The sequence below is a fragment of the Ruditapes philippinarum genome, unplaced genomic scaffold, assembly GCF_026571515.1.
Source record: "Ruditapes philippinarum isolate M1 unplaced genomic scaffold, ASM2657151v2 ctg7524_1_1_1_1, whole genome shotgun sequence".
Classification (NCBI taxonomy): domain Eukaryota; kingdom Metazoa; phylum Mollusca; class Bivalvia; order Venerida; family Veneridae; genus Ruditapes; species Ruditapes philippinarum.
The window spans coordinates 29,561-101,649 of record NW_026857553.1 but is presented as its reverse complement, the minus strand read 5'-3'; the positions used below and the strand labels follow the sequence as shown (position 1 = coordinate 101,649).

General features: G+C 33.3%; 2 protein-coding genes across 3 annotated transcripts; one reads left to right on the top strand and one right to left on the bottom strand.

Annotated features, from left to right (window-relative positions):
* Positions 1-20,658: 20,658 nt before the first annotated feature.
* Positions 20,659-34,177, bottom strand: LOC132750137 (ATP-binding cassette sub-family A member 2-like). 2 transcript variants are annotated; one of them, XM_060740077.1, is made up of 4 exons: positions 34,082-34,177; positions 31,888-32,009; positions 26,040-26,232; positions 20,659-22,312 (listed from the first exon to the last, which is right to left on the bottom strand). In XM_060740077.1, exons 1-4 carry the CDS (start codon positions 34,104-34,106, stop codon positions 22,254-22,256), a joined length of 399 nt encoding a protein of 132 aa, XP_060596060.1. In that variant the 5' UTR covers positions 34,107-34,177; the 3' UTR covers positions 20,659-22,253. The 2 variants fall into 2 exon arrangements, with proteins under 2 accessions (XP_060596060.1, XP_060596059.1); XM_060740076.1 differs by lacking the exon at positions 20,659-22,312 and having other exon boundaries at positions 25,061-26,232.
* Positions 34,125-34,919, top strand: LOC132750138 (keratin-associated protein 5-2-like). Its single transcript, XM_060740078.1, has 2 exons — positions 34,125-34,173; positions 34,453-34,919. The coding sequence occupies exons 1-2, from the start codon at positions 34,125-34,127 to the stop codon at positions 34,917-34,919; spliced, it is 516 nt and encodes a 171-aa protein (XP_060596061.1).
* Positions 34,920-72,089: the final 37,170 nt, after the last annotated feature.

The window sequence follows — 72,089 nt, the reverse complement described above, 5'->3', positions numbered from 1 at the left end:
CTCAGCTGGCCGCCCAGTCCTAGGCCTGTCACAAACACTTTTTCTGCCTTCACGAAACTGAGACACCCAGTTGTAGAAGGTTGAACGTGATACACATTTATCAGAAAATCTTTTTTTAAGCCTCTGAAAGATGTGGCAGGGCTTTTCACCTTCTGCAACCAGAAACTTTATTACAGAGCGTTGTTCCTCTAACAAGAGTCCATGATAGACGAAACACCTATCATATATCAGAGGGCAAAATACTGTGTATACACAACTATCATTGAAAATAAACTGACCACGTTATTGGCAACTCACATAAATCATCTGATAAATTAGATTTTAAAACACACAAAGCACCTATACCAGAGGGCATGAAAAATGTGTCGTCTAATTTTTCCGAAAACTTTGTTACATACAAACTATTTGAATGTTTTGGAGTCTTGTTACGTGTATGAATAAACAAGGGTGCCATAGTCACAAAATACGCCCGTTTACGAAAGCTTTAAATGGAGATGGGGGCATTATGTATAAGTGTTATCTAGCAAGCAAGTTTTTATTCTTGGCACTGTGTTGTTAAATGAACCTTAAAATAAATCAGTAGGGAAGATATGCACAGGATGTGTGACCTTGACCTTGGTCGCAGGGACCTGAATTTTTATGCACGGCACTCAGCCTCACAATGATGAACATTTGTGCCAAATTATATTGAAATCCCTCTATGCATGTAGAAGTTTTGCTCCAGACAAGCGTTTTTCTATGAGCTCTAACTGTGACCTTCACCTTTGACCTAGAGACTTGGTTCATGTGCAGGGCACTACGTCTCATGGTGGTGAACAATTCTATAAAGTAACATTAAAATGCCTCCATGCATGTAGAAAATATGCTCCGGACAACATCTGGATATTTAATCATCTCCAGTGACCTTGACCTTGCAAATATTAACCTAAATTAAATGTGTCACACCTGTAGTCATGATAGTTACCATTTGTGCTACAATCCATCAATAAATGATGACTAAATGGTCCATAGACACATCTTCAAATTTTTATCTGAACTTTGACCTCTATGTGTAACCTTGACTTTGGTCGCAGGGATCTGAATTTTGGGTTCGACACTCAGCCTCACAATGGTGAACATTTGTGCCAAGTTATATTGAAATCCCCCTATGAATGTAGAAGTTTTGCTCCGGACCAGCGTTTTTCAATGAGCTCTAAGTGTGACCTTGACCTTTGACCTAGAGACCTGGATCATGCATGGAGCAATACATATCATGGTAATGAACATTTCCATATAGTATTATAAAAATTCTTCCATACATGTAGGAGATATGCTCCAGACAAAATCTGGATATTTCACCATCTTTAGTGACCTTGACCTTGCATATATTGACCTAAAGTACATGTGTCACAGCCGTAGTCATGATAATGACCATTTGTGTTACAATCCCTCAATAAATGATGATTAAATCGTCCCTATACACATCTTCATAATTTTATCTAAACTTTGGCCTCTATGTGTTACCTTGACCTTGGCTGCAGGGACCTGAATTTTGTGGGCGACACTCAGCCTCACAATGGTGAACATTTGTGCCAAGTTATATTGAAATCCCTCTATGCATGTGGAAGTTTTGCTCCGGACAAGCGTTTTTCAATGAGCTCTAAGTGTGACCTTGACCTTTGACCTAGAGACCTAGTTCATGTGCGTGACATGGCTACTCATAATGGCGAACATTTCTATGAAATTTCAGTAAAATCCCTCCATGCCTGTAGGAGATATGCTCCGGACAAAATCTGGATATTTCATCATCTTTAGTGACCTTGACCTTGTATATATTGACCTAAATTATATGTATCACAGCCATAATCTTGATAATGACCATTTGTGTTACAATCCCTCAATAAATGATGACTGAATGGTCCATATACACATCTTCATATTTTTATCTGAACTTTGACCTCTATGTGTGACCTTGACCTTGGCTGCAAGGACCTGAATCTTGTGCTGGACACTCCGCCTCACAATGGTGAACATTTGTGCCAAGTAATATTGAAATCCCTCTATACATGTGGAAGTTTTGCTCCGGACAAGCATTATTCAATAAGCTCTAAGTGTGACCTTGACCTTTGACCTAGAGACCTGGTTCATGTGCGCGACACTGCTCCTCATAGTGGTGAATATTTCTATGAAGTTTCATTAAAATCCCTCCATACATGTAGGAGATATGCTCCGGACAAAATTGGACGCCGCCCGCCCGCCCGCCCGACCGCCAGGGGCGTTCCCATAATACGTCCCGTTTTTCAAACGGGCGTATAAAAAGGGAATAAAGTTCCCGCGTGGTTTGGTGAGATCGTGGTATTGAGCAGTTGACATAACAAGTGGCTCCGGATGAGAATATTTTCGGTGGAGTTAATGCTATCATTATGGTGATAGACACGAAGACGGCAGGTAAGATTATCTGTGACAAAGCTTTCTGGTTCCGTAATGTATAGAAGAAATGTTTTAGCAGAACAGTTTTAAAATGGTTTAACCATTTACATTGTCCTTCATTCATCTGTACGTCCCAGGATTGGCAGTTCATAATTATTTTCCGCTGAAAAATAAAGAAAAGAGCGTTTTAATAACTTTTTGATAAGTTGCAGAAATATCTTACAATATTAGTTTAAATTCATAACAAAACAAGAGATAACATACTCCACTTTATCACATAAACCGCGGCGCAGGAGTGTAATAAAGCCATTTAATAAAAACGATATAACACTTGTGTAATAACACTTTAACGCGACGTCATTTGCACTATATAGAAACATAGCGTTAAAGCAACTAGAACTATCGCTGAATGTGATTCATACCCCCACCAAAGTCCTTGACAGAAGACGACTTGGAAAGGTGGTAAAGGGAATAACTATACACAAATACATATACATAAAAAGAAATTATCTGTGGTGAAAAAAAGACAAATTCTTCAGGTAATAGTATATATTTTGGGGGGGTTTTATGTCACATCAACACAGTATAGGTCATATCTCGACGTTCCAGCCATACTGGTGGAGGAAGACCTCAGGTGCCCTTCTATGCATTATTTAAGTAGAACCACCGACGTTCCATAAGCTAGCTGGATAGCTTCCTCACATGAAAGAATCCGAAGTCCCGGTAGGGATTCGTACCCACAGCGGTGAGGGGCAAGTGGTTTGAAGTCAATGAATAGGTGAGAAGTGTAGACAATCCCAGCTATATTGTTGTCCTCGCCACTTTTTGTGACCTTCACAAACACCTGTTCAAGGCCACTGTCTGATATACCATAACTCGCTATCCCCAGCTCACTTTCCTTGTCCTCCAGAAGTCTAAATAATGGAACAAAATGGTGACCGTCGTCCGTCTGCACTGGGATTGTCATATGGACCTCTGACATTGTCTACATGCTTTGATATAAAGGCAGCTGGGATTATCTGTTTTACCATTGTGAGAATCTGAGCATCTTTATTCCCATTCAGCTCTGAAGGTCCATTAGTATGCATACCTAAAAGAAAAATATATTAATAGAATCAAATCAAACATGAATCAAATTTCAAATCAAATATATAAAAATTAAAAATTGATTACCGATCTTTTCTTAATTTCTTTCCTTTCCAATGAGTAAATGCATGTGAGTTATACTGTAAAATTTGATATTTTTTCAAACTCTTCATATCAAGCAAATTGAAAAGGCTAAATGTTCAGGAATTATTAAAGTCAGTTCTGTAACTTTGAACGATACTTACATACTTATCCAACAATTGAAAATCTTAAATGAACTTCATAGGCAAAAACTAATCCGTCAAAATTTTTTTCTGATTATACAGTTTCTCATACATGTTACTTCATAAGAAGAGGGCCATGATGGCCCTGAAGTCGCTCACCTGTATATAGGCCCCACGGAGCTGGGCCAGTTTAAACTCCAGGACTTTTATTTGAACAAACTTGGTAGACACCCATTAGAAGATGTTTCATGCTAAACATCTAAGGTCTAGCTCGTTGGTTTTTTAAACATGTTAAAAGAAGATTTTTAATTTTTTTCTTTACACATATATTTAAAAACAATTACACCCCTAGGGCAGGGCAAGTTTTGACCCCAGGGCTTTAATTTGAACAATCTTTGTAGACACTTACTAGAAGATGTTTCATGCTTATTATCTAAACTCTAGCTATTCGGGTTTTTTCGAAGAAGATCTTTAAGTTTTTGCTATACACATATAAAAAAATCAATGACCCCCTGGGGCTGGGCCAATTTTGACCCCAGGGCTTTTATTTGAACAAACTTGGTAGACATCCATTAGAAAATGTTTTACGCCAAATATCTAAGCTCTAGCTCTTTGGGTTTTTTAGAAGAAGATTTTTTTATGTTTTTACTTTATGCATATAGGAAAAATCAATGACCCCCTGGGGCGGGGCCAATTTTGACCCCAGGGCTTTTATTTGAACAATCTTGGTAGACACTCACTAGAAGATGTTTCATGCTTAATATCTTAGGTCTAGCTCTTTGGGTTCTTTAAAAGAAGATTTTTTTAAGTTTTTACTATATGCATATAGGGAAAATCAATGACCCCCTGGGGCGGGGCCTATTTTGACCCCAGGGCTTTTATTTGAACAATCTTGGTAGACACTCACTAGAAGATGTTTCATACCAAATATCTAAGCTCTAGCTCTTTGGGTTTTCTAGAAAAAGATGTTTAAAGTTTTTTCTTTTGGTTGCCATGGCAACCAGAGTTCTGCATGGAATGGAATTCTTTGAACAACTTTGTTAAGGCTTCACACAAGGAACATCCCTGTGAAGTTTCATTATGATCTGCCTTATGGTTTCAGAGGAGATGGCGTTTGAAAAGTGTGAACGGACAACGGACGACGGACGACAGACGAAGAGTGATCCTAATAGCTCACCCTGAGCAAATGCTCAGGTGAGCTAAAAAGTTACAAGATGTATAAATGGTAAACTTCTTGTAAAACATAGAGAAGGTTTACCAACACATTAAACAAAAAGTCCTATTACCTGCTCTTAAAATATATTACAATGTATTTCAATTTTGAATTGAACAAATATTCCAAATTGATATATTTTGATAGGGAAATACATGTAGTGAACTTTGTTGAGAAAATGGACCAACTTAGCAAAAAAATAATTTTAAAATTATCTGCTCATTTTTTTTAATGAACATGTGAATATAACTTTGTTTCTAAGAAAATGACCCTTAATGAAAATGTTTATTTAATTTTACCCATGAAATATGGTGCTATATCAGTCAAATATATTTCATATTTTTTAAAAATAAATATGAAATATAAATATGAAAGTGGGCGGAGTCAAAACTCATATTTATTTTAAGGGACTTCTTTCGCCATTTTGTTTGAAAAATCTGATAAATACAAAACAACTTTGTTGAATTTTGTTTTGAAAACTATCTAGAATGATAGAAAATGGTCTAACTAAGAAAATCAATCCTAACACCAATATCTTTAATTCAGTCATAAACGCTGAACAGACGTTTAAAGAGTTGTTTACGTGACGTCACAATGTAGTGCGAAATATCGGGTGCAAAACAAGACAATAATTATATTACTGCGCGCTGTACAATTGCAGTTGCGTAGCAAGCAAGGGTGTTCATAACCATTTTTCTTTGATAATGAAATTAAATAAAAAGGTTATTTTTTCGTTTGAGTGAAATATGGTATATATTTTCACTCGACATGATAAAATGCCACATATTTTCACTGCCGTCCCGGCTCGTGAAAATATGTGGCATTTTATCATGTTGAGTGAAAATATATACCATATTTCACTCAAAAAATAACTCAACATGATAAAATGCCACATATTTTCACTTGCCGTCCCGGCTCGTGAAAATATGTGGCATTTTATCATGTTTCGTGAAAATATATTCCATATTTCACTCAAACGAAAAAATATCCTCTTTTTATTATTGCTGATGCAAACACCAATGCTAACGAAAGGGTCATGACAAAAGCGCAACATTTTTTCCTTATAAAAAAGTAAAGCTAACAATATGTTTGGGTGAAGATCAATCAAATTTAGTCATACATATATTCCATTTTTTCTAAACTTAATAAAAACATTGGGTACAGAAAAGTGTATATCAGAATGGTATTCAAAATAAAGAATGCCCACTTTATATAGATATTGTCAGTTATTTTATAATTTTGTAAACATGTATATGAAATTCCTATTTTACCTTTCAAACAGAACATAATATATTGCGGACACATCCCTAGATCCCGGCTTACAGTATCCATATCTGACATCACATTATGACCATATATGGTAGCAGTACCAGATGTGGGTGGGAACATGCCAATTAATATTGACCTGAAAAAAGGTTTGAATTTCAAAATTTTAAAATCACTAGAGAATGTACAATTCAATGAAAATCAGTAACAAAAATAACCATATACTAAACTGTTTAACATTTTCTTTAATGTTAACCATGCTAAATATCTTAAACAGACTCAACCATCTTTTAAATCCAAACAAAATAGTCCAAGAGATGGCGGGGTTTTATTGCAATTTACCGTATCATCAAAAGAAACATTGCCATTATAAAGCATATTGTTTGCAGTTTCTAAAAACACATTTCTTAAGTTACGCAGCCCGGGCAAAAGTACAAAAATCCAAGATGGCCGCCAATATGGCCGCCATAAATTACAAAATACCATATAATTTTTGTTTCTTGATTTTTTACATACGGATTTTGTACAAAGTAGTTTCAATTACACAATATCAGATAAAATATGGCTAATTTATGGTTCAATCAAGCAAAAATGACAATTATATGGCAAACTTTTAAATGATCACTATTAATTTACCAAAAAAAGTGGTAAAAAATAGCATTTTTGACAATATGATGACTTTCGTTTTTCCGTATTTACACAATATAAACAAAAATGCATTTAAAGTGTGTGTACTTTATCAATTTAACATAGTTAGACAAGATAAGCATAAAAAACATTTTCTGGGCATTTATGCCGTAAGAGTAGATCTTCAAAAGTGGGTGGGGTAATATCACCGAAAAAAAAAAATTACAATGTTCTCAAAACTTGCCTTTACTTTATAATTTCAGTTTAATGTGTAGGAAATTGTGTTTTAATTGTATGTTCTTTATCATTTTAACATTGTTTGATAATTTAAGCATAAAAATTCATATCCTGACGTATTTATAACAGATGAGTACAGCTGCAAAAGTGGGTGGGGTAAAATAGCCCCAAGAAAGCGCGTTCAAAAATAATAAGCTCCTTAAACTTGCCCTTATTTCACAATTTTAGTGCAATAATAATATATTAATTGAATTTTGTGGTAAGATATAAAATAAATATTTATTACATTTAAGAGGAAAAGAAACATCATGTCATAGCAACCTTAAAGATAATCACAATTAACCAAAACTTTAACAGGTAAAAAAACACAGTTTTTGCATTCTGTTGCCTTTTAGTATATCTTTTTGACACAAAGTAGAAGAATTGTGCTACAGTTGTTTTAGCTGATTATAGCTGTATTAGTTTGGCATAAAAATCATTACAAGAGAATGTATCACAGAGGGATAGAGTTAAAAAAAATGGGTCCAACAAAACACTTTCAAAATTAAAGTGCTAATTGAACATGCTTTTACTTTTTAATTTTTAATAGTCATGTTTTGCCATTTTCTGACAATAATTATAAATAAATTATGTTAACGATGAACCTAGCATAGTCATATTTTGTAAAACACGTTTATTGCAGATATTTTTGTGAAATCTACGAAATTCTTACTGAATATTTTTAATAAAAAAGTTTGGAAAGCTTTACTCCCTATTGTTGGTCAAGTTAATATGGTCCTCACTATAAACGCCAGTTATAATGACGTTATGTATTTATACTGTGTTTATCTATAGTGTATGGAGAAAAAACGTATCAAACCTTGTATGTTTGTACTCAAAAAGATGTTTATTTTATGTTTAAAAAAAGAGGCTGTATAGCAATTACAAGTATTTTCAAATTTCAGTATAATTATAAATTCTTTAATAAACTAAGAAAAAAAAAACATCATTTAAATGTTTTATTTATCATAATTAATTCACACAAAAATGTATGAAAACAAAATGCTAGTATTTTTGTACCTTTTGTTTCATCTTTGTAACATAAAATAGATGTAAGTGTTCTTTAATTGAAATTGTCGCGAGGCATGTGTCTCAGAAGAGTAGCACTTAAAAGTGTTTGGGATAAAATTGAACTTAAACCTGAAGACATCACGATGCTTATACAACATACACTTATGGGCAGAAACAGTTTTTATTACGTTCTTTCTACCAAAAAATGTAATTTCATTAATTTTGATACATGTTTACAACACCTGTACATAATTGGATATGTTTTTCTTAAAGGCCCATTATGCCTCAGACAAGCTTTTATCTTCCTTTCTCTTAAGCTTTTTATAAATTTTGGTATAGGTTTATGTTATCCATATCGTTACTCACTGGCCAATCACCAGAACTTTTTTATCTGTTACATTTTGGCAATAATTAAAGTGAATTAGTATTTTGTATGGAAGTTAAAATACTACTTTGCTTACATTTTGCTACATTTACTACAAAGAATTTTAGATTTATCGCTATTTTATTCAGGTAACAAGCATCTTACATTCTCTTAAACCATTATTTAATTTATTTGTTTTTGAGGCATAATGTGCCTTTGATAAAGGTAAGAAATTTTGCATCATAATTACAATCAAGAACAAGTGCATTAAAAACATCAAAAGACACACTTATATATTAATCAAGAACCATGATATCTGTGTAATGCATTTTGTGAGAGTGTAGTTGTGAAATTTGATATAAACACATCATCATTTTTTAATTTAACAAAGGAAACAAGTATTGTCATTTATAAAATTAGCAATCATATATGAATAAGTTTAGCAAAAGTTGTGAAAGTAACTGCACACAAAACATCCAAATAGTTAAAACATGTTTAAGCTATCAATACATGTCACAGAAATACATACATCTTGAAAGTATGCACTAATACATTCTGTAAAAAAGTCGATTTAAAAGCAACAATTTTCACATAAAGCAACCGACCAGCATTTAGTTGTAATTTACATCTATAAGTACATAGTCGCTGTTTCCTTCAGATCCACTAGCTATGTTATGTGTAGTCTCACAATTCAGCAGAAATATTTTAAATGTCAGTACTTTGGGAGTCACACTGAGAACTGACTGTGTAGATGGGAAAAATGATGCATCAGCTCCTGACAGTTTGATCAATCTGGGATGTTTTATTTTTTATCCTTTGAAAATCGTTCAGCACAATAACATTGCTGTGCTGCATAGTTTTAGTTTCTTCTTTTTGACTTTTATCCTGTTGGGTAGTTCTAGTATCCCTTCGTGATAACTGAATATCACCATTAAGGATGTGTTGCCTGACTTAAGAGTTCTCCTTTGTTGGCTTTTATCTGATATTAAGACTTCATAACCCTATTTTAAAAAGTTCAGTTATTAAGTTCAACATGATTTTCATATTTAGGCTACACGCATTATTTTACTTGGGTTCATACACTGTTTTTCATGGAGTGTCGCAATAATTACATTAAAGATTCATTGATTACCGTCTTATGAACTTGTCTACGGATGCTTAAAATTTTAAGTTTCACTATTATAATTTCATTACATTTTTGTTTAAATACTGAATTTTGCTTGGAGGACGTTGTTAGAAGCTTGCATATATCACTGCTGTCCAAAAAATAAGCATAATCGAACCGGGCGTAAGTGTGCCATATTGTGTATCTTTCTATTTGCTTGTACGATTTTGAGCATATGTATTCTAAACAATGCTTGTCTGGCATAAGTTATAGGTGTTAATAGGGAAAAATATACAATCCCTAAAGAACTTCCAATAAACAGTAAAATTGAAAATGTTGCAGACTTGGTTTGATTGAGCCTGTTCATGGATGGTACTGGATAGTGCAAACTACCGTCCACACCCCATTAGTACCTCCTCAATGATGATTCAACCTTCAGCATGAAATAGTAAAATTTGAATTTTGAAACATTCGCAGATGTGTTAATACTGAGGTCATCATGGAAAGCTCAATGTGACTTATTTCAGCCAGTACATTAAACGTGGCGTATGGTCCCACAATTAACAGAATGTGTGTACCCTTATGAGAAAACAATAAGCGAAACATAAATTTGGCGTTCTATAACAAATGTTTTGGTCTTATTTCGGCTTTCGATCCACCTAACCGGATTTCCTTGATAATTAAGTAGCAAATTTCGCAGCAAGTGACCCCTGTTTACCTCACATGATATTTGAATAAGCGATGAGAGATCTATTTTCAAAGAGAAATTTACTTTGTCGGAGGATCAAGCAAGTGACTCCTTGATTATTTATCTAATGCTCTCTCATTTAGCTAGGCAGGCATACTCCAGATGGACATAACGATTGACTTAATTATATGGCATTTATTAACCTTCTAAGTTCTTTTGTTGTTGTTACCATGCCCTAAATCTATCTATGAAAACTGTACTTGCATATTACCTGCATAGCAAGAAACCTAAGCTTTCAGATTATATTGTAAACATTTGGAAACATTGTCATAATTATAGTAAAGTTTACATCTTGAGGTCGTACAATATGAAATGGAGTGGTTGAAAGGAAATCAAATATTACCTGACATGCTGCTTTATAAATGATGAAGATGATACTGGAGATCTTGAAGATAATAATGATGATGATAACGATGATCCATTTAATAAGCAGCATGTTTACGCATAATATTTCCAAAATCTATCAAAGATTTACAAATTTAAGTACATAATTTGAGAATAGACAATTATGACCTTAACCTTTTAGCCCGAGACTTGATTATTTCTTGTTCGACCTTAACATGCAACACATCTGTTGACCAGACAAGAGTATCAACGCATGAAATGAAAAATTAGGGGTGACTTTGGGCAACACATCTTGTTTTAGCGTGATACACATCAGATCAATGTTAAAAAAAAGTTATGTATAATTGTAAAAAAATCATCCATGAAAGACAATGTCGTTGGAAAGACAACGCCATCTATTAATCATATTATGAATACGGAAGTTCAAGTGTGACTTGATTTTTGAATGTGTCACATCGATATAATGTCAAAAATCATTTTTATTAAGTTATTTAAAAAATCCATCCAGGAATGACATAATTATTGACTTGACATGACCATCAGTGCATAATTTATGCAAAATATGGTATGGACCACACTCAAAGTAAGGAATATGGAAGCACTGTACAAATAATAATTCCTCTCAATTTTTTGTAGGGGAGGGCATAAAATGCTGCTTTTATTTTAAGTATTGAAATTGACTGGTTTCTTTTGTGCAGAATGTATTAATGCATCTATACTTATATTAATATATGTATTTAAATTGTGTTTTAAGTTTAATTGATATGATAAAGACTTAAATACCTTTCGCTATCCACTATTGCAATTTTCTATGACTGTGATTTTATTCAGTATGTTATTTGCACAACATTCATTAATAAATGCTCCTTTCATCAATGACAATAACCATTTCTCTTTTCTTTCATGTTAGATATTATAGTAGTCAAAGTTTAAATGATACCAATCATCCAAAATTAAAGTTTATATTAAATTGTAATGAGATCGAATATCCATTTTACAATTTTTGCTGGAAGAACATTATCAAAAAATCTTTTCAAAAAAGTATTTATCCATACAATATTTTTGTTTCAAAACATAAAAAATGCCATCATATAACATATATTATAGAACAATAAATAGAGGATATTGAATGAGTGTAAGTTCACTACTGAATTTATTGCACGAGTTGAATAAAATTATATTATGCGAGCCTCTGGCGAGCATAATATTATTTTATTCAACGAGTGCAATAAATTCAATAATGAACTTACACGAATTTAATATTCTATTTATCACATACCCAAAATAAAGACCGTTTAAAGTGAAATAAGAGTCATTTTTCATTGACGCGCCGATAGTATAACGCTAACATTTAGCGCGTCTTTACACTATGTTTGTATAACGCTAATGACGTCACGTCAAAATATATGCACGGTCGTGCAATACCATATTTACGGAGTCGCAAAATCGGCACGGGTGTGTGATAAAAGCAAGTTGATGAACATTATATTTAATGGTTTAGGTGCTATTTTTCCCTATAGAGTTTTAAAACTCTAAGATATATAAGGTAACTACTTATCAAGCTATAATCAACTGATAAAAGACAGACAACTATGAAATGATTTTATTCTACGATATATCTAAAGGCAAGAAATCTCAAAATTGTGTTTCGGTACCATTCATTTTTTGTGATAATTTTAAATTGTGATGACTTTCTGTATTTATCTATATTATTTGATGTTTCTTTCTTCTTTAATGTAATACAATCTTTATATTTCTTATCACAAAATTCCATAACATGATAAATACACTAAAATTGAAAAGTAAAGGCAAGTTTTAGAAGCTTAATAATTTAAACTTTTTTCTTCTTTTTCCTTCTCTTTCTTTCTCGGTTATTTTACCCCACCCACTTTTGAAGCTGTACTCATCTGTGATAAATGATCAGGTAATAAATTGTTAAGCTTAACTTATCAAGAAATGTTCAAATGATAAATAAAATACAATTAAAACACAATTTACTATACATTAAACTGAAATTATAATGTAAAGACATGTTTTGGGAACATTGTAATTTTAAATTTTTTCACTAATTTTACCCCACCCACTTTTGAAGATCTACTCTTACGGCATAAATGCCCAGAAAATAATTTTTTTATGCTTAACTTGTCTAACTATGTTAAATTGATAAAGTACACACACTTTAAATGCATTTTTGTTTATATTGTGTAAATACGGAAAAACGAAAGTCATCATATTGTCAAAAAATGCTATTTTTTACCACTTTTTTGGTAAATTGATAGTGATAATTTAAAAGTTTGCCATATAATTGTCATTTTTGCTTGATTGAACCATAAATTAGCCATATTTTATCTGATATTGTGTAATTGAAACTACTTTGTACAAAATCCGTATGTAAAAAAATCAAGAAACAAAAATTATATGGTACAGTAAAATGCCACCTAACGACCACGCCACAAATAGGACCACGCCGCTATTACGGGCACTTTTTAAAAGTACAAAATATTTGCCTTCTTTATTCATTGAGAAAAATGACCAGTATACCGACCACGTCTCTAATCCGGCATAACGACCACTTCTGTCAGACATTTGTGTGTATTTCTTATCAAAACATTAACCTGTATTACGACCATGCAACATAATGGCCAGACATCACTTGGTGTTTATTGCCCCCAATTAATTGTCATAATCTTCCCTCTGGCGTAAACAAATACACCGGGTCAAATGAGGTCATAAATATATATCGATGGATTAGACGCTTGCTTTACGATGTAACTTTAGCATTCAAGCGTCAACATGATCAGTTTAAACCACTTCTGGCTCATTAATCTAAGCATCTATTGTGTGAGAAACGATTAATTTGTCAGCATAATTAGAATTTACTGTATTTTGTAATTTATGGCGGCCATATTGGCGGCCATCTTGGATTTTTGTACTTTTGCCCGGGCTGCGTAACTTAAGAAATGGGTTTTTAGAAACTACAAACAATATGCTTCATAATGGCAATGCTTCTTTTGGTGATACGGTAAATTGCAATAAAACCCCGCCATCTCTTGGACTAAAACCATTCATCATTTATAAGGGAAAATTTCAAAATGTTGATTGAATGAGGAACAGTGCAGACCATGAAGAAACAGCATGGACATCCTGTATGGACAAGTCTTAGGGGAGGCCACTGATGCCAACAGCGAAGCCAACAACGACGCCGCTGACAAAAGTAACCCCTTTATGTAGCCTTTTCAAAGCGACACAATAAAATGACTTGATTAAACATTAACACCAAGTTTGTGTTGTTTATACCTACATCAAAGAAAAAATTCAAATATTGACTCAATGTATCTATTGATAATTGGAAGTCAGATTACACCTAAAACAACTCTGGTTCTGCTTTAAATATATAACAAAGAACAAAAGTCTAATCTAACTTTAACTTATCGTGTACAATGGTGTTAACTGTATATAGTTTTACTAACATAGTTGTTGTTTTTCCAGCACCATTGTGACCGAGGAACACAGTGATCTGATTCATAGACAGACTGTCTAATGCTGATTTATCTCCCTTCTTGTATACCTAGCAAATTAATATAATTACATTATACATATTTATCAATATTCAATATCAAACTATAAAGGGAGATTAAAGATAACTTAGCAAAAAATGCCCAAAACATGCCCTTCAGGATTATCTGCCGTTTAGAAGTGCATTCTAAATTTTTTAGTGAATACCTATTAAAAAAATTCTTAGTTATTAAAGGGAAATAACTTTGTAAAATATAAATTAAGGATTATCTGCCCTTGTGAAATTGTATCGCATGAGTAAATTAGTTTGAAGCTTTGAAAGTTTCTAAGAAAATGGACCTTAACATATAAAAGGTCACAATGATCTTTGACCTTTTGAACATATAATCAGTGTGACAGGCTGAAATCATCAAGGTTTATCCACATGATAGTTGTGTTAGGGTTGCGTTCATTGAATGCAGCACTTCCTTGTTGATCTTGTTTATCATATTATATTACTATTGAAATTCCTGATGATGTGGAAACTTAACCAAAAACCAACGCCAACAAGCTTATCATGACAAAACCTCATAAAATATCAATCTTGACATACCAATGCAATATATCTTAATCTTGACATATTGATGTATTGATCTTGATAGAAGGATATATGATTCATACTAAGCTTTCTCAAGTTGGTCACAACTTCCCCTCTTGTCAAGTCTCGCAGGTCCGGTTTAATATATAATGTACAGATACAATCTGTGTTACACCCACACCAATATATACCTGAAAATATTTATTATATTTTGTCTGACAAGGCGATACTGTCCTGTATTCATATTGTTCAGTGTTGACAGATTTCTCATGAAATTTGACATTATATCCTTTAAAGCCTTAAAATGATTATTTATGGTAAAATTAAGATGATGATATTGAAACACAGCCCTGTTTCCACAGTAAAGCATTCATGTTATCACTAAGCATTGATTTATTTTACTATACATGATATCTATATAAATTCATAAAATAATGGAAAGGGAAATAACTCCTAATTGAAAGGGAATAACTCCAAACAATAAACTTAAATCAGATATACCTGAGACATCATCAACAGTGACATCATCATTTTCCGGATCATCATTTACGAGGTAGTAACGACGTCTTCTACGATTAACTCCGAACAGAAGTTTAAGACTACTGTTTTCCCCAAAATGGGTGTTCCACACCAAATAAAAGCTTTTTGAATGGAAAAATCCAAAGGCTTTGGGATAACCCTAAAATCCTAAAAAAAATAATAAAACAAAAGTGCCCTGGCCTTTAAAAATACCCTAAAGTTCCCGAAAAAATGAAAAAAGCCAAAGGCCTTAAAATACCCTAGTTTTTTTTATGTAAAAGGAAATCATCAAAGTTTGAAAATCAATTTTACACAGGAAAAAAAACATGGCCTTGTAAAACCATTAGTTTCCCAAAAGATAGAAAACAATTTAAATTTTAAAATGATAGAAAAAATAAAAGGCTTTTTTAACTGAATTCATTAAATAATGAAAAAAATCCCAGGGCTATGGAAAATTATTTATGTTCTGAATAAAGCTTTGGTACAATCATTCAGGGGCATAAGGAAAATTTATATTAAAGAATGAGATCTTTTTATATATAGGAAAATTTAATTTTGATGCTTTTTTCGAAAAAACCCTAGAATCCAGAGGGAGCAAAAATGTTTAAATTCAAAAAAGGGTTTCCCGAATAGAAAAAAAATACTAAGTTTAATTTTTACGGGTGTACTTGTCTATATACCAGGCCCGTAAAAAAAACTGTTCATGATTCATTACAACACAACAACACAATGAAAAATTTCATGTTCCGTGGGGAACATTAAGTTTTTCCTTGTACACCTGATCCCTTAACTCAAAAAAGGAGTCTTCCCCCCTAACCCAGAGCTATGTTGGAAAATTGCCTGAAAAATAAGTTTTATAACTGAGATTATAAAACAAGAGGGCCATGATGGCCCTGAGGCCGCTCACCTGTATACAGGCCCCCAGAGTGGGGCTAGTTTAAACCGTAGGGCTTTTATTTGAACAAGCTTGGTAGACACCCATTAGAAGATGTTTCATGAGATCACAAAAGCTCACCCTGTCACTTTGTGACAGGTGAGCTAAAAATACAATGTATTCTATTGCATTAATTTCAATTTTCTTATTTTTAAGACAAAATATCCCTCAGGAATGTTTTTATTTTTATTTCACAAAAGTATTTTTAGTTATGGTGTTCTGTTGTATTTTACAGACAGTTTATAACTCATTGGCCATTTCACAACTGAACCATATTTTGGTTTTATTGCCTTCTGTGAATTAGAAACATTATAAAGACTTAGTATTTTGGTTTGTACAGAATTTATTTAAGTTTGATTGTGTATGAAGCGATAAGCCTATAATAGACAAACCTTGAACCAACCAGTACTTAGTGTAAATGTGTGTAAAATTTCCTGCTTAAGGAAACAAGGGCTAATTAATGCCTCCGACAGTTTTAACTCTTCTTATTAACTAAATTCTACAAGTTTCTAGCAAGGATATAAAGGCTGGCCTGGCCCTATAATGATGGCAAAGCATGCCACCTAGTTACAGCAGGGTAAGGGTCAACATGTATAGATGTCAGTTACTTACAGCAATAGTTTTAATGTGTGCTGATATCCTGGTTCCCGTTAAATCCTCTCTGATGGCTATATATATACATGTATGGTACGTATGTTATAAAGTAAAATATACCCTCACATGCTGCAGCAAGTTTAGCTCGCAAGAACATACAAAAACCTGAAATACAGCAGAAAAACAAGAAAAGAATTTAGACGCTTTTAACTCAATTTTGGCTACAATCACACCAAATATTGATCTTCGATTGAATTCAGAGTATATTTTCTTATTATTTTTTTTTCATATTTCTCCCTTTACTCTATGTATGATTTTTAAATTTCATGTTTTCAGGTCTATTTCCTTTAAGTGATATACTTACAAAAAAGCAATAGAAGACGGGGCAAACATTTCCAGGAACATAAACACTATGAGGTAGTACACGTCCATATTATAGCATCAACATCAGCGTTACCACAGTAACAGTCATCTGTACAGCGGCAGTTATAAACCACGCCCACCAGTGCACACTATCTGATAAGCCCATCATCTGCGTTACCTGTATGAATAAATTTTATAGTACATGTGTATAGTAGTGAGATACATGAAATAGAGAAAATGAGAATCCCTAAAGAAAGCCCAACATGGCAAAATTGAAAATGTTGCAGGCTCAGTTTAATTGATCCTGTTCATGAACGATACTGTCGAGTGCAAACCAACCTCCATGACCCCCTAGCACAGGCTTAAGCAGGATTCATCATTTAATCATGAAATGGCAAAATTTTGAATTTTGGAACATCTGCAGATGTGTTCATATGGCGGAAAGATGGAACCTTCAATGTGACACAGTAGTGCCATTCCATGAAAAGCGGCGTATGGTCCCAAACAGTGTGCCCTAAACAAGAAAACAATCAGCGAAACTAAATAAAATTAATTTTGAAAGGGGATCAGAGTTTATGGACTCATGAAAGCATTTTATAAGGGTAGCGGTGGCCTAGTGGTTAAAGTGTCTGCCTCTCAACCAAGAGGTCACGGGTACGAGCCCTACTTTGGTCACGACCATGTTTCTTCATCTGACACCTGTACTGGTTGGTTCCAGGAAGCAGACTCGAAAGTGATTAATATAAGTTGTAAGAACTTGTTTCGCAATCAAGCTTAAATAAATATGTTTACACCATGAGTGTATTTTAACATGTATCGTTTATCATATAATCATAATTCACCCTATATCACTCATTGTTGATCACTCATATAAATATATCATATATCACTCATTGTTGATCACTCATATAAATATATCATATATCACTCATTGTTGATCACTCATATAAATATATCATATATCATATATCACTCATTGTTGATCACTCATATAAATATATCATATATCACTCATTGTTGATCACTCATATAAATATATCATATATCATATATCACTCATTGTTGATCACTCATATAAATATATCATATCATATATCATATATCACTCATTGTTGATCACTCATATAAATATATCATATCATATATCATATATCACTCATTGTTGATCACTCATATAAATATATCATATCATATATCACTCATTGTTGATCACTCATATAAATATATCATATATCACTCATTGTTGATCACTCATATAAATATATCATATCATATATCATTCATTGTTGATCACCCATATAAATATATCATATCATATATCATATATCACTCATTGTTGATCACTCATATAATTATATCATATATCATATATCATTCATTGTTGATCACCCATATAAATATATCATATCATATATCACTCATTGTTGATCACTCATATAAATATATCATATCATATATCACTCATTGTTGATCACTCATATAAATATATCATATCATATATCATTCATTGTTGATCACTCATATAAATATATCATATCATATATCACTCATTGTTGATCACTCATATAAATATATCATATATCATATATCACTCATTGTTGATCACTCATATAAATATATCATATCATATATCACTCATTGTTGATCACTCATATAAAAATATACAGCAACTTCATTTATTTTTTTGTTTACAGAATATTCTGCTTCAGTGTGACATTTTAATAAACAAGTATACTATAATAAATATACATTCATAAATGCTTGTAAAACATTTCATGGAAACCAAAAAAAAACAAACTTAATAACCATTTGAAGGAAAATCAACAAGAAATACCAAGCATGGAAACAAAAGTCATTTGAAAACAAATAAACAAGAGGGCCATGATGGCCCTGAGGTCGCTCACCTGTGTATAGGGCCCCGGAGCGGGGCCAGTTTAAACCCAGGGCTTTTATTTGAACAAACTTGGAAGACACTTAGAAGATGTTTCACAATGTTAAGTTTTTATTTCACAATGTTAAGTTTTTACTACACACATATAATGAAAAACAATGATCTCTCCTCCCCCCCTTTCTGGCAGGGCCAATTTTCACCCTAGGGCTTTTATTTGAACAAACTTGGTAGACATCCATAAGAAGATATTTCATGCTAATCATCTAAGCTCTAGCTCATTGGGTTTTTTAAAAGAAGATTTTTAAGTTTTTACTATACACATATAGTTAAAAACAATGACACCCCTGAGGCGGGGCCAGTTTTGAACCCAGGGCTTTTATTCAAACAAACTTTGTAGACACTTACTAGAAGATGATTCATGCTTAATATCTAAACTCTAGCTATTTGGGTTTTTTCAAAGAAGATTTTTAAATTTTTACTATATGCAAATAGGGAAAATCAATGACCTCCCCCCCCCCCCCCAGGGCGGGGCCAATTTGACCCAAAGGCTTTTATTTGAACAAACTTTGTAGACACTCACTAGAAGATGTTTCATGCCTCATATCTAAACTGTAGCTATTTGGGTTTTTTCAAAGAAGCTTTTGTAAGTTTTGCTATACACATATAAGGAAAATCAATGACCCCCGGGGCGGGCTTATTTTGACCCCAGGGCTTTTATTTGAACAAACTTGGTAGACAGCCATTAGAACATGTTTCATGCTAAATATCTTAGCTCTGGCTCTTTGAGTTCTTTACAAGAAGATTTTTTAAGTTTTTACTATATGCATATAGGGAAAATCAATGACCCCCCGGGGCGGGGCCAATTTTGACCCTAGGGCTTTTATTTGAACAAACTTGGTAGACACCCATTAGAAAATGTTTCATGCTAAATATCTTAGCTCTAGCTCTTTGGGTTCTTTAAAAGAAGATTTTTTCATTTTTTACTATTTACATATAGGGAAAAACAATGACCCCCCGAGGCGGGGCCAATTTTGACACCAGGGATTTAATTTGAACAAACTTGGTAGACACTCACTAGAAGATGTTTCATGCCAAATATCTAAGCTCTAGCTCTTAGGATTTTTTAAAAGAAAGTATTTAAAGTTTTTTCTTTCGGTTGCCATGGCAACCAGAGTTCTGCATGGAATTAAATTCTTTGAACAATTTTTAAAGGTGACCACCAAAGGAACATTCCTGTGAAGTTTGGATGAAATTGGCTTGGTGGTTTATGAGGAGATGTCATTTAAAGTAAAAGTTTACGGACGGACGGACGACGGATATACGACAGACGGACGCAGGACAAAAAGCGATCACAAAAGCTCACCTTGTCACTTTGTGACAGGTGAGCTAAAAAGGCAAAAAATAAAAGAGGTAAGATAAGTTAACAAAAATTTACAAATTTCAAACCTCTTTATATCTCTTCTCCTTTTCAAAGACAATTTTCTGTTCCAATATGGCTACTGAATAAACCCATGACAACTTCAAACATAGCGGAATAATATGTTGTATTAGCCAGATAAATCTGAAAACAAACATTTATTGTCATAATTAACACATTTTATAAGGGGAGGTAACAAGTGCCTTAATTACATCAATTTCATTAGGAGATAACAAACCCTTCACAAAATAAGCTTTACTTATGGAGGTGAAGTTATAAATGTCTTAATAACATAATAATAGCAACAATAACTTTTACTCATCATTCATTTTTATAACAAGTACAAGTTGTTACTAAATCACTCATAAATTACTAAATTAATGTTTTCATTATTATAAATTGAATTGTACATGAAAAGTCCAAAACATTTTAGAAGGTCTAAGACAGATTAAAACATTTTTATTGATTAATGTAGCTTCAATGTAATTATCAAAATATTGAATTCCAACAATAACAGAGTATCAAGGGAGACAACTCACGCATCCCACAGCCAACACGGATATGGCATTCTGTGTAGGAAAGTTCCTGGTCTGGTTACCGGCTTTCCAACCTGTATCTCAATAATTGCTCTCTCTACCAGGTCCTGTATGAATAAAGTTCCTGGACTGGTTACCGGTTTTCCAACCTGTATCTCAATGCTCTCTCTACCAGGTCCTGTATGAATAAAGTTCCTGGACTGGTTACCGGCTTTCCAACCTGTATCTCAATAATTGCTCTCTCTACCAGGTCCTGTATGAATGAAAGTTCCTGGACTGGTTACCGGCTTTCCAACCTGTATCTCAATAATTGCTCTCTCTACCAGGTCCTGTATGAATAAAGTTCCTGGACTGGTTACCGGCTTTCCAACCTGTATCTCAATAATTGCTCTCTCTACCAGGTCCTGTATGAATGAAAGTTACAAAATATGATTACAATAATTCCAGTATCAGTGATAGTCACATTGTAATCTTAAAGGAACTCAACTGAGGTCCAAAAAGCCTAAAACCAGAAAATCTGAATTTCTTATATACAGTAGAAAGCTTGGCAAACTGAAAATATATTGTAAAAGATAAATAAAATTATATAAAGAAATAAATTGAAACTTGTATTTTCGAGCTATTCACAGCACAATATGAGTGAAAAGCATTGCATCACTTTTTAATTTGAGTTATTTTGCACAATAAGAATAATTATTTTGGAAAAACGGAATGAGAGAATGATATAAAATTTTGCACACAACTTATTGCTCTAGACCTTCATCAAATGGAAAATTAATCTCGAAAAATTATTTTCAGCCTCCTCATATCAAAAACTTCAGTGGAGTCCCTTTAAGACACATATTAATAATATCTGTCATATGTTGTGGTTCGGACCGGAATATCTGTCCCGAGAGGACCGGCCCATTGGGCGGTCACGAGGCTTGCCATGGGCGGATTCCTGATATGTCAGATATTTTTTCTTGCATATTCTGCCATATTATTACATATTTAAAATGGTTAACCTCAATGATATAATGTTCATGGAAATTAAAGTCATTTCATCAATAACTATTTTCTTACAATAGCGTATGAACTCACAACTTAAATAACAACGGCGAAATGACGTCATCCTAAGCACATATTTCCCTTCTAAAACGACATCATTTAAAAGCGGTTCATTCATAAAGTGCGTTAAAATGACGTTGTTGGTTGGCAGGCGACTCATCTGGCACTCTCATTTGTCTGATCTTTTAAAGGACATGTGACGGCAGTGTGTCCATGTGATAATTAAAGTTCTCGAAAACCAGCCCTGAAATATAACAATAAAAATATGCTATCAGTTATTATGATAAAATATATACTTGTATATAAAACATTAAGAAATTACACTGCTTTATAAGGTATTATAAACATTACATCACATGCTCTAGACAAAATAATTTTCTATGAAAAACAAGCAATTATCATAGTATTGCAAGCAATCCATAAGTCCCCTACCGGTATCCAAGCAACATTCTGAAGGGCCATTGGCCATTCACTTATGTTTCTATTTTAAGTAAATTTGTTGAAAAAGTTCTTTAAAAGTGATCACAGGAAACAGTTTTTATGTACAGACAGACAGATGGACTGAAGAAAACTCTAAAGTTATTTTTTAAACATCCCTGTTATCAAAATATAACATTTTTAAAAGCAAAAATTTTTAAAAAGGAGATAACGATGTCATACATGATGTGAGTGTAACAAAGAACAATTAGTAATGAAGGTATAAATATTGAATGTTTATTTTGAATTTGAAGTAAATGAAAGTTAAAAGAACGAATAGGAAAAATTAAAAGTTTAAGGAGGAGATAATTCTGGAAATATGGATGCTAGATTTAAAAACCTTGTCATATTATTATGATGTGGGAGTTTGAAGAAAATCCTATCATGATTGAAGAAGTTGGGGTAAAAATTACCAATTTCTCAAAAAAAAATCTAAGTTCAAAAGGGGAATAATTCTGGAAATAGTCTTGCTAGAGTATTGAACACTCACAAATGTTGAGTGATAATAAGAAACATTTATATGAAGTTTGAAGTAGATACATTCAGAAAAAAAGAAGTTATTAAAAAAAAACAATGTTTTTTCCATGAAAATTTTAAGTTAAAGGGAGGTAATTTCTGATAAATTTTGTGCTAGAGTTGTAAACCTTGTCACATATGATGTGGTTGATGACTAGCAACTTATATTTAAAGTTTGAAGAAAATATCTTAAGAAATAAAGAACTTAAAGTGAAAAAACTTAAAAACTAGAATCAGATATCTTGAAATTCAGTCTATTTGTTGCCATAGCAACCAGAATTTTCAACATAGGAAGATAAGAAAAGGATGTGCATAATTCCCATACTGCCATCTACCCATATGTCAAGTTTCATAAAAATATTTTCAGTACTTTTTGCGTTATCACTGGATCCAGGTTATGTGTAAAATTTGGCATATTTTCAGTCTATTTGTTGCCATAGCAACCAGAATTTTCAGCATAGGAAAAAAAGAAAAAGACGTGCATAATTTTCATACTGCCATCTATCCATATATCAAGTTTCATAAAAATATTTTCAGTACTTTTTGCGTTATCGCGGGATCCAGGTTATGTGTAAAATTTGCCATATTTTCAGTCTATTTGTTGCCATAGCAACCAGAATTTTCAACATAGGAAGAAAAGAAAAAGACGTGCATAATCTCCATACTGCCATCTATCCATATATCAAGTTTCATTAAAATATTTTCAGTACTTTTTGCGTTATCACTGGATCCAGGTTATGTGTAAAATTTGGCATATTTTCAGTCTATTTGTTGCTATCATTCCATAGCAACCAGAATTTTCAGCATAGGAAAAAAAGAAAAAGACGTGCATAATCTTCATACTGCCATCTATCCATATATCAAGTTTCATAAAAATATTTTCAGTACTTTTTGCGTTATCGCGGGATCCAGGTTATGTGTAAAATTTGCCATATTTTCAGTCTATTTGTTGCCATAGCAACCAGAATTTTCAACATAGGAAGAAAAGAAAAAGACGTGCATAATCTCCATACTGCCATCTATCCATATATCAAGTTTCATTAAAATATTTTCAGTACTTTTTGCGTTATCGCAGGATCCAGTTTTGTGGACAGACGGACTGACGGACGGACAGACGGACGGACAGACAGACGGACAGACGGACGGAGGGTAAACCTAAAGTCCCCTCCGGTAAACCGGTAGGGGACTAATAACAAAGAGCAATAACTCCAACATTATACAAAATAAAGTGGTGGTTCTTTTTCACTTCTTTATGAGATTTATCCACCAATTAAGTTTTATAACTTTTGAATTATGCCACAGTAAAAAAAAAAGAATGAAAAAAAATACAAATGGTTATTAAGCCAAAATTATGCAAAAGGGAGTTGTGATTCTTGTGTACTGCATTTTTGTAATAATATCTATCCATCTATGAAGTTTCAAAAGAAATAATTTTTAGTTCTACCTCAGCATAAATTGAGTATGAAAAATTGCAAAGGGCAAATTGCTAAAAATTAAGCAAAAGAGTTATTTATCTTGAATTATGCACTCATTCAAAATTTGCTTATCTATAAAGTTTAAGTTTCCATTGCTTGTTGAGATATGCTCTGTACAAAAAATAAAAATAAATAAGCAAGGGCAATAACTCCAATTATATGTAACAGAATTATTATTCTTAAGCAAGAAACTAGAAGATGTTTATCATTCTAGGAAGTTTCAAGTTGATATCCCAAATAGCTTTTGAGTTATGCTCTAGACAAATAAAACCCTGACATCTTCAGGGTCCGAATTTAGGCACGCAAACACGCTAATAGCTATAAAAGTCACTCGCATATATTAGCGAGTGAATGAAAAAGGACCCAAATATATAAAAGCCTTCTTTTCAATAAATGTTTGTGAAAAATTTGAAACAAAACTTATAAAGCCTCAAAATAAAGATAGTCACGCGCATTTTCGCTGTAAATACAATTGCGGAAATCGGATTGTTTGGGGGTTGCCCATTTTTTGGGCATGTGCGTGAAAAAATGACGTCAATCGGTACCCGCGACTACGATTGGTAGATAATTATGTAACCGTCTCTGATTGGTCTTTATAAATAGACATGTTCTGGAAAATCCGATTCCCGTTATGCTTGATTTTTTTGCACCTGCAGACAGTGTATCTAAGGTATTTATATTTAATTACATTTACTGTCTATTTATTAACCAGAATGGAAAGATCATTATGTAGTTATAAATATGGTCTTGCCCCTTTCTGTCCATTCTGTTTATCTTGTAATGTCCAATCTTTTATATGGTCTTGGGAGTGGGTGGGGGTGCAATAAAAACTGCCTAGCTAGGCTACTGTAGGGAGGGGTATCGCCAATTTTATTTTTTTTTGGTTGTAGAAACTGCCTAGGCCCACATTTATTTAAGAAGGCTATCACCAGCATTTACATTCTATTTCAACATTACATGATCCATGACATTATTCTCTCATAATGAGGTCAGTTTTTTTCAGAAGCTTATGACTGTTGTCATTTATAACAACCACCTTATCCTATGCCTCATGTGAACTTGCATTATCAACTATGAAACGCATCAAAAGTGACTGGAGATGTTACCTTGGTGGGGATATGATGGACACTCTTATGACAATTTCTGTTGCCAACATCAGGTTCAAAGACTTTGATCCTAGACCAGCAGTCAGGAGATGGTGGCTCAATGGTCAGAGAAAGAAGAGGCCAACTACCACTCCATATGGCCCAAGAACTTGATATGATTTGTACATCATATGTTAATAAATTTGCGTTCTCAATTTCTGCTAGTCACTTTTCATTTTAGCTAGTAAGCATAAAATTCACAAGCTAATTTTAGCTAGTAGTAAATATTGCTAAATTCGAACCCTGACATCTTAATGGATAGACAAGCTGATTCCCTTACAAATTTAATACACAGAAAATATTATTCTGCATTCACAAACCAAAATACATTTGTATGTTAAAAAAATTAATAACAAACCTGCTACAACTGTGAAATTATCCTGGAACTGTCTGTTTAAGAAATAATATTCTAGTTCATCCTCAGTACTGAACCCAGCAAAGATGTTCATATTCACCAGGTTTAGCCATGCACAGGCAATGTTGTCCAGAAATGAGAACACTTGGCTCAAGGTTGAAATTTCCTCTGTGTTCATTCCAGCAAGGTTTCCACTCTGAAATAAATTTTCCCAGTTTAACAATGAATAAATTTCAAGTTATTACAGACTAATACATTGACTGTGTTTAACAATGAATAAATTTCAAGTTATTACAGACTAATATATTGATTGTGTTAACAATGAACAAGAATTTGTAACAGAGTTACCAACGTCCCCCGCCCCGGGAGTTTTATATGAAGCATAAAATTGTGCTATTTCAAAAGATTGAGGTATGGATCTCAGGACATTCAGTCCAAAATTATGATCAATGCTAGATCTGCAAATGTAACAATAAATTTGTCAAAAAAATAAAATGAAACACGGAATTTAAAAATCTATCATGTTAGCTTTGACCTCTAAGTGTGAACTTGACCTTGGAGGTAGGGGAGCAGGTGTTGTGCATGACATAACGTCTTATTATTGTGACTATTTGTGCCAAGTTATTTCAAAATCCCTTGAACTATGAAGAAATTCTAGATTCAACACAAAATATACCCTATAACAGACTATGTTGATTTTTGACCTCTAAGTGTGACCTTGACCTTGGAGGTAGGGATGCAGGTGTTGCGCATGACACATCCTCTTATTATAGTGACTATTTGTGCGAAGTATTTTCACAATCCTTTGATCTATGAAAAAATTATAGACCTGACACAAAATATACCCTGTAACAGACTATGTAAGTATTTGACCTCCAAGTGTGACCTTGACCTTGGAGGTAGGTGACCGGATTTTGCGCATGACACATCATCTGATTATTGTTAACAATTATGGCAAGTATTTACAAAAGTCCTTCATAGATAAGAAAGTTATGGACTGGACACGACATATACCCTCAAATAGACAATGTTGACCTTGAATGAACAAGTACGACCTTGACCCTGAAGGTACGGGTCTGGTTGTTGCGCATGACACATTGTCTTATTATAATAAACATTTGTGCCAAGTTATCTCAAATTCCTTTGATAAATGACAAAGTTATGGACCGGACCACGAAATATACCCTGTAACAGACTATGTTAATATTTGACCTCCAAGTGTGACCTTGACAGTTGAAGGTAGGCAACTGGTTTTTTTGCGCATGACACATCGTCTGATTATTATGAACAATTATGGGCAAGTATTTACAAAAAACCCTTCATAGATAAGAAAGTTATGGACCGGACACGAAATATACCCTGTAACAGACTATGTTAATATTTGACCTCCAAGTGTGACCTTGACCTTGATGGTAGGTGACTGCTTTTTCCGCATGACACATCGTCTGATAATTGTGAACAATTATGGCAAGTATTTACCAAAATCCCTTCATAGATAAGAAAGTTATGGACAGGACACGAAAATATACCCTGTAACAGACTATGTTAATATTTGACCTCCAAGTGTGACCTTGACCTTGAAGGTAGGTGACTGGTTTTGCGCATGACACATCGTCTGATTATTGTGAACAATTATGGCAAGTATTTACAAAATCCTTCATAGATAAGAAAGTTATGGACCGGACATGAAATATATCCTGTAACAGACTATGTTAATATTTGACGACCTCCAAGTGTGACCTTGACCTTGAAGGTAGGGTGACTGCTTTTTCCGGCATGACACATCGTCTGATAATTGTGAACAATTATGGCAAGTATTTTACAAAAATCCTTCATAGATAAGAAAGTTATAGACCGGACACGAAATATACCCTGTAACAGCCTATGTTAATATTTGACCTCCAAGTGGTGACCTTGACCTTAAAGGTGGGTGACTGGTTTTTGCGCATGACACATCGTCTGATTATTGTGAACAATTATGGCAAGTATTTACAAAATCCCTTCATAGATAAGAAAGTTATGGACCGGACACGACATATACCCTCAAATAGGCAATTTTGACCTTGAATGAGCAAGTGTGACCTTGACCCTGGAGGTAGGAATCTGGTTGTTGCGCATGACACATCGTCTTATTATAATAAACATTTGTGCCAAGTTATTTAAAATTCCTTTCATAAATGACATAGTTATGGACCGGACACGAAAGTGTGACGGACGGACAGACGGACGGACGGACGGACAGACGGACTGACGGACAGACGGACGGACGGAGCCTATTTCTATATCCCCCTTTTTTCTTCGAAAAGGCGGGGGACAATAAATTTCAAGTTATTACAGACTAATACATTGATTGTGTTAACAATGAATAAATTTCAAGTTATTACAGACTAATACATTGCCTAATTTGGGGTTTAGAAAGGAGAATTTTTCTCTATGCTTTTACCAGTCTCTATTTAAGCCTAATACCATGCTACATGTATATATGTACTTTTGATATCTTTTAATATACATAAAGAACAAAAGACATGAAAAGGTGCCAAATAAAATCTTAAATGCCATAGGAACAATGCTACAATAAACCTGGAAAATGAAAGATTCCTTGAGAGCACTTAAAACTAAACAGGTAAAAAAGAAGATTGATTGAGATGAAGTATTGGGCACCATTTTATAGCTAACAGTTTACAAATTGAGTGTTCTAAAATTAATATATATATATATATATATGCCTTGTCAGAATGCACACACTTGCTTGATTCTATACTGTAACATGAACAAAGTACATTTGTAAAGAATTCTAACTGGTAATATGTCCAGAATGATACACTTGATTTATCTTTACTGTAACATGAACAAAATACATTTGTAAAGAATTCTCACTGGTAATATGTCCAGAATGATACACTTGATTTATCTTTACTGTAACATGAACAAAATACATTTGTAAAGAACTCTAACAGTCAAGTTAGATAAAAGCCAGCCAGATGAACAAGAGCATATCCATTACCTGCTCTCCTAAGAAGAGGCATACAAATTGAAAGGGAAACAAAAACCACGAGAATTTATATGAAAAAATTAGTGACAATGTTTAAATGTGTCTATTAGATAAGGGCAGTAGATATGTTTAAGTGTGTCTGTTAGATAAGGGCGGTAGATGTAATGTTTAAATGTGCTTGTTAGATAAGGGCAGTAAATATAATGTTTAAATGTGTCTGTTAGATAAGGGCAGTAGATATAATGTTTAAATGTGCCTGTTAGATAAGGGCAGTAGATATAATGTTTAAATGTGCCTGTTAGATAAGGGCAGTAGATATAATGTTTAAATGTGCCTGTTAGATAAGGGCAGTAGATATAATGTTTAAATGTGCCTGTTAGATAAGGGCAGTAAATATAATGTTTAAATGTGTCTGTTAGATAAGGGCAGTAGATATAATGTTTAAATGTGCCTGTTAGATAACACGCCCGGCAAACTGTCGCTCCACTTCAAAATTGTGGTGTACGGTAAAACGAGCGAACGGCATTTCCGAGATAGAGCTGAAGATCGATTAAAACGCCTAATTGTAAGTATTGTTCATGTTTTTGTCTTGTTATTCATTTAAGTTGTATTTTTTTCAAAAAACGGAAAATGTAGTTCCGTGTAGGATTGATTTAGGCTTCCAATGATCTAAGCTGTTACAAAAAGAAAATTATATTAAGCCAGGGAGAACTTTTCTCCCTGACGAAGCGAACCACGATTTGTAGAATATTGAACTTCCCAACCATAGAAATGCCATACCCTTCAGATTTCTTGAAAAAGTGTATTAGTAAATTATCAACCCGTAATAAGAACTTGTCCTTCGTGCAAAATAAATTACTCCTGAAGGATTTCTTAAATTTGTAAATCGATATTTTTCGAAAGTAGTGGAGCGAAAGGGCAAGAGATGGAGCAAAAGGTTCGATGTTGAGCGCAAGGCGATATTATTTTGACGTATTAGGAGGAGCGTAGTCTATGATTTTTTATATATAAAAGCTATGGAAGTTAAAATAGACGTGATCAAGTGTTGAGACAGATATATATATACCTTTTAAAGACAACTAATTAAGTGTGATATCCTTTCAACGACTATAGCGTAATAAATGTAATCGCGAAGGTCATTGTGACAGAAAGTCATTGTGAACTGAACTCGGTAGTAGTGATCCATTTAATTTAATGTGTTCCATGCATTGCATAATTTTGTTTCTGTTCTGCACCTTGAATATCTAACTTTTCGAAAAACATAACATTTTGGCGTGAACAATCGCGTTACACGTCCCTGCTCGGAAACATTTGTTCGCGGTAGAACTGAAAATTTTCGATTTTGTCGAATTTGCACGGACACACGTTTTTAAATGTACATAACTGTGTGAAAAATCATGATTGATCTCGGAATAAGTGGCATCCTGTATTATGCCATGCATACATGTGTATGATTCAATGGTCGGGCCTCATCCAAATTTCGAACATAAATAATGGAATCTACACGGCAGCCATAGGTGACACCTTCACGATTACATTTATTACGCTATAGTCGTTGAAAGGATATCACACTTTATTAGTTGTCTTTAAAAGGTATGTATATTTCGGTCTTAACACTTGATCATGTGTATTTTAACTACTATAGCTTTTATATATAAAAAATCATAGACTACGCTCCTCCTAATATGTCAAAATAAGATCGCCTTGCGCTCAACATCGAACCTTTTGCTCCATCTCTTGCCCTTTCGCTCCACTACTTTCGAAAAATATCGATTTACAAATTTAAGAAATCCTTCAGGAGTAATTTATTTTGCACAAAGGACAAGTTCTTATTACGGGTTGATAATTTACTAATACACTTTTTCAAGACATCTGAAGGGTATGGCATTTCTATGGTTGGGAAGTTCAATATTCTACAAATCGTCGTTCGCTTCGTCAGGGAGAAAAGTTCTCCCTGGCTAAATATAATTTTCTTTTTGTAACAGCTTAGATCATTGGAAGCCTAAATCAATCTTACACGGAACTACATTTTCTGTTTTTCGAAAAAATACAACTTAAATGAATAACAAGACAAAAACATAAACAATACTTACTATTAGGCGTTTAAATCGGCCTTCCGCTCTATCTCGGAAATGCCGTTTGCTCGTTTTACCGTACACCACAATTTTGAAGTGGAGCGACAGTTTGCCGGGCGTGGATAAGGGCAGTAGATATAATGTTTAAATGTGTCTGTTAGATAAGGGCAGTAGATATAATGTTTAAATGTGTCTGTTAGATAAGGGCAGTAGATATAATGTTTAAATTTGAATGTTAGATAAGGGCAGTAAATATAATGTTTAAATGTGTCTGTTAGATAAGGGCAGTAGATATAATGTTTAAATGTGTCTGTTAGATAAGGGCAGTAGATATAATGTTTAAATGTGTCTGTTAGATAAGGGCAGTAGATATAATGTTTAAATGTGTCTGTTAGATAAGGGCAGTAGATATAATGTTTAAATGTGAATGTTAGATAAGGGCAGTAGATATAATGTTTAAATGTGTCTGTTAGACAAGGGCTATAAAAACATCCTTTGTTACCTTTACTTTGATTCAATCCATCTAAAATAAACAACAATAAAATGCTCTTCCACAATGAGATTATGTCGCTAAATGATGGCAACAATATAGGTACACCTGTCACACTAACAGTTCAATCTAACTAACTGCACACATAGGAGTAAAGTTTTATATACTGTATATATAATAATTACACTTTGAATAAAGTTCTGGAAGAAAAAGGGTTAAACAGTATCGGAACTTAAACCAGAATAATTCAATATGTATAAAATAAAGATATACATGTAAATAACCATTAATTACCAGAGATTGTGAGGAAGTTGTATCATCTGTGCTACACAACTTGTCAACATCAGAACTTGGCACATCTTGTATGCTTGGAACATAACTTGTTATACTGTCCATTAACAAGTTAAAGGGAAATTCTGAAAAATATTGAGTAAAAGATATTTAAAATCTTACAGGAACTTGACTCAGAGGTCCAATTTAAAATCTTACAGGAACTTGACTCAGAGGTCCAAAATATTAGCCAAAAATACATTAAATCTGTGTTTTCTCATATAGATAGAGTGTGGCAACCATAGGCGACAGCTTATAAGGGAGACAAAATACAGACATGTGCAGATAATGATAATTAAAACTGATTACCTTGAGAAATTAGATTGAAAAATTGGTATTTTTTGTGGCTTCATTCTGAGTAGTTTTGTTTATTTCTATGCTTTTCAATCGGGGTCATTTTTCACAATTTGAATATTAAGCTATAAAATAATTATGGAGTCAGTGAATGATCTGAAATTGTGCATCCAAGTTATAAGTCTAGACCTACATCAATGGATATTTATATTTTGTCATATCAAAATATTTAATCTGTCAAGTCCTTTTTACTGGTTCTTTGGAATTCTGAAAGTTTGATTTAATTATTATAAAATCTGAGGTACTTTTGGATAAAAGAAGATTCTGGTGACAGCAATTAAAGGACACCACTGTCAGGAACAAGTTTCCCTAGAAACCTGATCTTAAAACTAGGGCTGGGGCGAGTATCCGAGTACTCGGATAATCACGAATCAAGATAAAAAATCGAGTATGAATATTCGTCAACCAAGAGATCGTGGATCACGATCTTATTTGTTTATATAAATTAACTGTTTCTCACACAATAAAAGCCCCAAAAATGCCAATTTAGTATGGTTTATGCGATGTTTACTTAAATACAATTTGCCGAATAAAGACAGGAAGTAAACAAACAAATAGCATGATGCTGAGCTAGGAAGTCATTAGTTTCGAAAAAGGGATCACTTTATCTTTATTGAGCACTATGTGTTTACATGAAAATAAATAAATGTTTTTAGTAGTCGCTGTATATAGATTTATGATAACATGACATCTATCGAAGAAGGTTTTATCTTTAATAATCGGGATTCAAAAATTTCCGAAATTCTCAAGTTAGGTCAGCGTGACGTCTGCAACAATGGCTTAAAATGAGTCGCGCCAATATAAAATTTCACCAGCAAAATTTACTTCCAATGTTTGGAAACATTAAATTTGTCTGTTCATATTTTTGTTGTGCCTGTTCGGTCAGCTCACCCTGGTATGTTTCACAAACGGCCTTTTCCCCTTTTTTATTGAAATACCTAAGTAATTACCAATTTGCAGGTGGAATTTTTTATATCGGCGCGACCCCTTTCGAAAAACCTTTAAACCTAGTGTATATTTGTATATATGTTTAATGTTTAGTATTGTTTAAAGAAAATAAACATGTTTTCAGAACTTATATTCATGTTTTTATGGGTGTCTTGATAATAAAACATTCGTGGTTCGATTTGTGAATCGTAAGTGCTGAATCATGGATCGGATCTGATTGTCACTTATCAGATGATCCACACCCCTACTTAAAACATTAGGTAACTTTTGTCCCCCCTAGACACTTTAAAGCAGCAGATTTATGCTAATTTTCATGAAATTTTGAAAAATTATTAAGTGTAGTGAACTGAGAAAAAAGATTTCACATACAACCCATGTTAATAACAAAAGAGGTCAAAATAACCATAACTGCGTTAATAACACGGTAGAAGTACATGTATGGTGAAAAATAATGCAAATCAGTGGTAAATCTCACAATATAACATAATTTAAACTATGTAATTCATTTTAATATCTCCCTATTTCCCTGAAAATTTATCTAAATGTACACATGTACTTACAATGAGTCAATGACTTGATTATATCATGAATAAAGCTTAAATTATTTAAATTGATAAAATTAAAGATACAGCAAAAAAACAAAATGAAACTCAATTAAACAATTTCTTTTATACTTCCCTCTTACGCGGACAGTCAAATAAATTTGTCTTAAAGATTAAGGCAACAGGTAAAAAATCACATTATAATACAAAATCCACTTACAAATGGAGGCAGAGTAAATATAAAAGGGAAGTAACTCATTAATATTTGGAAAAACTATCCGTTTAGGAAGTCTCTATATTAGTAAAATTTCAACCTGGTGTTGTTTTTCTCGAATACATTCAATTCATCGCCACAGAATGGCTGTAGAAAGGGTTAAATCCCTGCAGAGGGAAGTGGTTTTGGTGAGTTATTAGTCCTGAAACGAAAGAAGAAAATACCATTATAGTTCTACAAATAGAAATCTACTTTATTTCTACAATTTTATCCCAAATGTAAGAACCATTTTAATGATTTTACACGTCTGATGTCTTGTTAATGTTGATTTTTGTCAAAGTAAGAATAAAATCCGCATATAAATCATATAACGTAATCATGATTAAACAAAATCACGGGGGACTGGGACTGTTACAAGAAGGATGGAGTTCTTATGATAACTTGTCAAAGAGTTCTTGTGATAACTGTCAGGGAGTTTGTTGGAAATCTTTGGTATATTATGCGGTTGTAGCGGCATTTGCCGTTGTGGTTGTGTTGAAGGTTGTGGTTGCGGTTGCTGTTATGTTTTTGGTGTCGTTTGTGATTGTGGTGGCGGGTGCAGTTGGGTTGGCGGTTGCGGTGATGGTTGCGGTTCTGTTGGCGCTTGCGGTTGTGGTGGCGGTTGGGGTGGTCGTCACAGTTTTGGTGGCGGTTGCGGTGATGGTTGCGGTTCTCTTGGAGCTTGCCATTGTGGTGGTGGTGTTGGCAGTTGTGGTGGTTGTGTTGGTTGCGGTGGCGGTTGTGGTTTTAGTGGCAGTGGTGGTACAGTGTTGGCAGTTGTGGTGATGGTGTCTGTTGTGGTTGCGGTTGTGGTTGCAGTGGCGGTTATGTTGGCAGTTGCGGTTGTGTTGGTGGTGGTGGTTGTGTTGGCGGTTGCGGTTGTAGTTGTTGTTGTATAGATATATATACACAAAATCCTTATTCGGTAGTGTGGCCGGACAGCCGGACGGACAAGCTGATTCCAGTATACCCCCCTTACAACTTTGTTGTGCGGGGGTATAAAAATGGAATTAAATACGTTTTTATCGTTATTGCTGACACTGGAAGACAAGTATGGATTTCACAATCTGTTTCATTTTTTTCCCGTTCAATTCGTTATTTTTACGAAAAGTAATGTAATAGCTTTTCTATACATAATTTTCAGATTTTTACTTGAAGAATACGAAAAGTCAGTAATGCATACGCTGTTGACTTTCTAATGTAATCTTAACAATAAATTACCACAACCAAATTTCAACAAAATGCTGCTTAATGGCTTTACTGCTACACAAAGAAATACGTTTATTTCCGTCATGGCTGATATTCGAAGATATTTATGAGTCTTTAAATCTGTTTCTTTTTTCCCCCGTGTATTACGTTATATTTACGTTAAATAGTGTAATGACTTTAATCAATGACATGTAACACTTAAGAAAACAAATTCATATCTTTATTCAAAAGATTTGTATTACAGCGCTTAATTACAACACGTTTACCATGAAACGCAACACATTTCATCTCAAACAATTTGACCGTTAACAGAAGTATTTGCTAATTAGCACCATTTTTAAGGTGCAGACAACCAAATTGCTTCAAAGAGGGGTGTTTTTCATAAATAGTGTTCGTTCAGTTTAAACAGTGCATAAATAACAAACATGTTAGTATTTGCTTAATATTATTATACTTTTGTGGATCATTTTTACTGTGAATAGTACTAGTTTAAATTTATCCTGTAATTTTTTAACTGTAAAATTTATTTTCTTATTTCTGCTGCCGGAAATATATAAGCAAATCGCTATATTCGTTAAAAGCATGAACAGTAGCAAGCAATTTGCTAACCAAATTACATTATCTTTTTAGTAATGATTGAAATATTTTATGCATTTTTAAAATTAAAAATAGTAATAATTGTTTGATGAAATTATTAAAATAGTAAAACAACATGCATGTAGAATTTGCTGTTCTTTCTATTTCCATTTTAAAACAGTAAAAAACATAAAATAATTTAATTAAACGTTACTTATAACAATTCCTTCCCCAATCAGAAAACCCCGTTAAAATCAAATGCAGCTACTGTTTATTTAGCGAAACAACAGCAATTTGGTGATTGGCAGAAAGTTTATCACGGGTGTTAAGTACCGATAATTAAATTACCAATGACACGTGGTTGATGTTTATTGGACAAGCGTTTTCACACCATTTAGATAATGTGATTAAGAGGAACATGTATTGACTTTAAGATTTTAGATAATTTTTATAACTTGTTATTGTCGAAAATATTGCTTTTGAAGCTTATTATACCAATACTTCACTCAAACTATGAGAACAAAATGTGTATATGAAATGTGAGACGTTATAAAACATTTTGGAGCCTGAATACGCCACTGATGATGGTCAAGTTTTCTATTACAAGTGTTAAAAACATTAAACACCCATGCCATACACGTGCACGATACGTTGCTAATTGCTAACAATTCTTGCGTAATTGATTACCTTTTGTCAATATCATAATTATGAAATATTTGGATTGCTTTTGATGAAATATTAAACAATGTATAGGCAACAAACAATTATTGAACAAGAAGCGCCGCAATGCGACGAAAACCAGGTTTTCAACGACCAAGTTTTGATGTAACAGCAATCAATAGGTCAAAGTTATTGAGTAGAAGCTGAAAATTCTATTGTAAGCCAGTGTTTTTTTTTCTTTATATAACTACTACCCTAAAAGGGTACTGTTCCCAATAGAAAATATACATTAAAATTCCCAATTTCCAATGTTTAAATTCCCAAAATGGTTATTCAAAATTCCCACAAGGCCAAGAAATTTCTCTGAAATCATTTAAATCCAACATATTCATATAAATCACCACTTCATAGTTTCCAACTTGACAGTGGAAGCTGTTAGCTATCTTTATTCATGATGATTAATCTTATTTGTAGCTGAAAAAATGCATTAAAAAATATTTCCACTATAAGTCAAAATAACGCATTTTTTCCCAATCAGTCTGGTACCGGCACCATTCCTAAAGTAGAGAAAAAAAAACGCTGTAAGCAAATGACCTTGACCTTGCTCCCAGATATCTAAGTGGCAATCCAAGGTAAAAGCAAACTCAAGTTATTGAGCAGAAACTGAATTTCTATTTTAAATAACAGTGACCTTGAACACAGACACCTGGGTTGCAATCCCAAGCTGCCTCTTGATATAAGCTACCTACACACCAAGTTTGGTGTCAATAGGCCAAAGCAAACTAAAGTTATTGAGAGGAAATTGAATTTCTATTTTTAGTAACAGTGACCTTGACCTTGATCACAGACACCTGGATAGCAATCCTAAGCTGCCTCTTGATATAAGCTATCCATACACCAAGTTTGGTGTCAATAAGCCAAAGCATTCTGAAGTTTTTGAGCAGAAACTGAATTTCTATTTTTAGTAACAGTGACCTTGACCTTGATCACAGACACCTTGGTAGCAATCACAAGCTGCCTCTTGATATAAGCTATCCATACACCAAGTTTGGTGTCAATAGGCCAAAGCAAACTAAAGTTATTGAGTGGAAACCAAAAGTTGACTCCCGCCCACCCGCCCGCCTGCCCGCCGACTTCAGCATTACAATAACCCGGTTTTCATTGAAAACCTGGTTAAAAAGTACACAATGATTAATGAAAGATAATAAATTAATAAAATAATATAATATGATAAAACTGTTATGATAATCCCCGTTGCGCAGAAATGTGTCCATTTCGCCATAATTTAAATATCTTTTACAATATCCTATTTTCAACATTTTCTAAAATAATAAAGTTTAAAATGTTATTATTGAAAAATTTATGCTGTTAAAATTATACAGCAGAGTGAACAGAAATAGATATAAGTGTATATGATTAAACATAGAAGTGGTGAGAGCAATAAGAAGAAGTAGTGAAAGATTGTCAAAAGAAGAGGGGCTTCAAAAGAGCTTGGCCCTTCCATCAGAGCCCAGAATCATCCTACAGGTATCCTACAGGTAAAGGAAAGTAAATCATTTTTAAAAGACTGTTACTTATTATTCTCAAATTCTTTAGTTATGTTCAAACATAAGATCTACCCGTTATGCAAATCTTCATTTTCCGTTGTGCCGAAATTATGTCCATTTCGCCGTCCATTTAGAATCTGATATATTCAGTACGCTACCTAATAAAATCAAACTTATACAGTATATGTAAAAAATATGTATAAAATATCAACAATACAAACTTATATGATTATTTTATGTTTTAGACATAATAAACAGTACACAGTTTTGAAATTAAAATCTCCGTTTCGCAATAATCCATCGGCGCAACGGAGTTTAGAAAGGTATAACAACTGTGAATGCAATGAATGTTTATAATAAAAAAAATACATAACATTGATTTTGTAATATCAACATATGACTTTATTTAGTATACACTAATGCAAATTCAATTAAAAGTACTTTGTTTGCTAGTTTTGAAAAAAATAAATCTCCGTTGTGCCAATGAATTTTTATGCAATGGAGATATGAGCGGTATTACAACAATACAATGCTTATAATATAGAAAATATTGTTTTTAGATGATTTCTATCAATTCAAAATATTATTTTATTCAGCACATACTAATATAAATTTAAAAATGCATTGCTAATCGTATTTTATTGCCACATTTTAAATTTTGCACTCCGTTGCGGCCGTTGCACCAATAATCTCCGCTGCGTATTTTAGTGGTACCACAAATTGGTCTACAATGAAGGTCAGAAATTTTGGGTTAAATACATGAAATTGTGCTTTATAACCCAAATTGTTTAGAGAAGGTAGGGTGAAAAATACAGAAATAACTCTTAGAAAATAGAAAAAAAATAATAGATCACAAAACGAGGGGTAATTACCCAATATACACAAAATGTTGTCTATTAAGCCCTGGTCCACCAAATTTAATTTTAATGATGTTTCCTTAGCTCAAAAATACAACAGTGAATTAAAATTAAGTTCTACGTCAGATGTTAAATTTACGATAATTTGGACAAGTTTTACAAATTAATAGACCTGAATAGATCTAATGATAAATCTATAAAATCGCGAAAATACATGACACTGAAACTATTGACACTTTATCTGTCAGTTAAGCCTATAAAATAATCAACTCGCTACATTAAACAGATATTCAAAGAAACCTTAATAATATTAACATTTTTACTGTTTGAAATTACCTGTCTGGTCCTTCATTCAAATGATTTTCATGCAAAGTTTTGAATCGTGTGGAGTTGCAAATGGTTTAGGGGAGACTGGGGCACTCTGGGACAAAAATCATAATTTTCAATCTCCAACTTAACATATCTTACGGATTGATGCTTTCTTTTGTGGATGAAAAGGACAATATGTACTGGATGTAGCAGATAACTAACTGAACCTAAAATAATTAAGTTGACTTTGAGATATACATTAGAATACGGTCATTAAAATGTCCCAGAGTACCCCGAGCTAGGGGCACTCTGGGACACCATATATGGTACAGTGGGACATGCTTGGGTACGTAGGACAACATGTATAATTTCATTGAAACAAAAATATTACTGGAATTGAAAATCTGCGGTTGTTTCAAAAATCTAGATGTTCCAGTGCACGTTTAATGTGGAATTCTGCTTAAGCCGCTGGGGGCGGGGGAGGGGGCGGTTAATTGCACTTTCCATTACTGTTTATGAACAGGCTTGAAATCAAACTGAGCCTGCAACATTTTCAATTTTGCTGTTTTGGGCTTTCTGTAGGAATTCTATTGAAATTTCTCTTTTTTTATTTTAATTTTGATAGGTGCGTATAGTCACACTTGGTTTGTCCAAGCATGAATCATTGCCATCTTAATGAATGACAAAGTTAGGAAAATATAATCTAAATTCATTCATTTGACGTTCATTGTCATTTAAAGGTCAAGAACATATCTAAATTATTCCATATGTTTCATTGATCACAAGTGTTGTTTTGTCCAAATATGAATCAAATTCTTCCATAATGACAAAATACGACAATCAAAATTCAATAATATGGCCATGACGGTCGAGGTCATTCAAAGGTCAAGGTCAGTTTATCCTTTCAGAAGTTCTTGTCCAAAATTTTGTTTTGCCAAAACATTAAGATAATTCATTTATTAATTACCAAGTTACAATCAATTATGGCAAAAATCAGTGAAAGTGCAATAATCTAACGGTCAAGGTCATAAAAGATCAAAGGTCAATTTGAGTTTGATACACATGAAAGTCTAACCCAAAAGAGTGTTGTCCCAGAGTACCCCGACCACCCCCACCATTTTTATGTGACAATAATTTAAAAAGACAACCAAACCAAGATTTATTTCATTTACTAATATGATACAAATAAGTATTCAATGTAGAAGAATTTGAAAGCTATATAGGAATTTTCTAGAATTTCACTTTGGAAGGTAAAAAGTGCATTGTACTCGCCAGACTGGTTTTTACTCAATTTGCTGCTATGAAACTTTTGAAGGGAAAAAGGCTTGACAAGATCAATCATCTGCATAAATCAGGTTTAAATCAAAGAACAAAAGCTATCAAAAAATCCCATTGTCCCGCAGTGCCCCATGTCCCAGAGTACCCCAGTCTCCCCTACATATTAAAGGGAAGTAACGTACGTGAATTCGTACTACATATTTTCGTACCTAATCTGCAAAAACTAGGTAAAGAGGGCCAAGATGGCCTTTATATATCTCACCTGATAATGCAGACTCAATACCATTTTATTTCGTCTGCGTGACCGAGCTTTTGACCACAGAAGTCCAGCATATTCAAATTTAACATAGAAATTATCAAAACAACCTTTCTGACCAATTTCAAGCATATTTTGATCAAAACTGTAGCCTCTTAGGCTAGAGTGTGAACACGTTTTATATCCATATTTGGGTTATGAACAGAACAGAACAGAACAGAAATTTTATTTCGTAACGTATACAATACACTGCAGTGGCGGATTCAGGCCCGGGCTTCAGGGCTGCAGCCCCCCCCCCCCCCCCCCCCCCTTTGCGAAAGCCCTAGCTATAATTAAATCAAAGTGCTGAAGGCACTGCAGTTGGGACGTATGAAGGATCAAGTAACTATTTTTTCTATTTCGGGGCAGATACTTCAATGAGTGAAGGGTGTTGCCGGTTGATAAATATAAAGTGCACAATTCAGTAAATGAACAGTAGTTGATACAATTATTCTATGACACACATGTTCAAATATAATATTTAGGTTACATGTACGTGTAGGTCGATCATAAATCGTTATTGGCCTTTTTTGACAAGAGCAACAAGTGAAATTAGAGCTACCAGAGGAAACTGCAAGCTTGACTATTTTAACACATGACATTATAAAGGGAGACAAAGCTATGAAAAAATAATCAATTGTGATATATATCAAATTTTCTGTATCAGTATCAAGTAAACATTCAAATGGTCAATATTTTTTGCATCACATTATATGAATGTGACCATGTCATTAGAACTTATAATGGCCTTTGTTTACTGCAATTCTCATGCTAATCTCTTTCACTGTATAACGTTTATAAAGTTTCAATCAAATTCCTTCAATATTTTAATCCTCTCTCAGAACAGTATCATGAAATATATACGGAGATAATTCAAAAACTAAGTAATGTAGAATTTTGGTTATTTGACACAAGACTTCTGCTCACTAGTCTCTACAACTGTATTTAGTTTGAGTGTGATATCATTGAAAAGATTTACTCCAGACAACCATTATTTTAAAAGTTGTTGTACATGTATTTTAAGAGATGATAATTGTAAAATTAAGCTAGAAACTAGAACTCCGCGAGTCGGATGTGTCGCCTTGTGAACAATGTAGTTTAGGAGAAATGGCCAGGACAAAAATGAAGTATGAAAAATAACAAAGGGCAATAACTAAAAAAATAATAAGTTCAGAGCAGCAGTTTCTGAACACTGCACTTCTTATCAATAAGATCTATCATACTATGATGGTTCAAGTCCATAGCTTTCATACTTGAGGAGAAATGACCAGGACAAAAATAAAAAAAGAAAATCAACAAAGGGCAATAACTCAAAAAATAAGAAATGCAGAGTACCAGTTCTTGTGCACTGGAATTCTTCTTAATGAGATCTATCATCCTATGAAGTTTCAATTCCATAGCTTTTATACTTAAGGAGAAATGGCCCGGACAAAATTAAAGTATGAAAATAAACAAAGGGCAATAACTCAAAAAATAAGAAATGCAGAGTAACAGTTCTTGTGCACTGCACTTCTTCTTAATGAGACCTATCATCCTATGAAGTTTCAAGTCCATGGCTTTTATTCATTAGGAGAAATGGCCCGGACAAAAATAAAATATGAAAATTAACAAAGGGCAATAACTCAAAAATTAGGAAGTACAGAGTACTGGTTCTTGTGCACTGCACTTCTTCTTAATGAGATCTATCATCCTATGAAGTATCAAGTCCATAGCTTTTTTAGTTTAAGAGAAATGGCCCGGACAAAATTAAAGTATGAAAATTAACAAAGGGCAATAACTCAAAAAATAAGAACTGCAGAGTACCGGTCCTTGTGCACTGCACTTCGGGTTATTAAAAGAAGCATGCATACCAAGTTTGAAGTCAATCAGACTTATAGTGACTGAGTTATGCTCCGGACAAGCTTTAGGGGACGCCGACAACGACACAGACGCCGCCGACAAAAGTAACCCCTATTATGTCACCTTTTCAAGGCGACACAAAAATTAGGGTTCTTTGAAAAAAACACTTTCTTTCACTTGATTATTTTCGCTGTGTAAAAGTTTAATCAAATTTCATCAACTCTTTTTCCAGCATTTCTCTGGACAAGCATAATTAAGTACATGTATAATAAAGGTAGATAATTAAATAAGAGGGCCATGATGGCTCTGAGGTTGCTCACCTGTATATACCCCCCCCCACACCCTGCAGGGCCAGTTTTAACCCAAGGGCTTTTATTTGAACAAACTTGGAAGACATCCATAAGAAGATGATTCATGCTAAACATCAAAGCTCTAGTTTATTGGGTTTTTTTTAAAAGAAGATTTTTTAAGTTTTTATTAACACATACTGTTAAAAACAATGACAACCCTGGAGCAGGGCCAGTTTTGACCCCAGGGCTTTTTATTTGAACAAACTTTGTAGACACTCACTAGAAGATGTTTCAACTTATAATATAAACTCTAGCTATTTGGGTTCTTTAAAAAAGATTTTTGAAGTTTTTACTATATGCATATAGGGAAAATCAATGATCCCCTGGGGCAGGGCCAATTTTGACCCCGGGGCTTTTATTTGAACAAACTTAGTAGACACTCATTAGAAGATGTTCATGCTAAATATCTTAGCTCTAGCTCTTTGGGTTCTTTAAAAAAAGATTTTTAAGTTTTTACTATATGCATTTAAAGAAAATTAATGACCCCCTGGGGCAGGACCAATTTTGACCCCGGGCCTTTTATTTGAACAAACTTGGTAAACACTCATTAGATGATGTTTCATGCTTAATATCTTAGCTCTAGCTCTTTGGGTTCTTTAAAAGAAGATTTTATAAAGTTTTTACTATATGCACATAGGGAAAATCAATGACCCCTGGGGCGGGGCCAATTTTGACCCCAGGGCTTTTATTTAAAAAAATTGGTAGACACTCACTAGAAGGATGTTTCAAGCCAAATATCTAAGCTCTATCTCTTAGGGTTTTTTAAAGGTGATATTTAAAGTTTTTTTTCTTTCGGTTCCCATGGCAACCAGAGTTCAGCATGGAATTAAATTCTTTTGCACAATTTTTAAAGGTGACAGCCAAAGGAACATTCTTGTGAAGTTTGGATGAAATTAGCGTAGTGGTTTATGAGGAGATGTCATTTAAAGTAAAAGTTTACGGCCGGACGAAAAGGGATCACAAAAGCTTGACCTGTCACTTTGTGACAGGTGAGCTAAAAACTAAGGAATGGAGTTATGGTTCTTTGACACATTGGAAAATTCGAGTCGTTCAAGTTGATGTAGATTCAGTGATAGTTTGGAATAAGCATTTTTAACTTAAGGAATATAATTAAAACATGAAGCAAGGTAGAGTTATGTTTCTTGAACATTGCACTTCCTCTTAAAAGTCTCTATCACTTTGTGAAGTTTACATAAAATCCCTTCAATACATATCTAGTTATATTCATATTTCGGACAAGAGTGTGAAGGACGAATGTCTTCCTAAGTACAGACTATGTTTTTTTTTCCTTTATCAACTAAAATCTCAAAAACACCATTAAAAACATATTTTCCTCCCATGAGCAACCTTTTTCCCCAAAAGTACAAGTCTGTATGGAATGAACACAGATATTTATCCAGAATATTACTTGAGTCCATACCGACAGATGGTTAAGACCGCAACTATATTCTCTCCCTTTCAGGAGCATAAATTATAATAACATGCTAAATCTCTGTATAGTTCTATATCAGATACCAGTATGATGAACCTTACTTTTGTACCATTTAAGTTATAGCAAATTCAGCTTTCATTGACATACAGAAATGGGTCAGCCTTTAGTCCCCTCTTAATGAAAATAGAAGGGGACTAATAACAACAATTTATTCTCATAGTTTCAATTCTCAGGTTTATTACTTATCATTACACCAGGCAAGCTAAGATACATGTTAAAACCACAGGCACTATATACCACATTTACCCATATATACGCTCATAATACTATATATAAAGAATAAAGGTCCCTAACGAGAGAAAAATATCATGCAAAACAAACAAGAACTGTTCGGTAAAAATACACCAGATCACTATTTTATTTTTGTGGTTGTCTCTAGGAATAATGTATCAGAAACACTTTTTACTTCATCGAAATCCTACAAAATGCTCCAAAATACGAGCAAGTTTCCAAATTTCACTGAAATGTCATTGCATGTTGTTTTTGACGTCCAAGCGATGCGTGTAAACAAAGGTGAATTCTGGTCAATTTCTACAAAATCAACGAATAAACTGTTAAGATTTTGACATACTTTCTTTAAGGCAACTTGTATACAGTCAAACTGCGATGTCTTTACTTCACAACTGTCTGACGATAACACTAACAAGCTAAAAAATTAAAAATAATTGACAGCTCCGTTCCAGAAAGTAACCATTTCCTACATTACCGCACTGAATATAAGGTAAAGTAATGATTGGTTAAGCGGAAAATCCGAGTTTTAACATTTTCCTTCAACACAATGTTCATGACTGGCCTTTACTATTGACAGGGGATTCAATTCAGACTAGCCCTCTAAAATACTCCAACAAGTCCAAAGTGTTAATGGTGCCTATACAGTTATGATCACTACATCTGGAAACTGGGGATTCCCACCGAGTGTGATGCTTATCTTCATTTGCTTGACAGTGACACATGTCCACCTTAAAAAAAAAAGCAATAAAAATTATATGAAGTGCAATAATTTGCAAAAAAATGCTTATCTTATTTGTCTCTTCTTACCATTTATAATGCAGAGCACTAGATTTGTGTGTCTGTCATACAAAATGACTTTCAATAATACTATTTAAATATATTTGAAATACAATTTCTTTAATAAATACTCATAGTAATACTAAATTCATTTTTTGTGATATTTTTTTCTGACACATATGTGCAGTCAGTACATTGTGTACACCGGTCTTACTGACCTGTGTGAAACCATTCTAAGCATGATGCCAAGAAAATTTTGGACTTGTGAGAGGCTGTAAATGACCCCAGATTGATCATAAGGTAATGTGTAACCAACGCTGAAAAGCATTTGACTATATCTCAATCCATTGAGAAGTGGCATCACTTTGAAATCAATTTTGATTGAAAAAATCGAGGCAAAATAGTGATTTTTGGCAATTTTGAGATGTCCCCTCGTTGCCATGGTAACAGAAAATTTAAGCCTGAGCATGTTGTTGCAAGGGCAATGGTCCAGTCAACATTTGTGCCAAGTTTGATTAGTGTTGAAGCAGTTTTTTATAGTATGTATAGCAATTTGAACTTGTAACGGGAGACTTTTTCAATGGAAACAGCCATTTTTTCACAAAATGCTCATGAAGTAATGGGTTAAGAAATTTTGCATCTTGATTGGGAAAAATATTTAGTACCATGTACAAAGTTGTTAATCCAACAAATTGTATATCATTCAAAGCATAAAAAATACATAAAAAATTGACAATGGAATGTGTTTTTGAACATCATCTGTCTGGTACCATATTGGATTTGAAATGGAATGAAGAAAAATTGTCAGCTTTGAATCAGGGTTCTCACTAGGACTTTAAGAAAAGAAAAAAAAAGCATATTTGGCATTATTTGCCACTGGGAATGGGTCTGTTAATCTGACCCATGGTGACACTGGTAAAAATGCATGTTTTCATTAATTTTTTGGGAAAACAGTTTGGTTTGTGAAATATACATTAAATATTATATAAGTACCTGTTGTTTGTAATAATCTTCTAGTCTTTCTTTAATCTTATACTCAGGGCTCTCAGTAGGGTCAGAATTTCACGAGTCAAAGACTCTTTGGCCAAAATTTTCATGAGTCAAATAATTTTTTTCTAGTGTCATTGGACTACATGAATCATCTTTATGTTACAAAAATTACTGTTTAGGAGGTCATTTTGTGTATATTCTCAATTCTAAATTGATAATATTTAACATGGAAAAAATGCCCTTGTTATAATGTATATGTACGGTACCCCCCCCCCCCCCCCCCCCCAAAAAAAAAAAAAGAAGAAAAAAGACAACAAAAAACAAACAAATATAAAAAAATGAATAGCATATATACTGTGAAAGAATGAATTAAGCAGCAGCTTTTCTGATTAAAAGTTTAAAATATAAAGAAATATATCTTTACTGGTATGCTATATATCATATTATAATTAATTTTAAATAGCAAAATGCACTAGGAATATTTAATGAAAAATAACAAATGTAGAGGCACTCCAAGAAAATCAAAGACATATAATAAACCTTTAAAAGCAATCAATAATTGACACCTCAAGTATGTAATTCTTATCAGTTGTGTAGAGCTATTTTTAGCGCTGTCAAATTGCATCCAATGATGTCGCGCTTCAGTGCACAGGCTATAAACAAATGCTGTGTATAACACACGGTGACATTTTTTTAGTGTGATTTGAACATGTGTAGGATTTGATAGGTAATTAGGTGTGGATTTAAGGTAATTATTATTGCATAGCTGAAAATCCCACGTGGCAAATTGACTCTTGAGCAGATTTTATCACGTGTCAAATTTGTGCATTTCTTGATTTTCACGAGTCAAAACCCGGATCCCCGTGTCAATCGAGAGCCCTGCTTATACTGTACTTTTTTCTAGCTACATGTACCAGCCTTTCCAAGTGAATATTAAAGTAAATAATCTTTTATTTCCCTGAAAATATCAATTTAGAGATTTCATTTTCAAAATCATCCAATACTACTCTCTTAGTGTGTGTATATACAGAGACATATAAATACATTTTATGTATTTTAACGTCTCTGGTATATACAATGTATATATGTGTCTATACAATGTATATATATGTTTACACTATAAATATGATTGTGTACAGCATGTAATGACATAATTAAAATTTGAAAAATTTATGATAATAAAATATTAATAATATTTCTTCATATTACTCCACAGTATTACCACTAAAATAGAAAATGTTCTATCATTTTATTATGATATCTATTTTTTACATGTAGATTTGTGAAAAAAATGTGAATATCAGTAGTGTCAAAAATTGTTAAATCATATAAAATGTCTAATTAACACTGATAAATTACTTCAACCATGTATTGAGAACAGGTATAGATCATTTCCAACAGTCTTGCTGTTGTGTTGACATTTTCGCGACATGGTTGTGTGTCTGCCTTGTAATCAAGAGGTCTGGGTTTCAAATCCCTTTTAAGTGCCTGAAGATTTTTCAGGTTAACAATTATCAAGGTGGCAGTGATTTTTTTTTCAACTTTCAAAACAACCTGTGGCTTTATGAATGGGAAACTATAGCTTGATTAATCAGAAAAGAGGAAAAATCTCAACCACTGAAAATGGAATTTACCCATACATTTAAAAAAAAGTGTAATTCAATTTAAAGGGGTTCCATTGAGGTATTTTGTCATGATGGGACTGAAATATTTTTTCCAGATAAATGTACCATTTGATGAATGTTTAGAACACTAATCTTTGTACAAACCTTTAGATCATTTGCGCACTTCGTTTTTCCAGAATAATTATTCAAATTGTAAAAAGATGACCCAAAATGAAATGGCTAGACTTTAAATAGATATATATCCCGGGACAACCAATATTCAATCAGTTAAGCTGTTTTTAGCCAATAATAAATGGAAGGGGAAATTATACTTTAAATTTATTTTAGCTATTAATGCATCTATTATCACTTATTCATTTTCAGGTTGGTACATTTTCAACAAGTCTTGATCTTTCTTAGAAATTCAATAAAAACAATATGACTCACACTCTGGTTACTCCCAGGAATATTTTAACCTAAATTCAAACAGCAGGGTAATCACCATGGAAAATTTGTTAAAGATAAATCAGGGCTACTAAAAATTGTAGAAAACTTCACAATAGTCTACTGTATTCAACAATTTTCAACATTTTTTCAAGATTTTAAAAAACTTACACTAAATGTTATAACATGTGTACAGCACAATGCATTGGTATGACTACTGTTAATGTGTTTAAAAAGGCAGTTAAAGGTGTCACTTCTTTAAGTAAGCTATTTGGGGTGCAAAATGATAAATGCATCCAATCTTTACAGCCATTTTACCTTCCCCACTTTAAAATATTAGCAAATATGGAAACTTGTCTAGATCTGCCAGCTGGTATCGCTTACAAAACAATTATTCTACAATCATCACATGAAAAAAAATTGATAACAATATAAGATTTTATTAATAAGGACCCCTGTGTAAGTCTGATGAATATTTAGTGGTACATCAGTCATCATATAAATAAATGTTTTAAAATACACCTTGGACTGAGGTAAATGGTAAAAAACTCTTTTGCCAATACTTTATAAAAAAATTAACTTGCTTAGAAAAAATTTTACCACTATTTTAAACAAGTGACTATATTGATATAGTGAAAGTTGGACAATTTATATTGTGTCACTTAAAACAAACAGTTTCTTATTGTTTTTTTAAAACATCTGACAATTTATCAAGTGTGGCATTTCTGCAAGTTTTGAAGTTAAAATACAACATGTGACTTCATGCAATTTAGTCAGGCATGACATCCTTGCCACAGAATTAAGAATGTGTTTGAATTTAGGTTGTGATTGAAAAGAATCCGGGTCAGCTCGGCCCTAAAACGTACTCGGCCCCCGAGTCAGCTCGGCCCTATTCCAACTCGGCACGGGTCAACTCGGCCCACTTTTTCAATTAATAAGTTTTAGGTTTGTGTTATCACTATTTATTGTAATTATTGTAATTATTTATAATACATGGATTGACAGTTTCCGAACTAGCAGCAGAGAGGCTTTCTTATCAGTAGAATAGTGAGTAAAGATAACCGATTGCGTATGTCACTGTATTTCTGACTCGTGGTAGGTTTAACCGTAAATTTAAATACCTTCAGTGTCCAACTAACTCATTCATTCAAATTTGATTAGTGACCACCTGCAATTAATTAGAAGCTTATGATATTAAGTGAACATGTTTCTTATTTTTTGAAATAGTACTTTTAATACAAACAAAATGCATCTAAGGAAACACATTTTCATTAGATCTATATTAATTTTATCGAATCTGCAAGACAAATAAATAACTTTTTTTTCTAAATACACTTTATTTCCGTAGAGGTAGATCTACAATGTAAAATTATATAATAATAAGATATTTCTCATTATTCATTTACCTTAACAACATGCAAAAGCAAAGTTAATACGTTATATATATTTTTGTAAAGTGGGCCGAGTTGACCCGTGCCGAGTTGACCCGTGCCGAGTTGGTATAGGGCCGAGTTGACTCTTTTCCATTGAAAATTGGTTGTTTCGGGATATAATAATTTATAAAGGTCAAAATAAAATTATTCTGAAATATTCAAGAATGTGCCCCATTTGGTAGAGACGTAACGGCCGTCACAAGACCAAAAAATTGTAGGCGTATATGCCGGTTTTCCTGTAAAGGCAGACATCTGTGTAATATCAATTTGTAAAATCTGTCGGTTTTGCAGTCTAAGTATGATCGAAATGTCTTGGGTACGAAAGACTCGAGATCTCCAAATTACTTCGAAATTATTTACGAAAGTTTTAGTCCTCGGAAACAAATGGGCATCAATAAATAAACATAATATTATTAGTCATCAATTTCATAACATATTTTGCTTTATAACATACCTTATGAGCTTAACAGGCTGATAATGATGCTCGTGAAGTAGGTCGAAAAATATACCGGAAGTTGTCGGATTCATTTAACCTAATTATCGGCTAATTCAGAGACGAATAGATTATCTACATCTCTGGCTAATTCTATTTCAATATCCACTTTGCAATTATAAACTACAAAATTTATCCGATAAATAATGTCTTTTTCAAAAATTCTGGAATATAATACAAAAAAATGTGATGATAAGGCGGATGAGTAAGTTAAATATTGCAAGCCGTCAAGCACTATGACCCAATTAATTTACTATCCCATTCATAGAATTATGTGACCTTTCAAATTATATCCGCTACGTTTCTAATACCGTAATTCAAGCTCAATTGCACATTATTTTCAAAAAATAAATTTCTTGTCTCCACTTCTGTTCGCAATAAATCGAAGTTTTCAGAAATTCAGAGCACTATTTTTCACTCGCGGCGGTTATGCGTCGGTCATGGTCGGGTGATCACTATGAATTCAGCTTACGTTGATATGTTAGAATACAATATAGCATTTAGAGTGGCGATGAAACGTCACAGCAGTGGGCGTTACCCTGTATGGTTGGAAATTTCGGGTTTGTAAGTGCACTAGTTGGGACGTTGCACTAGTTGGGACTACGTCCCAACTAAAAAATGAAAATTATTATTTGTAAATTTAAAAAAAATGGCGAGTTTTATGAAGATAATATTAAAGGAATCGCATTTTAATAACTAGTTTTACTAAGTATAACTTTTTACGACAGTTATATTTTCAAAATAAAATTAAAATTGTACTGACCTCTGGATTCATTGATGAAAAAAAAATATTTTGAATATTAGTGTTTCCAATTATTTTTTTTGTACAATAGAAAGGCAATTTTATACCACTTTAATTATTCATATCATTATATACTACATGAACACATATCAAAAATGATAATTTTCATCTTTAAAAAGTGAGTTTTAGGTGCTAAAGTAAACTTAAATAATTAAGCTTGCCTTACATCTTGTATTAGGCCTACGTGTCAAAAACTAATTCATAGTCCATTTTACATCCATTTTACAGCTTAAAAGCTGACCAGTAGTTTTGAGTAAACTTGGCGATCCGGAATATGGGGATATAGTCATAACAGTATACTTGAAAAAGTACAATTGAAATATCTTAAACATATATTAAACTACTTAAGAGATACAGGTTTGTATTGCATGAAGATCTTATCAATCAAAAGTAATCGATTTGCAATACATAGTTGCAGTTCCTTGTCAGTCTGTTTGTACGAAGTTCTGTCATGGTCTACATTGTTCCAGTCACTACGTGTTTTTGGAAATTTCCATAAAAATGAGGGATTGAAATATTGACAAGTCCATTTAGGATATCAGCGCGACAATGAGTATACAGGTGAGACACAGCGATTATATACATGGACAGTGAATGATGTTTTAAGTCAGTTCGTTGGGCCTTAATATATATGATCTAAAACACAGTATATAAACAAAATCACTGTACCCTGTCTTGTGAGCATAATTATTATGTAATACAATATATAACCATGTCCATAGGCACTTGGTTTCGGGATAAAAAGCCTTTTGGAGGTTTGTAGAACTCAAATTTGATTGAATGTAACGATTTTTTAACGTAGATGTCTCTTTCCTAAAACCGTCATTTTTCCGATATTACTAAAAAAACACTAGTAATATCGGAAAAATGACAGTTTTAGAAAAGAGACATATACGTTAAAAAAATTGTAACATTCAATTATATTTGAGTTCTACAAGCCTCTCAAAGGGTTATTTTATTCCGAAACCAAGTGCCTATGACCATGTCTTGCGAGTAAAAGCATATGTTACTTCCGATCACGTACTGTATCTTACTTGGGAGCCTATATATTTTAACTTGCATCTTACTTGCCATAACATGAAGTAGGCTTGTTTATATACTGTGAAAAGTGCTGGTCATCATTATTTTAAAAAAAATATTTAAACAGAATCGCTCAGGGAAATGAGAACGTCGGCTTGTTTCTGTCAACCTGGGGAAGAAAATGTACGTACCCACGGCCTTTTCTACAACAACAACAACAACAACAACAACAACACACTAAAAACCTACTGGGTAATGACAAAGTATAACAAATTGTAAACCAGGTAGCATTTTGACTTTCATACAATAATGTCAAATGATTTTATATTCAGTGTAAATAACATGCTCTAAAATAATTGTTTTATCATTTTGAAACTCATGTTTGCTCTTTCAAAAGATGTAAAACATAATTATATATTCGTTTTCGGGTCATAATGTGCCTTTAAGTTTCCATTTTTCGTGACCTTTTCGTTGTCATAATCTATGTCGGTTAGAACTCGCATAGAAATTTTCTGCAAACATAGTAAAGGTCTACTGATTTCCTGGTGGTTTTTGGTTTTTTGTCAATAAAATTTTGTAAAGTACATTTATGTGTCATTAGAATTATATTAAATAGTAAAATATGATGATAAAAAATAACTTTGTTGATTACTTACCTTTTCCATCATAATCCTGTTAATGGATATTTATTCTGATCTGATCTGTTCTGTCCTGTTCTGATCTCTGAGCTGTTCTGTTCTGTTCAATCTGCACATCCGTTACGCATGGATTAAGGTGATGCCACCATTTACATCTGCTAAAGTAAAACGCGAAAAAGAAACTTAAATATTCCATTGTTTCTAGAAGAAATAAGTACAGTCGAGACTGTCATATGTGACTTTCCTAGGGATCTTCAGAAAAAGGTCGCATGTGACAGAGAGTCTCTAAATACAGTCTCAATATCATCTATCTGTCTATATACCAATGTGACTTTAAGAACCTGTATGTTTTGTGATTGATAGTGTTACTGTGTTCACGTATGTATGTAGTTAAAGCTTAATGAGGGTCCATCCGCCCTTTCGGGCACAAAATGCAGCTTGCGCTGTCGAGTACGGACCCCGGACATGTCACCAGTCATGTCCTTAAAGAGTTAATTTTGAAGCACAAAATGGTGATAATTTACCTCCATGCAATTTCCACGGAGTATTAGCCAAAGATATGAATTTTGAGCCGAAAAGTAGGTCACTGTACGGCGGTCAATGAGAACCTAAATGTACAGTAACCTGTGACAATAGGAAAGGTGTTTAGCCCTGAAAAGGGCTGTTGGTGCCAGCTATAGGCCTGCCTTACAAGCCGTCATTCTGTACTAGGGGCTCACGCACCCTAGTACACCATCCTCGTCGTCTCAGCCTACTTGGTATCAGATTTAATGTATATTTTAGTTATCAATGTATGTCCTACCTTTCTGAAGTTACCTTTTTAATCAATTTAATAGTGTACTATTTATACATTTATATAGCAGACGACAACAGTTATACATGTATACCCAAAGTCGATGTTTAGTGTAACACGCGGTACATTTTTATAAAAGTCGATCAAAAATCAGTGGTCTTGTTATACCGTGATGTTATACAATTAAAATTCCAACTACATGTATAATATATGCATTAAATATTGTTGAAATTCACTGAAATTCAGACTTGACCGTGTATTAACGTTTATTGATTCCATATTGCTTTGTTTACATCCGCCTAAAATCTACCCGGCCTGAACATGACTATCTTAAAGTTTAAATATAATAGTACGCTCAAAGTGGTTTACTTCATAGGCACTTGGTTTCGGGATAAAATAACCCTTTGTAATAGAAAGAGCATGGAAACACGAGGCTATCTGATTTGTACGAGGGGGCGTAGCCCCCGAGTATAAATCAGATTGCCGAGTGTTTTGATGTTCTTTCTCTTTTGTATCATAGTCAAAAATAAAAACACGTTCCCTGATGTCACAATATGTAACCCCAGAATAAAGGAACCAATGAACGAGCAACTGAATATGATATTTCTATCGCTTTCCCTTTCCCCGTCGTCACAATATGTAAACCCCAGACAAAATGAACCAATCAATGGGCATGCTCTGGAGTGCGGGTAACTAATATACCTGCACTCCAGTTAACGCACTGTGCATGTATATGTATACGATTTCTCTCTGACACATTTTCAAGAGAAAGGTCCCCAAACTATGATACAAGAGAGGTTTGTAGAACTCAAATATAATTGAATGTTACAATTTTTTTAACGTAGATGTCTCTTTTCTAAAACTGTCATTTTTCCGATATTACTAAAAAAAAACACAGTACGTGTTTTTTCAGAATACCTGAAAGAGTCATTTAACATTGGTTCATTTTGTTTAAGATGAGCTTGGTTGCAATTCTTGTTATCTATTGATTTATTTTGCAATACCACAGCTATACCTGGACAGGCCATCCGTCTATTGGGACAATGCATGTCAAACAAAGACCACGGGGGTGGAACCCCATATGAATCTCAAAAATGAGCATCGGTAAAAGTTATATGTGAATTTCCGCTGCACCAGATGTGAAGCATAACACCAGATGTGACTGGAAAAATAGGTCGATCGCAGGGTAAGTTTTCATCTTTTTAAACATTTATATAAGATTCAATCCCTTTTTTAAGAAAATCGAAATGTGAATCTATCCTCCTAACTCTCCTCTATATGACCCATTGTTGTTTTGGATTTCTATGCAGTCTTCATTGAGATATTCTTTCCATCGCGGGTTCTGGTGTGTCCAAAACATGCGATGTGAATGACGAAAATGCCACTAAACGGACTAAAAAAACAGAGATTTTACGAAAACTCACTACAGATCGATGCTTAACATTCAAACAAATCCTGGTTGAAACATTTATTGAGATTTGGCTACATACGAAGGGAATCGCTGCTCAAAATTACATTTGAGCTCCAGATGTGCTGAAGAGATCCATAAGTGATGTAGAAAAACCATCTCACTTCCATATAATCATTAAATAGCCAATGTTTAGAAACAATGTAGGTTTTGCAGCTTTGGCTGAAATTTCAATTGTAACATTAGTGTGTTTGATCGCCACAATGATAGGGCTCACTAGCTTATGCTAGCATTAGAAATACTGAATGGCCCGAGTACATGAAAATGTTGACGCAGAGTGGATAGTACTCGTATGATAAACAATTCACTAATAAATGATATGTAACTTGGACAAACCAAACTGAAAGTATTGAACTTTGTAAAGCTATCGTGTCATATAATATGTTTCTATAATAATGTTTACATTCATAAAAAAATATCTATCACTTTAATGTTACACAAGTTATAGTTATAGCGACAGACTGTTATGTGGAAATATCATGGCGTGGTGCGACATCGAAGGTTTTTCTTTACAGAATATGGGTCGAGAACATTGTCTGTAAAGAAAACCCGAGATGCCGCCCCAGGTCATGATATTTCTACATAATAGTCGAGTTCGATATATTATAACTGTTTTATCGCATGATAAACAGAAATGAGAATTTTAATAAACATAAAATTTCAATTTATGATTGGCTTCTCTCCATAAATTAAATTCCCCACTCGAAACCTCGGTTATTTACTATGTAACTTGTCAATGACCAATATTGTTAACCCAACACCATATGAGCCAATCAGAAGTATGTTGGGTGTTCCTGATTGGTTGGATGACCAAATACACAGAGAAACATTGCTGTAAATAATTGGGACGCGCCATTACTACGCTAACAGGCCTTTGCATCACATCCTCCTCTGCCCCATAATCTTCTGTCTCATTTGCTAGATCGTTAAGTATCTCAGGTGGCATTTCATCCATAATGTCTATCTGTTCATTGCTACTGATTTTATTTACCTTTGTAAATCCATTCTGTGAAGAACATTGCATGGGACTTTATAGTTGTGAATTGAATATTGAATTGGAAAAAGTAATACGTGCACTTTCTGGTGAATTCTTGGACTTTGGAGTCTGCGATACACGGAATCTTTTGACACATGGGGACAATTTAAAAGGCGAAAAAGGAGATGTAAGCACTGATGACTTCCTCTTTTCACGATACACGTGACGTTTTATTCTTGAAAGTTTTAAACCTTTCCTTTTTGTGCCTAGAAAACGGCCCATTTTCCTGAAAAATAAAAAAAATAAAAGAAACGAATTACGAAAGTGTTTATAATTTACAGTTCCCACTGAAATAATAGTTATAAAGCGGAGAATAAGTTTAGCGATCTTTTTGCGTACATGAACATTTTTAGGAAACAATCTATGTGCATTATGAGGTACGCATGTCCGCTCAATACGGTTAAGATCTGTTAAAGTTTCTTTGAAACCATTCAAAGAATTACAGAGCAGGCATCAAATTCAAATAGGCATTGACCCATAATTGCGACTGTGGACATGAAGTGAACCACGTAATATTATGCGCGGACGTTTCTTGATGTGGAAAATAAATATGCAAAGTTTCTTTGATCTTTTTTTTTTAAAAGTTTATCACTAACTTTCTTACAGCATCATAACAAATTCAAACACGCTTCATATTACTCCCCTATAAAGCAGACAGTGCAGTCGAGTGAATAATTAATTAATTAATTAATTAATTAATGCATGGCGGCATAAAAAGGGAAAGATTGCAGTACACACGACATCAATAAGTCAAAATAAGAAAGGCCATCCCACGTATCTACGTATTTTCAAAACCTTTCGTATGCAGAATGTCTTATATCTCTTTCTTTATGGATACTATGTTGTTCAAGCTCGTCTCGTAAAAAAGTGTCTATTTCGGATAACAGTATTTATTACAGAATGATACACAATAGAATAAATTCTAGATTGCTTTATGAAAGTGATGCGTAATTATGTTGTTTTTTTTATGTTATGCACATATGGATCTCTTCAGCACATCTGGAGCTCAAATGCAATTTTGAGCAGCGATTCCGTTCGTATGCAGCCAAATCTCAATAAATGTTTTTAAATCAGGATGTGTTTGAATGTTAGGCATCGATCTGTAGTGAGATTTCGTAAAATCTCTGTTTTTTTTAGTCCGTTTAGTGGCATTGTCGTCATTCACATTGCATGTTTTGGACACACCAGAACCCGCGACGGAAGAATATCTCGATGAAGACTGCATAGAAATCCAAAACAACAATGGGTAATATAGAGGAGAGTCAGGAGGGTAGAATCACATTTCGATTGTCTTAAAAAAAAAGGATTGAATTTTATAAAAAGGTTTAAAAAGATGAAAACTTACCCTGTGATCGACCTATTTTTCTAGTCACATCTGGCGTTATGCTTCACATCTGGTGCAGCGGAAATTCACATATAATTTTTACCGATGCTCATTTATAGCATTTTCTCCATAGAAAATCTTTTAATTATGGATTGGCATAGGATTTTCCTTATCTATATTTACACTTGATGACGTCATTTGTATTTACCTGGATTACCTGTTTTGGTTCATTGAATTTTTGTATTCCTACGCCGTCTATAAATATTCAACATTGCGCGTAATCTGCACAGTTTTTGTCAGACACGTTTAGTAACCAGTCGTTTTTGGTTGTTATTCAATTCCACCCCCGTGAAGACATTTCAATATTTTATTATATCAAGTGTAAAACAGATGACAATCTCTTCATTGGCCTAGTAAGTTCTTACATAATGTCTCGAGAATATCTTATGTTAAATCAATGCTGAAAAAGAAAAATATAAAATATATGAAAAACCTAGACATTGATTATATTCTATTTTTAATTCAACAGCTGATACATGTCGTTTGCTTTGTTACGATTACATCTATTGTATTCCATGCAATTAAGTAAGTTATATTTTTTCATTTATTATTTATTTTTTATAAACATGATCTACATATTTAAGGTCTACTTATTTTAACCATACAATTGCAAAATTTAACGACACTTACGGGTGACATGGTATGAAATGACTCTGGTGATAAGCAGACACTAGTTCTGAATAAAAAAGACTAAAAAAAAAAACAATTTAAAATGCAATATGCACAAAGAATAACACAATTTATTAACGAATATGAAATTGATGATTAAACTATTATAGCCGACCTCGCTATAAAACATTAATTAAAATATCGCCAGTTAACATATAGATTTAACAAAACCTTATGTCACCGCTAGTATGGGTACCCTGTCACATTGGTCTTGTCGGAAATGAACCTGCTGATAAATGCGCAAAAAGCACTTCGTATAAAAAGTGATAGAAAAAAGAAACAGATTATGAATCAAACACTGTGAAATAAATAGTATAGAAATAAACAAAATACCGCCCAAAAAACTAGTATCATATCACCATAATCGAAAATGAGATTAAATATATATACGCACTTAAAACTTAGCCATTTAAAACTTAAGGGCCACTCATTTTCAGCCGACAAAAATTGTCCCGCATGTAATGAACCAGAAACGTTTGAATAATTGTTATTCAGGATATTGCGTGTGTCATTCCGTGCAATGCAAACTAGTCTCAATATTTCGACGGCAAGACAGACCGATTTTATAATCTGATATTTCATAGATGTCTGTCTTTACGGAAGGTTGACCACCAAATATACAAAAAAAAGCACTAAAGCGCACAAATTGTTGGGCTAAACGCAAACATACTAAAACTTGGAATAGTATCAATGAATAAAAAATATTCTTGGATCCGCCGTTTGAAATAGCTGGTGAAGTTCGCACTGTGATAATCAAATTCATAAAAGATATACAATTTACAAATAATATTAATTTGATTTATTATGGATATAATTAAATAAAATTTCACATAAAAGATCGTCACTCTATAAAATGGGAATGAAATGGCCAGGGATTGTGGATGATAAATAACAGATAATATTTTCAATTAATGTCAGGAGGGAGTGGATCGAGCATGTATGACCACGTGGTAAATAGGAAATAGACTCACCGGTTTGTAAGAACTTGCATTTGTGACATTTACACAAGGAGGTGAGAAAATGATAGACTTCTTGAATGATGATGATGAATATGTGATGAGTGTGCTTAAAACTCCGAAGGTGCGAAAACGCTTTTTATCAGATACAGATGCTGAAATTGTTCAAAGCACAAAGAAGAAAATTTTGTTGGAAAACTATGATGATATAAATTCAACACAAGATGTCGTTGACATAAGCACTCAAGTTGATAATGATGGGAAAGACACGATCTCCCAAGCTCGACTAGACATTAAAAGACCCAAAAAACGAAGCAGTCAAGGAAATAAGTCACCAAATGTTCCAGGTAAAGTTGTGTTTACTTGTGCGGAAGTCCACAATGGTCAATCTGGAAACAATTCTAATAATGATCTAGCCAATGCAGTTAGAATCCTAACTTCACAACTTCAAAAGATGTGTGATAGTTTCGATGAGAGACTTGGAGCAATTGAAGGTAAAATAAATGAGTCAGAAAAACGTCTGGCAGACAGAATTACAAAAACAGTGGATAAACGGGTTAGCTCTGAGGCAGCAAAGCTTAAAAATGACTTTACCTCTAGAATTAATGAGCTCAGACAGGATATACAAGCAGATATAAAATGATTAGATGATAGAATTGATGAGAATAAGGAAAGAGATGATATCCATGCAAATGGTGACAGTACTGACATATCACGTAATATTGTGATCAGGAATTTACCAAGTACAGCAAATGAAAACGTCGTGAACAAGGTAAATACTTTAATTAAAGATGGCTTACATATCCCTGATATAACTGTGTTGTCTGCAACAAGAAAGGAAAGTAAACATGAACACACACATGGAGTCATTGTTGCTAAGTGTAAATCTGAAGAAGATAAAAATATTATATTGAGGAACAAAAAAAGACTATTTCACCAAACTCGTTATGAAAATTATATGTGAATTCCGATGAGCCAGCTGCGGTCAGAAAACAAGAAGCCAACCTTAGAACTCTAGTTAGAGCTATGAGAAATGGGAATTTTAGAAATGTTACCATGAAAGGATCTAGGGTATACAATCATTCAACAAATAATTCAGGTCGTCCTGATAACCCCCGTGGATCTGGAAATGGCAGGAACAATAATCCAAGTGATCACGAGGCAGTTCAAAGGCGTGGCAGTTCATGTGGTCGTGATAACTCGAATGAACGTGCTCGTGGTATTTCTAGCAGGAGAGGCAATTATCGTGACAATTCGCGTGGAAGTGATTATCGTCCTGACAACTCACATGAACACCAACATCAAAGTCGATATCAAACACAAACTAACAGTGCTTCTTTTTCAGGAAGGAATAAAATGAATATGTCTGATAATAAAAATGTTAATACAAACAAAAAAACACACAATAGTTATTCTTCAGGTCAAAATTGGAGGGGTAGAAGAGGAAACAACTGATTGTCAGCAGGTTTTTGGAACGTAAATGGCTGGAACTGTGATTGCAACTCTGACAATTATTTATTTCGTGAAAATGTAGTTAGAGCTTTACAGTTAGATATTTTAGGTATTGCAGAAAGTCACCTCAAACATCAGGATACTTTATTTTTAGAGGGATATACATGGTTTGGATATAATAGGGGTTATCTCCATAAAAACGCTAGAAATGGGTCAGGGGGTGTAGGTTTTTTCATTAAAAATAGTGTTCTTGAGGATTTTGAGGTGTCTGTTTGCAAATGTGATAATGAAGGGATTCTTTGGCTGAAATTAAGTATGAAAATGAATCGTATACACTTTTTGCTGCTGTCTGTTATTTGCCACCTAAATTTTCAACAAGACAAATTGATGTAGGTCTTTTTTATGATTGTCTTCTTTCTGATATATATGAATTTCAGAATCAAGGTACAATATATATTTGTGGTGATTTCAATGGAAGGGTTGGGAGTTTATATGATTTTATAGAGGGTGTTGATAGTCTACCTGAAAGAGGCGTTGTTGATCATATTGTAAATGAGTATGGTTCAGCTATGATAGATTTTTTGATAGATTGTAATTTTTGTATTGTCAACGGTCGTAATACAGTTAAAAATGACAACACATGTGTTAGACCTCAGGGCTGCTCAGTTGTTGACTATTGTTTGACCAGTCATAGTGATTTAGATTGTTTTACTGAATTTTTTGTTTTTAAATGTACTGACTTAGTCAATAAATTTGGTCTTACTCCAGTATCCATGCCAGATCACTCAGTTTTAACATGGAAAATTGAAGTTGCTGTTAAAAGCATTATTTGTGAACCTAATGAAGACAATCATGCACTCGGTGATTCTACCATACAGTCTGATCGCTTCAATGTTAAGAATATACCTGAAAACTTCTGTAATGATCAAGATGTGATAAATGTATTACATAACTGTATTTTTACTTTAGAAGCCAGTTTACAGGCTCAATCTGATATAGATACAGCATATGTTGAGTTGTGTCAATGCATTAAAAATGAAATGTTTGTTAAGCTGCCTAGGATGAAACAAAAGACTCTTAATTCAAATAACAATAAAGGTAGAAAATGCTATAAACCATGGTGGTCTGATGACCTTACTGTTAAATGGAATAATGTATGTTATGCTGAAAGAATGTATTGTAAATGCACCAATGTCCAAAATAAGAAACGTCTGAGACAGACCTACTGCCAGGAAAGGAAGAATTTTAGTAGGGCTGTACAGAAGGCTAAAAGGTATTTTTGGTACAATTTACAAAACAGTCTTTTAAATGAGGTTGAAAAAGACCCGCAGTCATTTTGGAAAAATATTGGTAGAGTTGGTGTTGTTTCTCATAAATCCAAAACTATTCCTATGCAAATTGTAAATGATGATGGAGATTTAGTATCCGATATTCCATCTGTACTTGATAAATGGAAAACATCTTTTGAGAATTTGTATAATGTTAATAATAATATAAGAAACAATTTTGTACATGTAGACCGGGCTGATGATACACCTCCTGGACAAAACACATGTTTAGAATTTGAAAGGGAGATTGATGTTTTAGAAGTCAGGAATGCTATTAAGCGGGCCAAAAATAACAAGGCTAGTGGGATAGATGCCTTGCCGTATGAGGTTTTTAGAAAGGACGCCTCAGTCTCTTGTCTCCAAATTCTTTTTAATATTTGTTATTCCAAAGGTATGGTTCCTTCTGATTGGGGAAAGTGTATCATCAACCCGATCCCAAAGTCCAATACTCAGGATAGGAAAGACCCTATGTCATATAGGGGTATTGCATTAGCTAATACAATGTACAAACTGTATTGTAGTATTCTCAACCAACGTTTGTCAAAATGGGCAGAGTCGAATGCCAAGCTTGAAGATGAACAAAATGGTTTTCGGAAACGTCGTAGTACAATTGACCAATTGTCAACCTTGACCAATATTGTTGAAACGTTTGAAATCCAAGCAATCAACATTTGTAGCATACATAGATTTTAGCAAGGCATACGACTCCGTCAATAGGGACATTCTGTGGAAGAAATCAGCCAATGTTGGTGTTAATGGTAAAATGTTCTTAGCTATAAAATCTATTTATTCTAATGTAACAGCTTGTGTACGGGTAAACAATTTGCATACAAATTGGTTTAATGTAAACAACGGCCTTCGTCAGGGCTGTGGCTTGTCACCAATCCTTTTCAATTTCTATGTTAACGATCTTGCTGTGAGACTAAAGGCATTAGGCCTAGGTGTTGACATTGGAAACGAAGAAAAGCTGTGTATACTTCTTTATGCTGATGACATTGTTTTCATTGCTGAAACTGAGGAAGATTTGCAAAGTATGTTAGATGTTCTGTATGAATGGTCATGCGCCTCTCATATGAAAATTAATTCGACAAAGAGCAATGTAATGCATTTTAGACCAAATAATGTAAATAGGACCAATTTTGTCTTTAAATGTGGACTAGATAATCTTGAATGTGTTCCAAAATATGTATACTTAGGTTTAACACTTCAAGAGAATTTAGACTACTCTGTCACAGCAAAGTTTGTTGCTCAGTCAGCCAGCCGAGCTTTAGGTCTCTTAATAGCTAAATACAAGTCTCTAGGGGGAATGCCTTACAATGTCTTTACTAAGTTATTTGACTCGTTGGTTTGGTCAGTGGTAGCATATGGAGCAGCTATATGGGGAAACAAATCGTTTTCCTGTATTGACTCAATTCAACACCGTGCTATGTGTCTTTTCTTAGGGACATCCCGTTTCTCTCCGTCAGCAGCCCTGATAGGCGATATGGGCTGGCAACCAACTTTCAGTAGACAGATGATAAGTGTTTCTAATTTTTGGCACAGACTATGTATGATGCCTAGGTCCAGAATAAACTACAAAGTTTTTAGGTATGCTAATTCAGTTGGCAGTACAAGATGTAAAAACTGGTGTTTCAGAACAAAACAAATTTTTAATGATCTTGAATGTACAGAATTTTGTAATATTGATAATATAGTATCAAAAAAGCTATGTTAGAAAAAGTTCAATCTAGAACAATGCAAAGTTTTATTGCAAAGTGGAATGTTAATGTTACATCTGAAAGAAGTAGAAGCGGGGTCGGTGGCAACAAACTGCGCACATATAGGCAGTTAAAGACAACTTTTGTACCTGAGGAATATTGCAAAATGATACTTCCGCGTTGCCAAAGGTCCGCTTTTGCTAAGTTCAGATGTGGAACTGCACCACTCAGAATAGAGACAGGTAGATATGAACGCCTACCAGTAAATGAAAGGCTTTGTCCTTTTTGTAATGACAAGGTAGAAAGTGAATTTCATACTGTAATGGAATGTTTTATGTATGAAGATATTCGTGTAGATCTATTTGAAAAAGTGAGTGTCAAAAACCCACATTTTCACACAATTACAACTATGGAGAAGTTTATTTTTATATTCTCAAATACGAGTTGTGTACGGTATATTGCCAAAACCTGCTTTGACATACTTAAGAGAAGGGTAACTTTCCTTTACATATAAGAACATACAAATTGCTCTCTTTTTCTGATGTGTCTTTTTATATGTTTTTATTTTTATTTAAAATATGTACATTGTATATATAAGAATAATAGTAATAATAATTTTTTAAAAGTGAATACTATTTTTATAGTTTATATAGCCCTAGATAAATTTAATTGGACAGTATAAAAATTTATAATAAAACAGTCTTAGTAAATTTTATTTGGCAGGATATGGTTTTAAAAATGTCATTAATTGACTTATATAAGTTTTAATGGTCATATTTATTACATATTGGACAAATATAATTATTTTGCTTCTGTATAAAGCATCCATTGACTAAGCCAATATATTGTATGGATAAAACAGATCTTCACTTAAATTATGTTGAAGAAACAAATCGTTGATATTCTGAAGTTAGTAATATTTTGAGATTGTTAAGTATCAAGTGTAATAAATGACATATTTTCCAAGGTTAAATGATTTATAATGGTCAATTTTTCTTTTTACCACTTGCATTTAAACATTTTAGTAACGTTTTATTAATTGTACCACAATGTAACCTTCTGTAGGAAAAACATGCAATAGTTCGATTATATTGAGGTCATATTTTTTTTTTTTTTTTTTTTTTTTTAATACAACAACCTTTTAAAGAATGATAATTGTGAAGCTAAGGGGGAAAACTCCTCAGTGCATAAAACAGTAACTGCTATGATATGGACTGTGGAGTTGTCTCCCTTAGAGGTAAAAATAAATAGTCTCTTGTAATTCTTTTAGAATGGCTTTCATGTATTTTATGTTTGTGTTTAACGTTTTATATGTAATTTTATGTATACATGTAAAGATGAGACTGAAATAAAGAAAATATAAAATGATACCCTAGAGACCAATCATGACTTCATGATAACATTAGTAATACTGGAATCTCTACATAATTTATGATTTAATGAATATATTAAGAATGTAAGTGACATTACAATTAAAAAATAACAACAAACAAACAAAAAAACTTGTTAAAGGGTACTGTTTAGATTCATTAAAAAATATCCTTGAAATTGATCAGAAAGATTGTTTGATGATTTCTAGGTCATGTTCAAACAAGGGTCACCTGGGGTCAAAAATTAGGTCACACGACCCAAAATATGGAAATAAAACGTGTTAACACTCTAGACTCAGAGGCTACAGTTTTGATCCAAATGTGCTTGAAATTGGTCAGAAAGGTTGTTTTGATAATTTCTATATTGAATTTGAATATGCTGATCTTCTGTTGTCAAAAACTCGGTCACGCAGACGAAATAAAATGGTATTGAGTCTGCATTATCAGGTGAGATATATAAAGGCCATCTTGACCCTCTTAACTTACTTTTTGCAGATTAGGTACGAAAATATGTAGTACGAATTCATGTATGTTACCTCCCTTTGAAATGTAAACCATTTGCAACTCCACACGATTCAAAAATGCATGAAAATCATTTGAATGAAGGACCAAAGAGGTAATTTCATACAGTAAAAATGTTAATATTATTAAGGTTTCTTTGAATTTCTGTTTACTGTAGCGAGTTAATTATTTTATAGGCTTTACTGACAGATATGTGTCAATAGTTTCAGTGTCATGTATTTTCGCGATTTTATAGATTTATCATTATTCAGTTCTATTAATTTGTAAAACTTGTCCAAATTATTGTATATTTAACATCTGACGTAGAATTTAATGTTAATTCACTGTTGTATTTTCGGGCTTAGGAAACATCATTTTTGATGATAGCAAGATAAAAAGAGTGGGTGGACCAACGTTCAGCGTAACAATACTATATTTGATATGACAAATTTAAATCAACGTCAACAAACCTCAATGTTATATGTCCATTTTCAAGACCGATGTATTAAATAGCCATTGTGTAAAATTTGCTGATCACTTAAAGACGTACCTCAGGCAGGAGCTATAGATAACCAGAAGAAACAAGTGCAGTTTAGTGAAATTGTACCATAGCGCGGCGTACAGTACTACATGATGCAGATTTGTTTTTCAAATGAAGACTTTTTTTTATCTTATGAAGAAAATATATTGAATAAATTAGGTTCAACCAAATTAAGTTCATGCAAATTTTACAAGTACCCAACTTTTAGTTAAAATTTTACAGCCCCAGAACTCTAGTGTTAAAAGATTTTAATAATTTATATGTAAAAGATTATATCGTGCTATTAGCATTATGTCACGTGACTTCACTAGCAGTAAACCGCACCAAGATAAAATGATGGAAGATATAAATAAAAGCACCGTTGACCTAAATCGGAGATAACTTAAAACATTTTCAGATATTCTAAAGAAATATTTTTTTACGCCGAGCATTGGTATGCGCCGAGCATTGGTCCAACCAATCTCTAATAATAAAAGAGCTCTAGGGTTCCCGGAATACATTGTATCTCAAAGCTGTCTCTGGAGTCTGTTGAAGGAAGGACACTACTGGAAATAAATACTGCTGGTAATCCTTGACCGCGCAATCCAAAGAAATTCAATTCAATGTATACAATGTATGCCTTATTCTTAGTGTCAATATTTGTACTGCAAGACCAACCGATTTCATAATCTGATATTTCACAGATGTCTGTCTTTACAAATAGTATCTTTGCGAAGGGCGACCATTGTCTATATAATGAAAAGCCATAAAGAGCACAATTTGTTGGGCTAGCCTTATGCCTTATTCTCACCGATTTGTGCATTCCCATCAATTCATTTTTGACAACTTGGCTTAACAGTAAGTCTTACAGGCTTAAAATAAAACATTTTTTGGCAGTTATATGCAAAAAAAAAATGTTTTTCATTGCAGGCAAATTTTGGCTGCCATATGGGGGGAAATTTCGGCTTTGAGAGGGGAAAAACATACTATTTTGAGGGGGGAATGGGGCCGAATTTCGCTGAATATTTTGGTGAAAAAAACACTGTTAACTAAATAAATGTCTGAAAATTATAAAATCATAAATTATTCTTTAAATGTGTGCATTAATTGATCAATTGTAATTTTATAATGAGATTACTAGAGTTGGACATCGGTTTCCAGTGATTTTTTGGCTAATTTTATAACCATTATTGGGTCATATTTCCAATTAAAAATAGTGTATTATTTTCCCAATCCACTGGAAAAAAAATCCCAATTAAAAATGACAAAATAAAGATATTGAATAAAAAATTCTAAAGTCTTTGCAAATAAGGGCTTCTTCACTGTAATAGTGCTTAAATCTTTAAAAAATACCATCATAGACAGTAATTGTTTGCATCCATTTAATCACTGCAAAATTTTGAACAAAACACCACTGAAATTCCCAATTCCATGGGTATGGGTCGTGTTCCTAAAATCCTGGAAAAAATCCCTGGTTTCGTAAATAACCGGTTATATAGACCCTTTCATTTAGGACTGGATTCAAGTTGTCGCCCTTAGATGACGTCATTGGGGGATATGGCTGACATTTGCTGATACGATTAAGTACATAAACAGAGGGATATAAAGATCTTAATCCTTACCTTGTAAGATGGGCAGATTGAAATTGCCAAAATTTGTGAAATTGAATAAGATATTACAAAAAAAGATGAATAAAAATGTTAAACATGATAAGGTTAACGATTTGTTTCAATACTAGACAAGGTTAATGATTTGTTTCAATACTAGACAAGGTTAATGATTTGTTTCAATACTAGACAAGGTTAATGATTTGTTTCAATACTAGACAAGGTTAATGATTTGTTTCAATACTAGACAAGGTTAATGATTTGTTTCAATACTAGACAAGGTTAATGATTTGTTCAATACTAGACAAGGTTAATGATTTGTTTCAATACTAGACAAGGTTAATGATTTGTTTCAATACTAGACAAGGTTAATGATTTGTTTCAATACTAGACAAGGTTAATGATTTGTTTCAATACTAGACAAGGTTAATGATTTGTTTCAATACTAGACAAGGTTAATGATTTGTTTCAATACTAGACAAGGTTAATGATTTGTTTCAATACTAGACAAGGTTAATGATTTTGTTTCAATACTAGACAAGGTTAATGATTTGTTTCAATACTAGACAAGGTTAATGATTTGTTTCAATACTAGACAAGGTTAATGATTTGTTTCAATAATAGACAAGGTTAATGATTTGTTTCAATACTAGACAAGGTTAATGATTTGTTTCAATACTAGACAAGGTTAATGATTTGTTTCAATACTAGACAAGGTTAATGATTTGTTTCAATACTAGACAAGGTTAATGATTTGTTTCAATACTAGAATATATGGCTGGGTAACTGATCATGCATGGTTACCATTTTTGTGCCCCTACCTTAGATTTACCCTTGTCCGTCCTTCCGTCCGCCCGTTAGAATTCGGTTTCCAGAGCATAACTTAAATTCCATTTGGCCCACAATATTCAAACTTCATAGGATGATTGTCCATATTGGGTAGAAGACCCCTTTTGATTTTGGGGTCACAAGGTCAATAGTCAAGGTCACTATTACACAGTTTCTGGAGCATAACTTAAGTTCCTTTTGGCCCACAATGTTCGAACTTCATAGGATGAACACTAGCGGTTACTTTTATTGTTTCCCGTTCGCTCTTCAATGGTAAAAACATATTTGTACATCTAAAACTAGATAAATTAAAAAAAGAAATGTTAGCAGGGCCCTTATGATCAACCAAATCTGCGGCCGATAATTGGCAGCAGTCCCCCACCAAAATAGTATGTTTTTCCCCTAACAGAGGTAAAAATTCCCCCTTAAAACATATAAAGTGTTAAAGGAAAAAAATGAAAACTCATGTTTTTGAAAATTAAAATCAATCTATTTGAGGGCTATTTTGTAAGCGGAATATCGTACAGTTACATGTCTGCATGTTTCCGTTTTTTTTTCCTCAAAATCTACCGTCACATATTGGCCTTTCATCCTGTAAAAATGCTAAAATTTCAACAGAAATATGCAGAAAAAATCACAATTCCCATCAACAATTCGATTCCAAAATGTTTATTCATGAAATCATTTTTTTTTGTGTTCAAAATATTACATCAACCACTGTAAATTTTGCCGTAAATTACAAACTTGTAATTTTTGTTTTCATGATACTTGATGAAAAAACTGATGGAAAATGATCTTATAATAAACAATAAATTTAATTAGTCCCCTACCGGTTTTAAACCAGAGGGGACTTAAGATTTACCCTCCGTCTGTCCGTGTATCTGTCCAGCCGTCAGTCCACAAAACTGGATCCCGCGATAACGCAAAAAGTACTGAAAACATTTTTATGAAACTTGATATATGACAAGGTTTATAAATCTAGAATCCATATTTCCAGAATTATCTCCTCCTTAAACTTTGAATTTTTCTTATTCATTCTTTATAACTTTCTAATTTTTTCTTCATGGATTTTCTTCAAATTCAAAATAAACATTCATTATCAACACCTACATTATATTTCTTTTTTAATTTTCATCTTTGTTACTTACTATACATTATAGTAAATGCTATATTTGAAAATTGTTATTTTTTTACTTATCTTCTTTGTGACTATAAATGGTATCTTTAAACTTAAAGTAAAACTCACATCATATATGACAATGTTCATAAATCTAGCATCTTTATTTCAAGAGTTATCTTCTCTTTAAGAATTTTGCATTAAAGTATGTTATATTTTGGTAACAGGGATGTTTGTTAAAATAACTTTAGTCTCCTTCAGTCTGTCTTTATGTATGTCTGTCTGTATGTCTGTCTGTCTGTTCATAAAAACTGTTTTCTGAGATCACTTTTAAAGATATTTTCTAACAAATTTACTTAAAATAGAGAAAGTTGAATCATTAGTAACTGTTATTTTATTCATCCTGAGAAAATTGGACCTTTTGATTATCTGTTGTATAAACATAATTTCCTTACTAGACAGGGAAACTTAACACATTACTGTGATATAGACAAACTTAGAACTCGAAAAGATTTAAGTTCATTCATGTCATTCATTCACTGGTAAAATTGAAAGGCCAATGGCCCATCAGAATGTTGCTGGGGTTCTAACCGGTAGGAGACTTATGGATTGCTTGCAATACTATGATAATTGCTTGTTAAATCCAACAATACATGTACAGTGTATCTCATATTTGCCATGTTAAAATGTGCCTCAATTTTAATTATTTGTTTTATGAGCCACTCATTGTAAATAATAATAGAATGGTTTGTAAAAATTCTGGTGAATGTGTTGGCCACCATGGGTACAAGGGATGTACAGTAAACTTCACTTATAGCGAACACGGTTATAGCGAACTTCCAGTTATAGGGAACAATTTATTTTGGCCCGAATTTTGCCCTTCTTTATTTAATATAAAAAAATATGGTTATAGCGAACACAGTTATAAGGAATTATCGCTTATAATGAACTCATTTCTTAGTCCCAATCTAGTTAAAAGTACAGAAAATTACACTTTTATAACGAACTCCAAAATATTGGCTATCCGTAAATAGACTTTCATTTTCATTGGCACGGATTAAAACTCGGCCGAATGTACCGTTTATCGTTGTATGTACTTCAATACATCTATTAAAATGAATTTGTATAGTTTTCTATTTAGGATATTTTTAGCATGAGCTCTTTTCACCAAGATAAAATTTCTTTTCGTCAATAGTTTTGCTCAAGTAAAATAATTATAATAATTTATAATCGTTTTTTTCAACATACGAGGGCTGTTCAAAAAGTTCCTGGACTGCGGCTCTACTGTTCACATCTTTTAATTTGCGTATATGATTTTACAAGAGACATATATGAAAATATGTCCTTAATAAACAGTGAAAAAATCAATACAATATGTTTACAAATAAAATTTCTGTGACAGTTACAAATCACAAGGGGTGCACAATCCGGCGCATGCTGATGATGAAACAAAATGACGTTCGTGACGTTGCAGTATAAATGAAATATTTTACCAGCGTCATTGTTTCTGAAAGTACTCTTTTTAGTGTTCAATATCTGCGGATGATATACCAAAACCATTTTTCTGTTTGCGATGATGACCCGAGATATAAATTGGTCATCAATTTGCTCCATTCTCCGTATAAAGGTCCGAGTACCGCATACTTTCCGCTCTTTATCGGGATTTTTGAGTAATTTAGACACTAAACGGACGTACAGTGTTAATAAGTTAATTCAATTGTTGATTGATAGTATCAATTTGAAACCGCCCTCGTCCGATCTTTAAACAATATGATTATCGATGATAAAGAAATTATTTTATCAACTGACAATTATTCTATGCGGTAAATCTACTGAACACCGGCTAGCATTAATTATCAAACGGACCAGGGTAAATACAGGAAATACAAATAGAACTACAAGTATTTATTGTAAATACGCATATATCCTGATGAATGACATAAAATATTATTTTAATTAAATTAAATTGTTTTGTCAGAATTGAATGCATAGACCCGATGCAGAAATTAAACATGTCGGACATCTTGCAAAACTGTCATAATGCCTGAACCTTTGTAGATCTTTTGCAATTGACGTTACAAACGTCCCAACAATTTGCCGCTAAAATTATTCGTCGCCCTTTCTGTCTGTGAGCATGTATTTGCCGTATTTGAATTGCTTGCGCGACCTGAAACCAAGAGACTTGCTCGACAACTCATTGTTTTTCGTTAATTTAATCACCTTATAAAAATATAAAGGAGTATACCACGTGTATTGGTAAAAATTTCCGAAAGAGCGAATTTCTAGTTTTTAAACGGGGTTTTTACTTCCCAACTTACCCGTCTGTCTACTGCTGGCTGCTCAAAACTTGTTTGTTCAGCTATTCAACGTCCAAACGACGCCAAAAGTCAGATTTATGCCATTTAAATATTAATAGATGATTACTTGTATCTAACTTCATAAAACAATCATTTAATTTGTTTCAACATTTGTTTATATTTAAACATTATATGAAAATTT

What these genes read in the sequence shown, in the direction of transcription:
- LOC132750137 (XM_060740076.1), bottom strand. Translation starts at nt 34,106, where the DNA reads ATGTATTCGAGAAAAACAACACCAG. An exon ending in TTCGAGAAAAACAACACCAG is followed by an intron (nt 32,010 to 34,081) that starts GTTGAAATTTTA and finishes AATATTTTTCAG; the next exon opens with AATTTCCCTTTAACTTGTTA. An exon ending in CAACTTCCTCACAATCTCTG is followed by an intron (nt 26,233 to 31,887) that starts GTAATTAATGGT and finishes AATTTATTTCAG; the next exon opens with AGTGGAAACCTTGCTGGAAT.
- LOC132750138 (XM_060740078.1), top strand. Translation starts at nt 34,125, where the DNA reads ATGGCTGTAGAAAGGGTTAAATCCCTGCAGAGGGAAGTGGTTTTGGTG. An exon ending in GAGGGAAGTGGTTTTGGTGA is followed by an intron (nt 34,174 to 34,452) that starts GTTATTAGTCCT and finishes GATAACTGTCAG; the next exon opens with GGAGTTTGTTGGAAATCTTT.